The sequence below is a fragment of the Tiliqua scincoides genome, chromosome 3 (assembly GCF_035046505.1).
Source record: "Tiliqua scincoides isolate rTilSci1 chromosome 3, rTilSci1.hap2, whole genome shotgun sequence".
NCBI lineage: Eukaryota > Metazoa > Chordata > Lepidosauria > Squamata > Scincidae > Tiliqua > Tiliqua scincoides.
In genome coordinates this window covers 90,774,022-90,839,694 of record NC_089823.1, presented here as the reverse complement: position 1 = coordinate 90,839,694, position 65,673 = coordinate 90,774,022, and the positions used below count along the sequence as shown (strand labels likewise).

Here is a 65,673-nt window from a genome sequence, read left to right as displayed (position 1 = left end):
TTGCATTTAGTAGATTTTTGGTGAACTTTGGCCCAGAGTTAGCTTCATGGCCAAGAATGATATGGTATGGGGACAGCTGGGCACCACCAATCTTCTTACTGGTGTGTAATTTTTAAATTCCAGCTATTGCACTGACTCTGACATTTCTCCTGTTAGCAGTGAAGAAAGGTAGGGAAAAGTCTGAAGATGGTCAAAATGTGCACAACTGGGGTTGGATCTGTTTTAGAGCATATTTGATGGAGATCTGATCCTTCAGCGGTTGACTCTGGTTCAACATATATGCTGAACATATATAACATACGTTTTATCTTGATAAGCCACAACTGCTGCTGCAGCACAGCTATTGTTGGTCTGTGCCACAGTTTCCTTCTCTTGACACACAGGGCCTCCAACAATCCCCAGGGAATAAGTCACATCAGCTCTTTTGAGTTTCTTAGATTTTTGGTGAACTTTGGTTAAAAACAACCTGCCAAAAAGTCATCTGCCACAGAAATGCCCCATGGCTGATGTGACTTATTCCCTGGGGATTGTTGGAGGCCCTGTGTGTCAAGAGAAGGAAACTGTGGCACAGACCAACAATAGCTGTGCTGCAGCAGCAGTTGTGGCTTATCAAGATAAAACGTATGTTATATATGTTCAGCATATATGTTGAACCAGAGTCAACCGCTGAAGGATCAGATCTCCATCAAATATGCTCTAAAACAGATCCAGCCCCAGTTGTGCACATTTTGACCATCTTCAGACTTTTCCCTACCTTTCTTCACTGCTAACAGGAGAAATGTCAGAGTCAGTGCAATAGCTGGAATTTAAAAATTACACACCAGTAAGAAGATTGGTGGTGCCCAGCTGTCCCCATACCATATCATTCTTGGCCATGAAGCTAACTCTGGGCCAAAGTTCACCAAAAATCTAAGAAACTCAAAAGAGCTTGAGTTTCTTACTCTAGAGTCACTCTAGTGACTCACTTCTCAAAATTGAAGAGTGGAAAGCGGATGCTGTTCTTAATGAAGAGGGTGAAGTTTTCTGCCTCCAGCATGACGGGTCTGTTGGGAGAAAAATGGTTGGAATCAACCTCTTGGAGCAGTGGATTTGGGGAGTTCTGGTGATGGGGGGAACATACGAAACAAACTAGTACTGAATCACATCCCCCACACCCTCAGAGGAACTGCCCTCTGTTCCTTAGCCTTGGGAAGCCCATTTTGATCTGGATAAAGTATGCATACATTGTAGAAGGTACCACTAAAATGTCTCTCTTGATCAAGGGCATTTGATCTGAGCTCTTGACCAAGAGTCAACTGTTGCCAAAGAAAGTAATCATTCCTCCCTTTGTTATCAGTTTGCATCTTAATATAATAGCATAATATAATAATGTAGGCCACCCACACAAGAGAATTCTCAGCTTCAAGGAATATTTGCCCACAAACAAAAAACTCTGTGGGTGAATGGGACAGTATGATTCCACTGACCACTTTTCCAACTCTGTTTGAAGGTATACAGTGTGAGCAATAGTATCTTACTTTGAACGAATCAGGGATTGGGCTCTCCAACCACTTACACAGGTACAGAGTCCATCTCTGCAGGGCACCAACCCTGGATCTCACAGGTCTGGGAAGTGGCACTGTAATTAACACAGCGGCCAGTCAGTATCCCTGTAGAAGGAAACAGCCTGTCATGCCAACATTACAGTAAAAACCAAAGTTCAGTGTAATATGAAGCTATCTCTTTTCTCAAATCCTTTCAATGAATTTTGTGTCTCAAATACGGACACTATTTGCAGTTCTTCAGTTCATGTTAATATGCCTAATATAGCCCTTAGCACTGAACACATTTGCTCACCCACAAATTAGACCACGCTTAAGACCAAACCATCAGAGATCTGGTCCACATAGCTTTCTGAGAAGTGTGTTGCCATCATCGGGTTGATTGGTTGTTGAGTTGTTTTTTGTCAACTCATTTGAAGTTACCTACTAGCTGCTATCATCTGCAGCGTTACTAAAAATCTTTGTGGCATCCCCCTAACAACCCTTCCAGGTAGGTCAATATTTTTCCCACTTTACAGATCCAGTCCAGACAATAAGCAGGCAGAGATATGCTTGAGTGTACTGGCCACTTGTAAAGTGTAAAGGCCCACAATGAATAAGAGAGGCCTCTGCTGACAGCCCCACCCCACCCACCCACCCACCCACACACACACACACACACACACACACAGCCATTGTCCTAGCTGGATAATGATCAAAATTCAAGTCATACAGGTGAAAAGGAACATTCCAAAAAAAAACTGTGCAGCCTGACCATCTCCCCCTTATGAATAAAGGCAGCATTTTTTAATTTCTAACAGATTCACACAGGATCACAGAACACGCGAAAAAAACATCCCAACCCCTCCCAAAATCACAGAGCATGGTCCCTGAATTAAAGACAACCTAATAGGACTCTGAGACAGACAATCTGACATACAGATTCTGTTAGAGAGAAGCAAAATTAATTCTAACAGATTCACATACACGCCCCAACACATACAAATTCCAAAAGCAAAGGAGAGAGAGCAATATGCTTACCAAAAAGAACTGCAACCTTTTTTGAGAGATGTTCTGACACACACAATAAGGTGTCCCCTTTTATAGGAAAAATCTCAGTACCCCTCACAACTGGACATTCCAATTAGTTTTTTCTTCCCAGGCCCATACAATAAACAAAAATGTTGGTAAGTTAGTATGTTTTTATTTTCACACCATAAATCTTTGTGGCATCCCCCTAACAAACCCTTCCAGGTAGGTCAATATTTTTCCCACTTTACAGATCCAGTCCAGACAATAAGCAGGCAGAGATATGCTTGAGTGTACTGGCCACTTGTAAAGTGTAAAGGCCCACAATGAATAAGAGAGGCCTCTGCTGACAGCCCCACCCCACCCACCCACCCACCCACCACACACACACACACACACACACAGCCATTGTCCTAGCTGGATAATGATCAAAATTCAAGTCATACAGGTGAAAAGGAACATTCCAAAAAAAACTGTGCAGCCTGACCATCTCCCCCTTATGAATAAAGGCAGCATTTTTTAATTTCTAACAGATTCACACAGGATCACAGAACACGCGAAAAAAACATCCCCAACCCCTCCCAAAATCACAGAGCATGGTCCCTGAATTAAAGACAACCTAATAGGACTCTGAGACAGACAATCTGACATACAGATTCTGTTAGAGAGAAGCAAAATTTAATTCTAACAGATTCACATACACGCCCCAACACATACAAATTCCAAAAGCAAAGGAGAGAGAGCAATATGCTTACCAAAAAGAACTGCAACCTTTTTTGAGAGATGTTCTGACACACACAATAAGGTGTCCCCTTTTATAGGAAAAATCTCAGTACCCCTCACAACTGGACATTCCAATTAGTTTTTTCTTCCAGGCCCATACAATAAACAAAAATGTTGGTAAGTTAGTATGTTTTTATTTTCACACCATAAATCTTTGTGGCATCCCCCTAACAACCCTTCCAGGTAGGTCAATATTTTTCCCACTTTACAGATCCAGTCCAGACAATAAGCAGGCAGAGATATGCTTGAGTGTACTGGCCACTTGTAAAGTGTAAAGGCCCACAATGAATAAGAGAGGCCTCTGCTGACAGCCCCACCCCACCCACCCACCCACCACCCACACACACACACACACACACACAGCCATTGTCCTAGCTGGATAATGATCAAAATTCAAGTCATACAGGTGAAAAGGAACATTCCAAAAAAAAACTGTGCAGCCTGACCATCTCCCCCTTATGAATAAAGGCAGCATTTTTTAATTTCTAACAGATTCACACAGGATCACAGAACACGCGAAAAAAACATCCCCAACCCCTCCCAAAATCACAGAGCATGGTCCCTGAATTAAAGACAACCTAATAGGACTCTGAGACAGACAATCTGACATACAGATTCTGTTAGAGAGAAGCAAAATTTAATTCTAACAGATTCACATACACGCCCCAACACATACAAATTCCAAAAGCAAAGGAGAGAGAGCAATATGCTTACCAAAAAGAACTGCAACCTTTTTTGAGAGATGTTCTGACACACACAATAAGGTGTCCCCTTTTATAGGAAAAATCTCAGTACCCCTCACAACTGGACATTCCAATTAGTTTTTTCTTCCCAGGCCCATACAATAAACAAAAATGTTGGTAAGTTAGTATGTTTTTATTTTCACACCATAAATCTTTGTGGCATCCCCCTAACAACCCTTCCAGGTAGGTCAATATTTTTCCCACTTTACAGATCCAGTCCAGACAATAAGCAGGCAGAGATATGCTTGAGTGTACTGGCCACTTGTAAAGTGTAAAGGCCCACAATGAATAAGAGAGGCCTCTGCTGACAGCCCCACCCCACCCACCCACCCACCCACACACACACACACACACACACACAGCCATTGTCCTAGCTGGATAATGATCAAAATTCAAGTCATACAGGTGAAAAGGAACATTCCAAAAAAAAACTGTGCAGCCTGACCATCTCCCCCTTATGAATAAAGGCAGCATTTTTTAATTTCTAACAGATTCACACAGGATCACAGAACACGCGAAAAAACATCCCCAACCCCTCCCAAAATCACAGAGCATGGTCCCTGAATTAAAGACAACCTAATAGGACTCTGAGACAGACAATCTGACATACAGATTCTGTTAGAGAGAAGCAAAATTTAATTCTAACAGATTCACATACACGCCCCAACACATACAAATTCCAAAAGCAAAGGAGAGAGAGCAATATGCTTACCAAAAAGAACTGCAACCTTTTTTGAGAGATGTTCTGACACACACAATAAGGTGTCCCCTTTTATAGGAAAAATCTCAGTACCCCTCACAACTGGACATTCCAATTAGTTTTTTCTTCCCAGGCCCATACAATAAACAAAAATGTTGGTAAGTTAGTATGTTTTTTATTTTCACACCATAAATCTTTGTGGCATCCCCCTAACAACCCTTCCAGGTAGGTCAATATTTTTCCCACTTTACAGATCCAGTCCAGACAATAAGCAGGCAGAGATATGCTTGAGTGTACTGGCCACTTGTAAAGTGTAAAGGCCCACAATGAATAAGAGAGGCCTCTGCTGACAGCCCCACCCCACCCACCCACCCACCCACCCACACACACACACACACACACACAGCCATTGTCCTAGCTGGATAATGATCAAAATTCAAGTCATACAGGTGAAAAGGAACATTCCAAAAAAAACTGTGCAGCCTGACCATCTCCCCCTTATGAATAAAGGCAGCATTTTTTAATTTCTAACAGATTCACACAGGATCACAGAACACGCGAAAAAACATCCCCAACCCCTCCCAAAATCACAGAGCATGGTCCCTGAATTAAAGACAACCTAATAGGACTCTGAGACAGACAATCTGACATACAGATTCTGTTAGAGAGAAGCAAAATTTAATTCTAACAGATTCACATACACGCCCCAACACATATACAAATTCCAAAAGCAAAGGAGAGAGAGCAATATGCTTACCAAAAAGAACTGCAACCTTTTTTGAGAGATGTTCTGACACACACAATAAGGTGTCCCCTTTTATAGGAAAAAATCTCAGTACCCCTCACAACTGGACATTCCAATTAGTTTTTTCTTCCCAGGCCCATACAATAAACAAAAATGTTGGTAAGTTAGTATGTTTTTATTTTCACACCATAAATCTTTGTGGCATCCCCCTAACAACCCTTCCAGGTAGGTCAATATTTTTCCCACTTTACAGATCCAGTCCAGACAATAAGCAGGCAGAGATATGCTTGAGTGTACTGGCCACTTGTAAAGTGTAAAGGCCCACAATGAATAAGAGAGGCCTCTGCTGACAGCCCCACCCCACCCACCCACCCACCCACACACACACACACACACACACAGCCATTGTCCTAGCTGGATAATGATCAAAATTCAAGTCATACAGGTGAAAAGGAACATTCCAAAAAAAACTGTGCAGCCTGACCATCTCCCCCTTATGAATAAAGGCAGCATTTTTTAATTTCTAACAGATTCACACAGGATCACAGAACACGCGAAAAAACATCCCCAACCCCTCCCAAAATCACAGAGCATGGTCCCTGAATTAAAGACAACCTAATAGGACTCTGAGACAGACAATCTGACATACAGATTCTGTTAGAGAGAAGCAAAATTTAATTCTAACAGATTCACATACACGCCCCAACACATACAAATTCCAAAAGCAAAGGAGAGAGAGCAATATGCTTACCAAAAAGAACTGCAACCTTTTTTGAGAGATGTTCTGACACACACAATAAGGTGTCCCCTTTTATAGGAAAAATCTCAGTACCCCTCACAACTGGACATTCCAATTAGTTTTTTCTTCCCAGGCCCATACAATAAACAAAAATGTTGGTAAGTTAGTATGTTTTTATTTTCACACCATAAATCTTAAAAGAAGACACGTGAAAAACAGACCCCAAATTCTGCAATAGTCCTGGATTAACCCCAGTTTTTGACCTGTGTCTGATTTTTGCACGTGAAAAAAACCAGATACAGATTCTGTTCCCATGTCAAAAAGTTTGAAAATTTCCAAGTTATTGGAATGCAATCCTTCAGGATTAACCCCAGTTTTTGACCTGTGTCTGGCTGAGAGAAGACTGCATTTCCAGAAACGTGAAGAAATTCAGATAAGCAATCCATTCAAACTCTGGTGTTGAAGATTCTGTTATTTGCTTTGGGGGAAAAACATAAATAGTACTGAATATGTTAGCACAGTAGCTGTACTTTATAATCCTAGTATTGTATAACACTAAATAAAAAGCAAGGGAATAAGAAAACATCCGTTTTGTTGCCATTAACATTTCTTTTTCATTTTCTTACAGTGATTAGAGCAAAAAAATTTCAAGTGAAAAGGTGGTTCCAGCAAGTGATGATCCACTTGACACTCACAAAATGATCCGGTATGAAATCAAACAAATAAAGGTACATGGACTCCGTTGCCTATTTTATGAATGAAATGTCAACAAATAATATACTGGAACAAATATTTCCACAATATTATTTATTATTATATAGTAAATATATTACTTTTAGTATATTAATATTAGAGCAGCCGTTTTTCAACCACTGTGCCATGGCACATTGGTGTGCTGCGAGTGGTCCACAGGTGTGCCACAGAAATTTGTGGGAAGGTCATTTATTAGTAGGGCCAATGGGGGATGTGAGCCCCCCCTCTGGTAACATGGTGTACCTTCTAAATGGTCAAAAATCTGGTGGGTGTGGCTTGACAATTTTAATGCCATGAGATGAAAAAGGATGAAAATCACTGTATTAGAGGAACAAAAACAAGTTCCCCAGCCATTCTAGTGTCAGCTTTATATACATCAGTATTTGTTTATACAAATATTGATATGAACATAAACTAGAAGATAACCACAAATATTTAATCATGTAGATGAATAAATAATCATGTCTGATCATGTTTCTATATCAAATCAGAAGCTTTAAACCTCCCTGCTAGCCAAGCAGAAGGAAAGAGGGAGCCTCTGAGTCCAAGGTTTGCATCTAATCAAGCATATAACCATGTTTTAGCATTGTGCGTTCTATTTATGGGCTTCTGTGATGCATCCGAATCTGTGTCACATTTTGTAATATGAAGCCCTGCTATTAATTTGTCAGAAGGCACAGTCAAATCACATGTAATCAACATGTGTGTCATGGCATGGGAGACAAGTTCAGGCGAGGGGAAGTTATTGCTTTGTTTCATATTTATGCTCTCATTAGATACGGAGAGATACAAAGAGAATAGTGAGCCACAGGTGAACTTCAGCAAATACTTAGTTCAAGTCAGTTTGGGATTGCTTTCCAAAAAAAGATACAAATAATTAAAAATACAATGACAGATATTTATTTAAAAGATTTATATAGCACTGTTCTCGTACTCAACATCAAAGTAAAACATGTAGAAGATAAAACATCTGAATAAAAATATTTAACAATTAAACACTTAAAATTAAAAATATAAGAGTAGATTCAAATATAAAACAGCTATTTCATAATATAAAAGCAGCAACAGAAATTTAAAAAGAGGAACTCTAGATACAAGGAAACTAGTAGGCAGAGATTTAATCAGTAGGTGGAAATTAACATTTTGTGAGGAAACAAAGAACCCACACTGTAATCTTAAGTACAGGGTGGCCAACCCGAAGCACAAGATGTGCCACTTTTTATGTAGAAAATCTTGAACATGTCACTCCACTTTAATGTCTTTTTTTTTTTAGTGATTATCAAGCTAGCTAAATAGAGCCTCCAAGTTCAAGAGCAGTATGTCTCCAAGTACCAGATGGTACGGAGCAAAAAACATGAGAATGCTGTTGCTTATTTGTGGCTTTCCAAAGACACCTGGCTGACTGCTGATGAGGCCAGAAAGACAGCTTGCATGGACCTTTAGTCTGGCCTTGTGGAACCCATTCCAAAGTCTATATAACATGTATTCACTCCCCTTCTGCACAGCCCAGCCCCCCTCTGCTTGCTCACTTTCTTGTTATCAAAGATGATAACTTAGCCAGGACCTCTTTGCGACTGATTTTCTCAAAGATAGTATCTCCACACAGCTGCGCCATCTGGCCTTTGCTGATCTCATTGGTCATCTCTGCGCTGTCCCGCTTGTCCCCTGCTGCCTTCCACAGCCCACCCCAAGACTTCTTGGGTAAGCAAGTGACATGCCTGTTAGTGAAATGCAGCTCTCTAGCATTTGCCCTATGGACTTTCTCTCCTATTCAAAATTCTTTTCTTACCTTACTGCCTGTTTTTCAGTCAAAGCAAGTCAAGCACAGTAGGTGTGGCCACCCTTAGTGTGCACACTGCAGCATTAGAAACTTGAAGGTTTGTTGTGTAAGAAGTAGCAAAGAAAGCAAGCAAACTGTAAACTGCAGTTTTCTTTCGTTGCCATTTTTTGTAATAATTCTTTGTTATCATTTAAAAGTTTTTCAAAAATATATGGCAACTTCATGCATGCCAATCAGAAAGAGTCAGTGTGCCACTAGTAGCATTTGTGCTGCAGATTGGCCACCCTTGCTTTAGAACATTATTTTTTCCCACCTGGGGGTCAAATTCTAACCTGTAACTACTGCCACAATTTCCATTAGTTTCAAAGCTGACGAAAACATCATGCATACTAAAATAATATTTATAAGTTTGAGACTACCACAATATCTGCCCCTTACAAGTAATAATAAAATATTCAGGTAAACCTGATCAACATACATTGCAATTATTTCATTTGCCTGGATAAATCTGAAGTGTTGTGATGATGGGAGGAGGGGCCACAGCTCAGCAGTACAGTACAAGGTTCATCCCTGTCCATACCAGTCAGGACTGAGAACCCTGAGGACTGAAACCCTAGAAAGCCAAAGCAAGCCACAGTGGACAATACTGGACTAATGGTCTGACTGAGTATAAGACAGTTTAATATGTTGGATGGGGACACATTATTTATTAGCTGCTGCTATTACTTTACAACACCTTGCCATTTAGTATTTTAACAGAATATTATACACCCATTTTCCAGTTATACTTAATGCTGCTTTGAACTTCAGAGCTGTCTTCACCTGTCAGTGAATAAGATGATGTAATCATGAGAACACCTTTATGGTTAGATTTCAGTTGGGTCATGGCAATTGATGACATTTAGAAGGTGTTCCACATTCTGTGGTTTACTTTCAGACATAGGTTTCGTAACGTTTTGAAAGCGTCCTTCTTTGGAATAGCCTACAGAAAAAAAAAACACAAATAAGTATTTTTTTGATTTTTACATTTCAGGCAACACACTCACGTATGCACTCAAGCACAATAATTTACCTCTCCTTCAGGTTCTCTAGGTACAGGTGGTTCTTCCATTGCAAATTGGTAAACCAGGTTCAAAGATGGAAACGGTAACACGTCATCCTCATAATGCCTACATTTTTGCTTCTTCTTCATAGGTGCCTGTGGTAGGCTTTGAGAATCAGTGGGTCTGACCGGGGTCTCCCCCCCCCTCAGAAGGCAGCACCTTCTCCTTCTCTTCTTCGGGGCTCTCCATCTTGGTCAATTCCCTAGCAGGGGATTCGCACTCCAACTGGGGAGTCTCGGTCTCAGAAGGCGAAGCGGGTGAGCTTTTCAGAGGGGAGGCCATGGCAGAAACAGCAGCAACAGCAAAAGGCTGAACAGGTTTCTCCCTCCCCCCCCCCCAAAGGACCTGTGCCTTAAATACAAGGACATGTCCGGACCTGTTCCCACTCCCCCTTTTTTCCCATTGGCTCCACACGGTGGTCTGAGAGCTATGAAACCTGCGCCTATTGGTCGGCGACGATGGGGCAAGTTGTTTGAGTGGTCACATGAACCCCTTTCCCACACTTTATTGGGGGGCTCCTTTTCCCACCAAACCAAATGTCGGGGTGCTACAAAACCCCTCTCTAGCGGTCGAGGGGAACGGGAGAAGTTGTTTGAGGGGTCACATGAACCCCTTTCCCACACTTCATTGGGGGGCTCCTTTTCCCACCAAACCAAATGTCGGGGTGCTACAAAACCCTTCCCTAGCGGTCGAGGGGAACGGGGCGAGTTGTTTGAGTGGTCACATGAACCCCTTTCCCACACTTTTATTGACGGGTTCCTTTTCCCGCCAAACCAAATGTCGGGGTGCTACAAAACCCCTCTCTAGTGGTCGAGGGGAACGGGAGAAGTTGTTTGAGGGGTCACATGAACCCCTTTCCCACACTTTATTGGGGGGCTCCTTTTCCCACCAAACCAAATGTCGGGGTGCTACAAAACCCCTCTCTAGTGGTCGAGGGGAACGGGAGAAGTTGTTTGAGGGGTCACATGAACCCCTTTCCCACACTTTTATTGACGGGTTCCTTTTCCCGCCAAACCAAATGTCGGGGTGCTACAAAACCCCTCTCTAGTGGTCGAGGGGAACGGGAGAAGTTGTTTGAGGGGTCACATGAACCCCTTTCCCACACTTTATTGGGGGGCTCCTTTTCCCACCAAACCAAATGTCGGGGTGCTACAAAACCCCTCTCTAGTGGTCGAGGGGAACGGGAGAAGTTGTTTGAGGGGTCACATGAACCCCTTTCCCACACTTTTATTGACGGGTTCCTTTTCCCGCCAAACCAAATGTCGGGGTGCCCCAAAAACCCTCCCCAGTGGTGGGGGGCAGTGGGGGGAGTTGTTTGAGGGGTCACTTGAACCCCCTTAGGGGGCGGGATTTCCAGTAAAAAGGGGCGGGACTTTCAGCTGTCAAAATAGTTTGACATAAGGTATGTACTTCCTACTACTAAGGTGTTAACACCAATGGCACAGAATACGAATTAGAAAGTAGTTATGTGCATGAAGTGGTCCTGCTGCACATGTGATTGGCTACACTGAAGTAGTAATTATAAGTAGAGGTGGGTGAAAACGGTGATAACGAAATACAGTAAAAACACATAACAAAGTTTCTGCACTTTCCATTTTTGTAAAAAAAATAAATAAATAATAATAAAACAAACCCCAAAATCTGCAAAAAAAACAACCACAAAATGTAGTTGGTTTTGATTTACCATTTAATAGGAGGGTGCATGGGTAATAACTATGGCTGCATTTCCTGACATTATACCACTGTTATCGCCTACCTAGTACACTTTTAAAGTGATTATAATTATAATGTAAATTTTGAATAAAAGCACATAACACTGCATTTCTAAGTTTTCTGCACTTCTAACTTTGGAAAACACTAAAATTTGTGGGAAAAAACCATTTTCACCAACCTCAAATTATAATCAATTAGCTTATAATAAGAAAGCACACCCTTGTTGCACACCATTTTCATTAACTAGACTTAAATATTGTTGTTATAAATATCACCTTTTGAATCAGCTTATTCACCTCTAACATTCACTGTCCTTCCATTCCTAGGCTGCAAAATATGCAAGCAAAAAAAATTAATTTGAACGCATTATAGTATTCCTTCAGAAATAAAACTGAGAAATAATCATGTACATGTTCCAGTTCTAGTGCAAATGTGACTGATAGAAATGTAAATGGAAAAAATTAGTTCAGCTAAAGTTAGTTGTGACTACAGCTATGCCAAACATTCACATGGTTTGATTTTGGCCTAATAGGTGCCAGTTTTTCTTGCTAGGTCTGGTCACAACATGGGGGCAATTGCAGCCAATTGGTTTACAGTTTGCCCTCACTTTGGACAGGTGTTTCAAACATAAGGCCTATGGCTGATTACAGCCCACAGAAGCTCTTTCGCTGGCCTGTTGATAATTGGGCTCTTCAGCAATACCATCAGCTGCTTTCACCTGCTGAGCTGTAAAGTGACTCATTGGAAGAAGAGGCACTGATGAAAGGGCAGCACTGGGAGAGCCACCCGTTCAGCAGTGCTGCTTCTGCTGAGGTGCCGCTGCTAAAAGGGTGGCTAAAAGGGTGTGTGTGATGATTAGACTCTCCCAGCTCTGCTCTTTCAGTAGCACTGCTTCTGCCAAAGCGCTAGAAGATGGAAGGCAACCTCAAAAAGTGAGGAATGGTACAGGGGAAGAAGCAGACCAAGAGGAGTGAGAGAGGGAGAAGCTGCCAATGTGCTGGCAGATTATCACACATGCAACCTTTTCAGCAGCTCTGCTTGTGTCACAATGTCACTTAGCAGAGCACTTCTCAGCTGCTGAGCTATAAAAGTAATGGCAGAAACAGCTTTGCTGAAAGGGCAATCCGTGTGATAATTCTCATCTATCATTTGGGCTAATGAGTTCCTCAGTGAAAATAAAGTGCTTATTTCTGGTCATCACCTGGTTAATGATGCCACTTCTGGCCCTCAGCAGGCAATATTAATCCTATTTGGCCTACTGTATGAAACAACACCTCCTGGGTTAATATTTTACCCGCTTTTGGAGCAAAAGAAAAAACAATGGCAAAAGCAGGAGAACTTTATTGCTGCTACAGAAGCAGCACATTTTTAATGAAAAGTGCACCTTGTCAGCTTACCCCTAGTTGTGTCTAAGATTGCAATCCTTATGTTTACATACTGTAAATCCCACTGAACATAGCATGACTAGATTCTGAATAAACACGCTTAGGACCTGACTACAAGTCCCATTGAAATAAGCAGAGCAAGTTGGCTGCAGCGCACTCAAATCTTTTTTCTTTCAATAAGTCAATCACGATGAACGTTATCTGATTTGTGACATCTGTACAATCTGTAACCCAGTCCTAAGCTGCACTGGCACAGTCAGACCAGATGACCTGCACTGCATTCAATGCAGCTTAGAAACTGGTTGTAGGTCTCCTTGAGTAAGGAGCTATATTTCCCCTTACCCTGAGGAAAGCCCCAGCTACCCCATGGGTATGTATGTGTGTGGCAAATCTGGAAAGCCTGTATAGGGCTGTCTGGTCTGGGAACAGGGTTAGGATGTGGCATGCACCACAGCCACTGATCCTAACCCTCTCCCAGGCCTCATTCCACCCTCCACCAGCCAGTGCTCGGACCGCCACGTCAGCTCAACTTGAGGTTTGGATTGCGCCATTAATTTCTTTATTTGTTTAGGTTTCTTTCATGTCCTAAAATTTCTAATTACTGAAATTACGTAACACCTTGAAATTACTCAAGAATGTATGACTTAGGAAACAAAAATCTTATTGTAACCTGCAGTGAGTGTACAGTATAAGATGGGCTATAGATTTTAATGCATACTAATTTTATCTAACCAATAATACATTTTAGACTACAGATTTCTAATGAAAATCACCATTTAGCCATCATTATATTTTATTTCTATTAGCAGGTAATATTATAAGTAATTCAAGGTAGGCTTTATTCTTACAGGGAATAGAAAAATTAGATACCCTGAAAAGAAAAAAGGGTCGTCCCAAGGCATCCTACAAAATAAAAAGAAATAAAGAGTTGTAACAAAATGTTTATGAACATATGCTTCACTTTGTTACGGGCCAACAGTTCCCAGACTGTGGGGTTCTCCCACCTTGGAGGGAAGCAAGATACCTGAGAGTGGGTTGAAGCTGAAGGGAGGGATCATGCAACTATGCCACTATGGGGCTACTCAGTCTTGAGGCAGCAAAAACACTGGCACAAGTTTGAGCAGCCTGTGTTGGAAAATCAAACCTGGGAGAGGGGATAAGATGCAGTGGTAGATACTGCCACAGTTCCTGCCCCCCTGGGCCTGACCCCCCCCATCCTGCTCTCCCCTGCCCTGTTACACCCCTCCCCCTCTCCTCTGTCAGCCCATGGAGTACCCACCTACTCCTGTGGGTGCTGGTTTCCAACTGATGCCAGCAGGCTGGCACAGGCCTCTGTGCCAGCGCCAGGATCTTTTGTGCTGCTGCAATGTGCTTTATAGCACATTTTACAAGTGTGCGCTTACGACAGTGTGTCCTGCTGGCAGTAGCTGGCTCAGGATTTGGTTGTGATTGGCATGTAAAAATTTTAGGAGAAAGTTTCAGAAGTGGTACTTCCTTAGCAGCAAAGATGTGCAGTTGGAATATTGTAAAAGTGAAATTTCAGACTAGAGCAAAATTTCAGACTTTTGGAGCAAAAGAAAAAACAATGGCAAAAGCAGGAGAACTTTATTGCTACAGCAGCAGCAGCACATTGTTCATGAAAAGTGCACCTTGTCAGCTTACCCCTAGTTGTGTCTAAGATTGCAATCCTTATGTTTACGAGACTGTAAATCCCACTGAATTTAGCATAATTAGATTCTGAATAAACACGCTTAGTGTTTTCTGGTGGGGAGGGAGTGGCTATTTCCCTTGCCCTTATTCTGTGCTTTCTCACTTCTCTTGTCTCAACCACTCCTCTAATTTTTATTCCCAGCGCCTTTTCTCTAATTTTTATTCCCTGTCACTGCCAATCTGATCAGACTGTCAAATCCCCAATCTCTTCCCCTCCCCTCCTAAGCAATCCTACACTTCACACACCCAAATTTCTCCATCACATACACAGAGATTATCTGTTTTCTGTTTCTTTGATATGCTAACCAAGACAGCTTATGGTGTGACAAAAAGACAGGAGAATATTGGAACTGGCTATCATACAGACAGATAATCATGTTTGCATTTTAAACCTACCTTTCTTGTTAATTCAGCAGCAGTAATCTGTGATGCCTGCAAAGTGAGAGCACATGTTAAATTGTATCACTTCCAAGGCCCATAAATTTCAGCCATTCAACTGAATTTCATAGATTGCTCCATACAGCATTAGACTACTAGAACAATGGTTCTCAAACTTTTTTGCACTGGGATCCACTTTTTTGAATGACAATCTGTTGAGACTCACCAGAAGGGATGTCATGGTTGGAAGTGACATCATCAAGTAGGAAATTTTTTTAATGCCCCCATATAACAAAATCAAATCAAATATGTAAGTAAAAAGCCCTCCTGACAATTCCAAGCACTTGCTGATCTGTTAAAAAAAAAAAAAATCCCCAAACATCCCAAAGGCTGCAAACCTATTCACACTTACTCAGGAGTAAGCCCATTGACTATCATTGTTAAAAAGCATATACATAGTAACCTGTTAAAAATACTGATCTGTAACATTTCCCCAAATGCAGTCACATACCATGGTAGCATCAAGTCTAATATATTAAACATAAAACATACACTGAAATGAATTGGGACTCAGGTGAAATTGGCTTGCAACCCACCTAGTGGATCCCGACCCACAGTTTGAGAAACACGGTATTAGAGCATCTGAACCACAAAACATGAAATATTAGAAAGAGAAAAAGTATAATACACATCTTGAATTTATTTGAGGAGTTTCTGTAGGCAAGCTTCATATACCTGTATAGTGCATGCTTTAGTGCCTTTAGTTGAAATGACACAACCATGCTCTTGAACACAATATCATGCTCAAAAGGAAAGGAAAGCCTAGGACTGATGTTTTAAAGCTTATTCTTGATTTCTGTTTGAACTTTGTTCCTACTATTCTCTATGTCTTTCATTGAATTTTAATCCAGTTTCAAGCCACAACTGCTAATTATTACTATTGTAATAGTAATACACATATTTAGAGAACCACTTATGGCACACCCCATTTTCTGTGGATGTCAGTCAAATGAGGAGTCCAGCTGACATCAGTGGAAACTAATTATTCAATGGAAAAATTTTTAGTGCCAGAAAATACCATGGAAGAAGTGAGTACATACTGAATCAAGGAATCTTTTCATTCTTCTATCTGACAGCTTTGGAGCAAGGCGCATTAAAGGATGCAGAGGAAGAGACTATAATAAAGAGATATCAGGAACACTAGTTTTATAGGCAGATGAGCATTTTAAAAAGCAATTTATAAAGTTTAGGCCCTGGTTTATTGCTTGTTAGAACCTGATGTTCCTAATGTACCAAACAAACATTTCAATGCAGATTAGGGCTGGGACATTGCAAATAAGAAATTCCTGACTGGCAGCAATCCTATGCACGCTTACTTGAGAGTAAGTTCCATTAAGCACAATCTGAGTAAAGACCACAGGATTGTGCTACATGTATAGCTATGTGAAAGCTTGTGGGATATCAAAACATTCATGTTTACATCATAGAAACAACAATGCTATGTTATGCAGCAAAGTAGGATTGGAAAGTTAGGGGTAGATCATATTGCAATCCTATGAATATCTAAGCATCCCAGTGAATTAAGTAGGACTTACATCTAAGTAGATATGCACAGATTACAGCTATACATTGTCATTGCTTTAAAGAAAATCATCATTACCATTGTAGAATATAAATATTAAAAATATCCATATGTGTATTTTAATATTTATTTTTATAAATGTTTAAAACATTTATATTCCACCTTTCCATCCTGTTGTCAAGATGGGTAACAGATATGAAAGTTATTCATCCTTGACAAGAGCTCAAGTAATTGTAGACATTTCTTAAAGGTTTAAAGGGATTTTTTCCAGGATACTTAGTCCTGCTGCATGAGCTCCTCTTATATTTAGCAGGGGGAGAATAACTGTCCCCCTTCACCCCAGCACAGTGTCTCTAACCAATAAGGGGCACACTTTTTATTTATTTACTTAATTAAATTTGATTTTTTCATGGAGGGGAGCTACAAAATCTTCTTTGATCCCAGGTAGCATATAGATGCCTTAGCTATGCCACTGGGCTGGGGGAGAGGTTGCAGATCAAGTGGGTGGTGAACTGCTGGGGGGAGGAGGCAGGTTTCCCCCAATTTTCCCTTTTTAAAAAGTCTGGGTGTGATGTCACTTCTGGTTGTGACATCACTTCCAGGGCATCATTTTGAGCTTTGCACCATGCTACGTGTTCATTAGCTACGCCACTGCTCCAGTCTACCATTGATACAAGCCACGACGATTCACTTCCTGCTTGCACAAGTGAGAAACAGTTCATCCGTCTCCTTACCTTGCTCCCCATGAAGTTTCCTTAAAGGCAGAAGCACAGGATTTCTGACTTTATTTCCCAGGACAGAATGCACCATCCCTTTAAATAAAACCAGAAGTTTCACACTTCCAGGTGTGATGAAACTGTATAAGAAGCACGGTAAGGAGCTTTCCTTTTCTATAGTGCCATGACAGAGGTGGCAACAGTGGTGTCCACATGAAAAGGTACTCCAAGTTGTGCTGCCTCTGAGGTTTAAATATGTCCTTTATGGACTCGTATATTAAAATTATATGGACAAACTGTACTACTGTACACCATTCTATACTATTTTGTATATTACAGTATATACAATGATGTGGTAAAATACTAACCCCAGATTTAAGTGGACATGTTGAATCCTGTTGAGCTCTGGAGTAATGGAATAAAAACTGCATAGAAAGAGCTATTTTAGTATGCTGCAATGTTTCGACAACAAAGCTGTATGCATATAAAAAGTATATTGCTAAAAAAACAAGGAAATACTTACTCTTTTATATTCCTGATTATGTTCCTGGTGAGGATAATGATGATGACGTTAAATTCCATGATACTCAAGTACTGTGTATAAATACTGAGACACTGTTAGCAGGAAAATCAAATCTTACCTCATCTGACTGCATGCTATTCAACATGGACTTACAAAGATCCATAACAGAACTGGAGATCTGCAAGACATATACATATTTTAAAAATTGCCTAGATTGTGGTGGTCTTATATACATGATTTAAAAAATATTAAATGAAAACTTGGTATTTTTTAAAATACCGGTTACAATGATTGAAAACGAAAGCTAATTGTACTGAAGTAATTTCATAAATTTAATTTTGAGTGAAAACACTAACATGGCTTATGTAACATCATTCAGTTCTTAAATGTGAACATTATTTTCTTCCTACTCAGTCAGGCAATCATCCTTTATCTGATTGAGGCCACAATCCTAACCGACTTTCCGTCACTGACATAAGGGCAATGCAACTCCAATGTAAGGGAACAAACATGACCTTACCTTGAGGAGGCCTCCGTGACTGCCCTCCCCCACCCCACACAGCTATACCAGTGCTGGAAAGTTGGTTAGGATTGCGCCCTAAAAGTATATCTTTGGAAATTGTCTCATACTTTCCACTTGAATGTAACTCAACACTTGAATTGCAGTTGAATGTCTGAATCTATGTCAAAAGTGGCAATAGAAAAGATAAGGGAAGATCTTTTTTTCACATTAGGAGAGACATCCTTGAGGAATACTTTAAAGTTTGAAACATGGCATTCAGCACACCCAAAAAACCCTTTCTCTGCACTTTAGTGTTTAATTAGATTGGAATGGAGAGCAAAATACAAATTAGCAGAAACTACTCACTCTATAAAATAATAATTGTAATCTAGAATAATAATGGTTAGTAGACAGTGTATGCAATATACCTTATTGCAAATAAGTTATGTCCTAATTACATTTTAGTGCTTGTTAGCTACCCTCTAGTGATCACAGGGCTAAATATGGTAAAAGATAGAATTATTTTCACCATCAATGTATATTTTTGTATGAAGTGGTAACTTTGGTCATGTTTTTTTATTAGGAAAACAACAGTGTGTGTGGGCCATGACCTCCAGAATATTTCTTTGGATGCAAACTGCACTGAAATCAGTGATTAGAATTGCATTGTTAGTAATTTAAATTTGATTGTTTGCTTGAAACAAGTTTACTACAAAATGCTCCAAATTACTTTTCTTTCTCAGAATAGTTGCCTTTGAATAGTTATATGCACCATCTTAATTATAATGGCTAGTTATAGTCAGGCACCTGGAAAGGTATGCTATGCAAAATAGTTTATGATGTCTTTTTACCTGGGGTTGATTGGATAGTTCTGTCCATTGACTGAAACACAGTGCCAGTCTCTAAAGCAGCAAGTGGAGGGAGGGGGGGAGGAGAGAGAGAGAGAGAGAGATCAGATGAATAATTGAGCCTGTAGTTTAATAAAAAGAAAGACTTGTGTTTAGGATGTTGGTAACATTCTATGAAGACCCTGTTTAGTACATTTTATTTATGCAGCCAGTACAGGGATTCAGTAACCCATCCTTACACTTACATGCATTGCAAATGCACTAACTGCCCTTCCTGAAAAAGAATCATGCAATTCACCTTCATATAGGATCATATATACGATGTATTGACATATGTTTCCTGCATATGCATGGAAGACTATTTAAAAATTTGAATACCTCATTTTTAGGCATGGCTGTTTCATCTAGGTAGCTCTCAAAAGGCTGAGGCAATCCTGTTAAAGTAAAACAGTAAGTAAGCACAAGATACAGTAAAGCATGTCTTTTATTGGATCAAAATTAACACATATACAAAAGACATAAGCACGTGAAGAAAACTGGCAAATTCTGAACTGAATGTACAAAGAAACCTGAATGTACAAAGAAACCTAGGTGCAAAACACTTCCAAGAATCAAGGCATTGCTTATCATTGGGACTTAGCTTGCACTGAGGCAAGAAACAGAAAGGAAATCAAAATATCTATTTAAATAAAGGGGGATGTTTAGTTTTCCTTTCTTTTCTGTTTCTTGCCTCGGTGCAAGCTGAGTCCCCCCCAGAATAACCTCTAGTCTATAGATCAGATAACAAAAACAAAGCCATAATAACGGCACGCACCCCATTGCATAAACCAGCAACCCCATCATTCTTGTATCAGCACCTTGGATAGCGCCAGAGGTGATGTGCATTATGATGAGTCTTTTGTTCAATTACAGTACAGTGTGTCTGTAGTTGAGTGCAAAAGCTGCCACTATCATAGAATCATAGAGTTGGATGGGACCTAATAGGTCATCTAGTCCACTCCCTGCCTGTAGCTGGAAATCTCCCTAGAGCGTCTCCAACAGTTGCTTGTTGTGCCTCTGCTTGAAAATCTCCAATAAGGGAGAGTCCAACATTTCCCTCAGCAATCTATTCCACTGCCAAACTGCCCTTACCATCAGGAATTTGTTCCTGAGATCCATTTGGAATCTCTTCTCTTGCAGTTTGTACCTGTTGGATCTAGTTGTTCTTTCAGAGGCAGTTGAAAACAAATTTGTCCCTTCTTCCGTATGACAACCATTCAGGTATTTGAAGAGAGCTATTATATCCCCTCTCAGCCTTCTCTTCTCCAGTTGAACATATCAAGTTCCCTAACCTTTCCTTATAGAGCTTGTTCTCCAGCCCCCTGATCATCCTTGTCGCCCTCCTCTGAACCTACTCCAGTTTGGCTGGATTGAACGTTTTTCACTTTTCACAAAGTCTTGCAAAGTTCTCTTCTTACAAAGCTTGAGAAAAAGTGGGACGAGATACAATTGCAAGTCACACCCACACTGGCCTCACTCCCTCACTCCACACTCATGCCTTACTCCCTTGGATCCAGAAGACACCCCAAGCTGTCTTTCTTCTTATGCAAGTAATTCATTTCAATAAATGTTTCTGTGGAGAGGGGGGTATACATGTTACCCCACCCCGAAATATTCACTGAGAATATTTTTCAAGGGAAAGGGGGAAATTCCAGCTCTTAACCATCCTTAACCAGTCTGACAGGATCCAAAGAAACCGTTACTCAGGGCTACGTCCCATTGAAATGAACAAAGCTTCAGATCATCACAACTAACTTTCTAATTGATTGCAATGTTACTTAGTCAACAGTCACTTTCTTTGGATAGCAACGTGTTGCTTGTGTTTTCTGCCTTTAATGAAAGCAGAACTTTATTCATTTACTACTGTCACTGATCCGAAAGTTGAAGACAGTCTTAGGAGTCGGAATCACAGAGCACGAGAAGAGAAGGTGAAAGTGGAAGAGAACTCCCTGCTCCTTCAATATTATCTCAGCTTAGAGAATAGAGAAAACGCTTCTTTGCCTACACAAGATAGAAACCTGCAAAGGACTTGGCTCTTACCTGAGATGAACCGTACAGTGCAAATGCAGTAGATAATGAAGATCAACAGGACAGGAGGAGGGTGCAGTTTCATTTTCAGTGGCCAAGTTGAAATTTGCTTTCTGTGACAGAGCTTCTGCTGCATCTCCTCTCCACATCCACGAGGCATCCGGGTCACTGCCCAGCCTTTGTCTGACTGGCCTGATCTCAAGAGGTATCTTTATGTGTAACAAATTAGAGTACAACTCGTTGGTAGGGGAACCAATCAGCACTTCGCAAGATCTCAGTTTTCTCATTAAGTGTCAAGCTGCGCTTTGAGAAGCAATTTTATGAAGCAATCTCTGATCAAAGCTCAGCACAAAGTGATTTCAGCAATTAGTCAAGTCTCAGAGAAAAAGTATTTTCAGACTGAAAGTTATAAACAGGGAAGTGAAGAGAGAGAGAGAGAGGCCCTGGTTCTTATCAACCAAAAGGCAGGATAGTATATGTTCACTCTTCTGCTGCCAATCCTGTGGGTTTCCAGTCTTTCTCATGCAGGTTGTTTTGCCACAGGCAAACTGGGCTATCAGTATTGCACAAATTTTTATAAGGTCCTGTAAATTGCAGTGTCTTAGTAAAAGAGGGAGTTTATAACTGGTTTGAGTCACTTTTCCAATTTAGAGTAACATGTTGGCTAAAAAAGAAATAAATCTAGTGTTCAGTGTAACTTAACTATTAATTAAAATACAGTACATAATGTTAGCAAAAATATATGTCAGATGGAATGTCCTCAGTGATAATCAGGAGTTGATGCTTAATGATTTCCCCTTGAATTTGCTTTATAATTTTGGCCTATCTCATTTGAAAAAATGGAAGAAGGAAGCAAATTATCATCATCTTCATTAATAATTTGAAAGGTGCAAGCCACATATTGATGATAAATGTGTGGTTTTGGATAAAATTAACCTTGCCTCCTCCTGTTTTACTGTGTCACCTTTAGCAATAAGAATCTTATGTCAAACATTGCCAGCCAGTGGAATCGGACCCCTGCCAAGTTGAACTGGTGCTTGAGGCAACTCTCAAATTCTGCCCCCCCCCCCTTCTGTCTTCTTGCATTATTTGCTAACATTCTTCCTGGCCCCACCCGCTACCTTTTCCACCACTGTTTCTTCTAAACTGGCCAGACAAGGGGATTCTGTAGTCAGGATCCCACCTAAACAATTTAGAATAAGTGATGGAGGAGAGAAGAGAATAATGGAGTGAAGGAGGAGATATGGCAATGGAAAAAGGATGCAGTGGAATTGTGACAAGAACCCTGGGCAGCAACCTCCACCAATCTCCTCCAGCTATCTTTGGCAGAAGCACTGGAGACAAAGCCCCCAGCTTGTTCATCAATTGTTCCTTCCTTACATTGATTGTCCTTTTCATTATGCCTTCTGGTTTGAAAGAGAGTGGGGTTGGCACAGGGAAGGCAAAAGAAGCACCTTCCAAATTCCAAAAAAGCAAATCTTTTTTATTCTTTCACTCTCTTGAAGAGGGAAAGGAGTAGATTGGTGGTCAAGAGTGGCCACCAGGCTACACCTCTTCCATTTCCAAAAATGAAAAAAACCTTTGGAAGTGGGGTGGTGCTTCTCACAGCTTCTTCATTCTGGGTCCCCTCTGCTATTCTCCCATTTCATAATGCAGAGCAAGAGAAAGAGGGATGCAGGGACAAATGGGGCCAGGGTGAACAGGCTGCAGAGGTGACTGATGGGTGCAGGGTGCTGCCTACATCCATCTCCCACTTGGTGCTGCTGTTTCACCTCACCTCATGGGTGGGCCAGCCCTGACTGGAGTCAGTACTGAGTGAATGAACCTGGGATCTGACTCGGCATAAAGCAGCTTCCTAAGTTTCTACCTGTGTAGATGTGCTAAGTACATATGCACAACCTCCCCACTCCCATCATGCCTTCTCCATGCCATTTCACTCCCTCCCTTCCCTGTTCCACCCTCCTCTTTGCCCCCTCCTGCCTTCTGCAGTTGTTTACCTGCTCCTGTGGGCAGCTGGTGCTCCAGTGATGTGGGCAGGAAGGCTGTGGCCTTCCGGCCAGCATCTTGGCAGCACATTGCCAGAAGGTGCTTTCTGGCACTTTTCAGCAGTGACCAGCAGCCCACGACACATGTTCTGCTGATGGTCAGGGCCCATTGGATCAGGCTGTAAGACATTTGGTATTATTTTGTTTGACTTTTTGCCTGCTTAAAAACTATTCCTTGAAATCTAGCTTTCCTCCTGCCTCTTCCTTCTCCCAGTTATAGGTCCTTATGCAGAACAATAACACAGGCCAACATACATTTTGCTTCCTTAAACGTTACACCAATTCCTGGGTATATTTTGGGTGCGGATTCCAAAAATGGCATCCGTTTTGCCCTATTACATCTAGTTTTGGAGACACGGCATAGCCTCTTTAGTAAATGGTTCAAGCAGCTTCCTCATGAGGAAGCTGCTTGAACCATTCAGTAATGAGGCTATACTATATCTCCAAAACTAGACGTGATAGGGCAAAATGGATGCCATTTTTGGAATCGGCACCCCAAATTCATATCAAACCACCATAAAGTTTGGGAAAAACTTTTCTGACCCTCGGTTTTGTAGGCCTGTATAATCTGTTCATTCTGAATCTCCCGACAGGATCCCTCATTCATTCATTTGAAATATCACTGAAACCTGAGTGTGGGTGTTCATATTTCAAGAGATAGCAATCAAATCAGGTGAGACATTTTAAATGTTTCCTTTCATCAGACACCCTTTTCTCCCACATATTTCACTTCAAAGTTGTCTGCCTCATTGTCAATAGCCTTGGCAGCACTACAGCAATTTAATGAGGAGCAATTGTACTGTACAAATGAAATAATGGCTTGGAGGTCATGCACTTCCCTGTGGAGAATGTGAGCCTGGGAATTAGTTTGCTGATTCTTTTGCACTCATGCATGTACACAGTTCTACGATTTAATAGAGAGGAAAATGAGGCAACTCTGGCAAGTGTACTTCGCATAAAGTCAGTGGACTTCACATAAAACTTATTTCCCAACTATCTCAGCACTTAACAGTTTCTGATTGAAAACCATATGGATGCTTCTGAAGCAGAGGCAAAAAGTTCATAGATAATTCAACAAAAGGGAAAATGCTTTGCTTTTTCATAAACTTTTTCATTCAGCTTTCATTGCAGTTAATAGACTGCAATGAAAGCTAAAATATGCACAATTTCCACTTCAACCATAACTTGTCCTTGATCCCCTCTGGCGTTCATGATAAGTAAAATGTTGAGCATGCTGATTTGTTAGCTTAATATAAATTAGAATGCACAATTTGCAAATGATGTATTTTTTCCTAAGGGAAAGGGAGTGCACAAGATTAGGTAGATCTACTGGGTTTTCGGGCTGCTGACATGGTGCATTTCTCCCAGTTATCACTGCCATATAGGAAATTGCATACACCCTACACATCCACCCCAAACTCATGTCCTTATTTCATCCCATGTAAGCACCTCAAGAAACAACCTTGGAACCTGCTACCATGGAAGCCTATGCATTTATTACACATATTCACATGTATTTTTCCCTACCTGCTGTCTGAAAGAGAGATAGAATGACAGCACCACTGCTTTTTCAATGTGCCTGGATCAATCTGTTGTTAACTTTAATTCAGTATTGTTCATACTGAACTCATAACGTAGATAAGTGCTTACAGAAAAAGTTTCACCATTCAGAATGTTTTGGGGCAAGTTCTTTCGACCCAATTAAACTGCAGCCATGCTTTGTTGTGTGCAGCTAGTGGCTCCAGATAATGACATACAAACCCTACCCACATTATAAAATTCCTGCATTATCAAATTGTCATCCCAATCAAATTCAGTGGAAACCAAATTTGCTGTGTGCATCCATTGTGCATGGGAACTTCCCTTACTAGATCTGGGAATGTACATCTCTTCCACAGTTATGGTTGGTAAGAGAAGAATGATCAAATTCTGCACTGTATGAAAGGTACTAAAGGTATTGAATGTATAAACAGTACAGAATATGTGCTCAGGTTAAACAACTTGTGTGCTTGTCATTTGCTTTCTCTTCTGCATTTTTAACATTGAGTAAAGTTAAACACAAATGGAGACTCAAAGTATGTGAGGAAGGAGAAAATGATGAATGATGCTAAGTGTGACTCATTGACTGGAAAAGATACTTTTGCCACTTTGTTTAGAAAGAAAATAGTAACTGTTGAACTTTATATAGAATTGTTTTCCCTGCTAGATGTTTTCATCAGATTCCACACCCTATGATTGGATGCACATAACTTGCTAACCCACCATTGTCGAAGTAAATGTCAGTAAGTAATAATAGGAAACTTGGTGAGCCATGAGATAAACACCCAGGTATTATTGATGAGAACATTATACCATTTCTGTGTCTGAGTATCTCATAATTCCACCTAAATAAGACACCTACAAACTCTTAACCCAATGTTGGTTTATTTGTGACTAATTTCATATTAAACCTCTATTATCCCCAAATCATTTAATAACTTCAACTGTGAGCTCCCTTGAGAATAGATGTGTTAGTATCTTGGGAGAAGACTGTAAACTGTGGGCAATCCATAGGATTGAGAAGGATATAAAGCTAATGAATCAGTAAAATGACCCTAAGAGCAATGCTTTAATTGCTATCATTAAATTACAATATGATGCTCATTATTAAAATGGCAGCTTCATTCTCCTGCATTGCTGGTTAGGCAAAAAGTACGTGTGGCATTGAGTTGTGTGCCCAAGTGTGGTACTGAGTTGTGTGAAAGCGGCAGCCTTAAAGAATTGCCTGCAGATAGCTGCTTAGGTAAGAAAGTTTTCCAATTCCGGATTAGCAGCAAGGCACCAAGCAGAAGCAGGGATTAGTTATTACATGGAACAGTGGGAAATAAAAAGATTGATAGCTGAAGATGGTGAGAAATTGGCAACAACATATTAACTACTTGCCAGAGAATCCAGCAAAACAGGTTTTAGAACTTCTTCTTTCCAGGGGAATTGAGTTAACTTCTTGCATTTGAAAATGGAAAGTTTAACAAGGTTGCACGTCTTCTTGCTTGTTATCCAGTTATTTTGTATGTGTTTTTATCCTCTTGTTATTTCCTGAGCCATTGGAAAGGTGTGGGCTAGCACTTCTTTGAATAACATTTGGGAGAAAAGCAGGATAAAAGTCAAATTAATAAATACCTTTTTGTAATGCTTGTTCATACTTGTAGCAGAGGAAAGCATTTGCTGATTGTAAGTTTGGAACTGAGGGTTGTCAGCGTTTTACTGGCCTGGCCGGAACTTTAAAAGCAGCATGATATAGAGCAATTAGCAAGTGAAAACGTTTATCTCCATGAAGACTTCTTTTGCTAATTCTAATGCTAAGAAATTGACTGTTTTAATATTGTTATTGAATTTGAACTATGGAAAGTGCTTTGGGAACTTTTGTTGAAAGGTTAAAAAGTGTAAATACTTTAAAAAAAAATCTTTCCTACCAAATGCTGTTAAAAGGACTGGTTGCAAAGTTGGCTACCTCACAGAAAACACCAAAATGACTATTTGACAAATTTCGCAAGTCTTGAGCATGCCGCTTTGGGGAAGACTGCATTCATCAAGAGAGCACAAAGCTCTTCCACAAAATCCATCTGGAGGTACAAGTTGATTGCACCTTATCCCATTACCCTATCACCCGATGAAAGGACCCACAAGCTGCCTCCTTGACTCCATGCCACCTTCTGTACCATATGACATTAATGGTTGCAGTGCAGCTGACTATCTCGCTGGGTAGCGCCCCAGCATGTGAAGTTGGAGCCTAACCAATGCATGACAAATATGAAGCTTGAAGGACTGCAGGGGAAAAGAATGACTATTGAAAATAATTCCACGCTTGTGTGAATGGAAGTGCCTTCTACTTCTGCCAATGTTTTCTTCAGTGCACATGTTACCAGAAGAGTTGGTATTGTTATCTCACTCTTTAAATGTACAAGTGGACCAGTCCCTCCTGTAACCTTCCAAGAGAGAACACACCGAAAATGAAGCAGGTCTGTTTGGTGAAAAGGGATCTTGGATTGGATAACAGATCAGTGTAATGCAGTGGCATGCGGTGAAGTGAATGGCTGGGGAGGCACTTGCTGTAGTGCTGCAAGGCATTCTGGGTGTTATCGACAAGCTGCAGCATGGAGAATGAGCTATAGCTGCCGCAGCTCTAGTCTCTCCCTGTAAAAGGCACATGCCTGTTTACATGCAGAAATGACATCTGGTGGTTGAGGGAAAGTATCCAGCAAAGACAACCAAAATGTAAATACATTGATGAAACAGTTAAATAAAAGGGTGCTTTCAGTGGAAGCATGTACAATGCTGATAACACTGGAAGATTTCATAAGACGCGAATACAAACAGGAGGTTAAGCAATGATGCTACTTCAGTGAAGATGGGAGGTTGCATAGATGGGATTAGCTTCCTTCCCACAGTGCATAACTTGGTTAGACAAGCACAGTGGTGTAGCTAAGGGGGTGCAGGGGGTAGCAGCTTCACCAGGCAACAAGATTTTAGGGGGACAACAAGCTGATCTTGAGACTAGTGACCAAAATTGTGAAAAAAATTGGTATGTATGAATAATGCCATCACGTTATATATCATTGGAAAGGTAATTTAATGCGTAATGCAATGAAACAAACCTCATTAGAATATCAGAATTCTATCAAAAGTTATGGCCAATAACTAGCAAATGAAAACACAACTGTTTTATGGAACAAAAAATGGATTTCTTTAACTCAAAACCGACCTATGAGACTGATTGCTCTGAGAGCCAATGAAATGTTATTATAATACAGCATGGAACCAATAAGGTATTAATATGTGTCAGCTCTCTTTTCCATGTATCATAATACATTTGCCCCTGCTAACTGAGTAAAGAGGTACTTTATGGCGCTCTTATATTTAGCAGGAGAGAATAACCGCCCTCTTCACCCTGGCATATTGTCTCTAATCAATAAGGAGCACACTTTTTATGCATTTAATTAATTAATTAATTAATTAATTAATTTTGATTTTGTTGTGGGTGGGTTACAAAATCTTCTTTGACCCCAGGTACAGATAGATGACTTCGCTATGCCACTGGCTGGGGGAGGCAGCAGAGCAAGTGGGTGGTGAGCTCCTGGGGGGAGGAGGCAGGTTTTTTTCCAGTTTTCACTTTTTTAAAGTCCGAGTGTGACATCACTTCTGGTTGTGACATCACTTCTGGGGCATCATTTTGAGGGCACCAAGCTACATGATTATTAGCTACGCCACTGGACAAGCAGAGTGCATTCACAATGCAGTCCAGAACTTGAGTGTTTCAGAGAAAGCAATGGCCAAGGTTCCTATTGTCCATCTATCTGAGGCATAGGGATCTTCTATGAAATAGTCCACAACCGGCACCAGTCATTACTGGCATTATCCAGTGAGGGCAGGCCCTGGTAGCTGGGGGTGAAGCTGTCTGGCAGCAAGGTTTATATTGTTCATCATTACAATGTAAGGGCATGATACAAATGGAAAACATGGAGAAATAATAAAAATACAATTTTTAACACATACTCTAGAACTCACGTAAGGAGCTCCTAGTACACTGCACTAGTGCCATAGTTGATGTTGGGTCTCAGTGTGGACACAATACAAGCAGTTATACCCTTCTCCAGTCTAATCCAATAAAGTGCTGTATTTGTGCAGACTGAGCTGTCATCTGTTAAACGTTTAACATTTTTCAGATAATTTAAATTCTTGAACTCAAAGCAGGTGCATTTTTCAATATTTCATTTTATGCTGCTTTGGAACTGAATAACTAATTATCTTACAGTCATTTGTTGACATATCTAATAGAAAAGCCTTGATTAAATTCTAGAAGGAGGAGCTTTTATATTAGTACTAATGAAAATACATGACTTCACTAACTGCACTCACAAGTTAAATGAATATTGAATAGGCCACCATGTTTTTTCTTCAATTTTTTTTCTGTGGAGGATAATGTCAGTCTTCCCTTCAGGCTTTTTCCTCTTGCAGAGACATGAGGGTCACAATTTTCTGCATTATCAAAAATAGTGGTAGTTATGCATGATTTTGCAAAATGAATTAAATCATCCACAAGGATCATTCAAGTTAATTCTTGCTATTCTGTTGAGAATGCAGGAGAATGGGGGGAAAAATTGCACCATAATCTGAGCAGCCCCATGTAGGGTGTTCTGCCCCAGCAAAAAGATTAAGATATGGCAGAGGCCTCCTCTGCTGATCCTGCCCCCCCCAGCCTGATCTGCCCCCTGTTCTGCTCTCCCCCTGGCCTGAAATGCCCCCTCTCCACCTCTGGTCCATCCTCCCCAAGTCCTTGTGCCACTCAGTGTTTCTCTTATCTCTGCCAGTGGCCAGGGGTCAGGAAGCTGTGCTGGCAGGTTGGGCAGGCATTCCCGCAAACACTGCTGGCTCCCGAGTAGTTGCAAATATGCTTTACGGCATGTTTGCAACACTCTAAGTGGGCACAGCAACTGCTGTGCCAACAGAGTCAGGTTTTTATTCTCTGAATTACTAATGAACTACACCTGGACAATCTCAGATCTTCTGCCCAGCAACCAGCCTAAAACCTCTTAAAGGAAAAGGCAACTTGCATGACAGCAGTGGTGCACACAGCTTGCATTCACGCCCCTCTTTTAAGGGGGGCTGAATTTGGACATGACGTTGGGTACAACCCACCTGTAGCATTTAATTGAGGAATCTCAGTGAGATTACACTTGGAATTCTATGTCATGAGGATACACGTGGCAATGTAAAAGAAAGTGTGTGTATGTGTGCATGCACAAATACACGTGTGTACATGCAGATGAGCACATGTACATAAATATAAAAATATCTTGCATCACTACAAAGATATTCTGTCCCAGAGTTTTGGCCCTGTTGCTGCAGAAGTCTTATTTCGCCATTGCTAACAAACCTTTTCCTCAGTCTGCCAGACTCACAGATTCCAAGGTGTATAGCTGTCAAAAGAAATTATTGTCATGAACACAGACATTCTCAGAAGTATCTAGAACAATGCCAGAGAGAATTGCTGCAGAATTTATATTGTATCCTATGATGTAGGGTTGGGGGGCGGGGGATGAGAAGAACAGAACCAGCACAGAACTTGGAGGAATAAGGTAAATAAATCCTCAGCTGAACTGAGGAACTTCTAAAACTTTTCAGTTACAACCAAATTTAGGAGTTGTCAATATCCTATGTGATCTGACCAGAGTGTAGCAGTGCAATCCTATGCATGCCTACTCAGAACAATGTACCATTATGTTCAGTGGGGTTTAAGCCCAGTAAAGTATGGGACTGCAGCCTAAGTCACACTGAACTCAATGAGACTTACTTTTGAGTGAGTACATAGTCAGAGATCACTTAGATTTGGTACATCTGTGTGATGTAGATATATCAGTTGCCATACAGTATATAGTGGGAATTACAACAGGGCTAGCAAAAACAAGTAATTCTGTTTAAATCAAAGCTTTCTAATTTAATATGTCTCTTCATTTGAACCTCCCATGAATATAGTACTGCTGCCAAAAGGAAACTTTGGCTGCAATCCTAACCACACTTTCCTGAGAGTAAGCCCCATTGAACAAGATAGGACTTACTTCTAAGTAGACCTGGTTAGGATTGTGCCCTTTGTAATACATGGGAATATGCCCATGTGAACTACAATGTATAATTTGAAAATATGTATAAGGGCGTACAAATGGCAATCTTGAATATACTCTGCACCTGAATCGATGGGGAAAGTTGAAATGAAAGTCTGCACAGTAACAAAAGCACACTATGGTTTGGGATACCAAGAATTTACTTCATGGTCTCCTTTAACAAAAAATACAATGGCTACAATCCTACCCACACTTACCTGGGAGTAAGCCGCATTGACTATGATGGGATACAATTATGAGTAGACACGCATAAGATTGGGCTCTAAAAGATTCTTCATGACCGGAATCACTTGGCATTCACATAAGATGTACTGTATTGAGGGGGAAACTGGTCATATTGCAGAGCAGCAAGTATTTTTATAGACCATGGCCAAACCTTCCAACTAGGAAGCTCTAAAAAAAGCCTGCAACTCGCATTTGACTACACAGGGAGAGCTAATATAATGTGGTGTTTGCATGCAGTGAATCTAATGCAATTGCACAGATGTTGACATATCTCAGACTTTTCCATTTTGACCTAAACAATGAAAGTTTGTCATTTTAAATACTTCCTATTTTTAGCCTGAACTGGGATAAAACAGTTTGGGAGCAGGCAGGGGGAAGTGTTGTAAGATCAGAATCCCACTTTTGGACCACAGTAAGGATTCATACAACGGCCAGAGATTCAAGGACTTTGCTTCTGTTATTTCTATTCCTCTTGAACTACTGGGTCTCAATCACATAGACTTGCATCTCAGCAAAACAGGGCACCCTGCAAACAATCACTCTGAATCCAGTGGGATTACTTACAGTTTGGATTATTCAGTCCTGGCATATAGGAAATAGAATTTAAATTGAATTGGATTTTTAAGAGGGTCCTATTAAGACTGATCTGTCTCCTTTTTTTTTTGGTGTCTGTGAGACTTTTAAAGCCAGTCGCCAAACTGAAAAATACAGCACTCACTGATGGTACACTTCGGGCCCAATCCTATCCAACTTTCTGGCACTGATGCAGCCCAAATAGTTCTACCACAAAACATCCCATAAGACCTCATGCAAAATTGCACAGTCTGCCAACTCCTCTGGAGACACTGTCTTGTGTGAATGGGCCCTCTGAGGCTTATATTTGACAGCAGGATTTGCCTTACATTTTTTGGCATCCTAGGTAAAATATTAAAACAGCATGTATACACAGATACTGACACTCCTTTGCCTACTGATTCTTTTATCCATTTTGCCTGGTTCTCTGACTTGTCATGTTCTGATAAGGTCAGGGGCAGCCCAGCACCTGAGTTGACATGCCCCCTCTAACCCAAGGATGTGCCAGCTTCTGTCTCTCCCACTCTCCTGTAATCTAGCTCTGCTTTCTCTGTCCTTCACATTTCCTCTTCCTCTCTGTCTTCCTCTTCCATTCCAGGGAGTCAAAGGAAAAGGATGTGCTGTGGAGACAACCAGGCAGACAGCAGGACACTCTTTACTAATCTCCTTACCATCTGAGGCAACCATTGCAGCTGCCTCATGGATGGGCTTATTAAAGCCCATCCATAAGGATTGGGCCATCTTATTAAATTTAATAATAAGTAGCAGAGTGTTTCAATGAACCCCATGAAATCCATACATGAGTGTTTTTAGCTTTGGTAATGTCTGTTAAGGTTAAAGGGGGGCTTGTATAAAATTATAAGAGGATTGGTGTAGGTTCCCAGTCTTGTCCCAATATGAGCAGGTTGCAAGAACACTTCAACTACAGCAAAGTACTTTCAGCAGATGTATTTGAGCAAGGGATATCATAAGTAGAGTAGTCAGTAAACAGTTCAAGAGTCAACACGAAGAGCAGTCAGTCCAAGTATAACAAATCCAAATCAGTTTCCAACAATACACAGTCAAAGGTTCAGTCCATAAGTCAGTAATATCACAGACATACAGTATCCAGCCTCTTCAGTCACTGGCAGCAGTCTCACAGTTGCTCCATCAACTCCCCTACTGCTGCACTTGAGGCTCCTCCTGACTATCTTCATATAGTCAGCTCAGCCAATCAGTATTTGGCTTGGTCACACCCAGGGTGTGCCTGTCCCAAGTGCTTGCTGATTCTGCTGAATCATCCAACCACACCTGCTCCCTGAACCAACATGTAAGCTTTGGTTCTGCATCACTCAGAACACAGGCTGACAATGTCCCACCTTCTTCTTGGGTGTCCTGCATTTTGGGGTGCCTTGTCCTCTTTTGCAGCTATGCCACCTGGGCATCCTGGACCAGGAGGTTTGTGGCAGCTTGAGGAGGAACAGATTTCTAGGGGCAGAAGCATGAACCCACTTCAAAAGCCATGACAGGCCCGCTTGGGCTCTGCAAGGCGCTTGCTGCAGGAACTGGGCACTGCCTGGGCATCCATCCATCCATCCTCTCCCGCCTCCTGCAGGGGCTGAGTCAGCACAGCGCCCGGAGGCGTTCCTGGCCCTCCCCTTGCTCGTGGGGGTGGGCGACCGCCTCCCCCCGCCTCCTTGGCTGCCGCCCGCCAGCCCGGGGAGGCAGCGCAGCTCGTCAGCCGCGGAGGCGCTGCTCAGGAGACAGCCAGCCAGGAAATGGAGGAAGGGGCAGGGGAGGCTCCAGCTGGGCCAGGCAGAGCCGCCTCTTGCAGGCCTTGCAAGCGAGGGGGCGATGCAGTCGCTGCCTCTTGAGCGGACCCTCCTCTCCTGCTCGCGGCGCACCAGCCGCGCTGGCTGATACCAGCAGACCGGAGCCAGAGGCAGGCGGGACCGGCTCTCTCTGCGTGGCTTTCCCTTCGGAAGAGAGAGGCGAGGCCCGCCCAGGGATGTAGGCAGCGCGCCCCGGCCCCCCGCAGCCTGGGGTGAATGGCCCGTCCCCGCCCCGGGGAAGAGCTGCTCCTTTGACAAGCTGCCTGCAGGGCACTGATTTCGGAGTAAGTACTCCCCCCGCCCCATTTCCCTGGTCGTCTAGCCAGGGATTCCGGCAGCAGTCCTGTGCCTGCTTCTTTCCTGGGAGGCAGCCCCATTGAACTCAGTGGGGCTTACTTCTGAGTAGACAAGCGCCCTTCAGGGCTGCTTGCATTGTGTTGGCATTCCAACACACAGAGCACTCTCGGCTAGCTAATCGTATGCATTCCGGATGCGTGTAGAATAGATGATGAGGCCATGTGACCATTGCATCCAGATGTGTTTTGCTGCATATACGAAGGATCCCTCTGTCTGGGCAACAGAATGACAGCTGCCTTCATTGTAGGCACATGCAAAGTGATGCACACTGGGACCCCCCTCCCCCCCCAACTTTGCCAGTGTCATATGCCATATTTATTGCAACCACTGTCTGCAATCTGTAACCCCATTTGCAAAGAGCATGTGATGCAATCCTATGCGTGTCCATTCAGAAGTAAGTCCTATTGAGTTCAGTGAGGCTTACTTCCAAATAAGTAAGGATAGCTTGATCAGGGTGTTAGAATATCTTTTTTTGTATTAGGAAAGGCTAAAGAGGTTGGGCTTCTGAGTAATTTTTTTAAAGACAGGGAGAGATTCAAATGACATGGGCCAAGCAAACAGAGGGAAACTTCTTTCTTTCATACAGTGCTAGAATTTGGGATCGTCCAGTTTTAATGACTTGGCAGGTGGGTTCAGAACAGATAGAAGGAAACGGAAATGCATAATTAACAAGGGAAAATTAATTGCCAAACTAAAATATGTGGTGATGGCTGTTTGCCAAGCAGCTTTTTAAAAGATTGTATCTTTCTGTCTTAAATTTCTGGTTATTAACCATAATAGCTAAATGGCATTTCTGTGTTAAGGGACTATATACCTCTGATTGTCAGAGGTACAAATGATAGCAGATGGCTATCACCATCTTGTGCTGCTGTGAGCTTTTGGGGAGCATCTGGCTGGCCATTGTTAGAGTAAAAAGACTTTATTGTGGTCCAGCAACACTAAAAGACTAACGGCCCAATCCTATATGTCCCAGCACTGCTAGCTGCAGAAGCACCAAAATAGTTACCGCTGCACCCAGCAGGGCTGGGGAGGCCACCGGCGTTCCCCTTCCGATAAGGAAAGCCCCAGGCCTCGCAATGGGGCTCTTTGCATCTGTGCTAGCTATTTTGCCAGTGCAGACAAGAAAAGCCCTGTGTTAAGCCTAATCCAACACGGGGGATAGAATCCCAGCACAGGGGATAGAATCCGGCAAAGGAGGCCTCACCCTTCTCTCCGTTCTCTAGAAGTCATTCTTCTCTCAGTTCTCTATTTGTTAAATAGGATTGATAATGATCTACCTCAAGGGTAGCTGTGAGGATATAAGAAACTTGGAAGCCACTTTGCACATTTGAAAATGCTGCATAAATAGGAATCTGTGTAGGCCACTGTGGTGAGCTATGGATGTGTGGTTTCAAGTCTATGTTTAGCCATAGAAGTTTATTGTGTGGCCTTGGGTAGTCTCAAGATATCACTTTTGTTCCCTGTCTATTAAAATGGAACAACAACAACTTGGCTACAAACATTTAAAACAGATAAAAACCTTCATAAAATTAAAGCTAAGAATTAAAATTTCACAGTGGGAAACCTTGGTTTGCAAGCATAAGTGGAAGTGCCTTGGGCTCCTTGTGTCTGGAGGACCAATTCACATACTGTATTTGCAGCTGAAGGGGAGCTACTTTCTCAAGGTGTGATCCCATGCTGCTCTGGGAATATGGATACTGAAGAAAGGAAATCATTCTTTCTCACACAAACACTGGTTGGCCAGCAGGTTGGTCTTTTATGTAGGAATCAAGTCATTGGTCTTTCTTGCTAAAGGTCTAATTCAGCCATTTTCAACCTTTTTTTTTAATCTCCCAGCACACTGACAAGGCACACTGTACTGCTGGTGGAGGGGCTCATATCCCCAAAGGCCCAACTAATACCCTCCCCCAAACTCCCATGAGACACCTGCAGATCATTCACAACATAACGGTGTGCCATGGCACACTGGTTAAAAACCACTGGTCTAACTACTTATTATGGGAGGCAGAGAGCTTTTGCTACTCTGTATTTCTTCCTTCCCCTTTCTTATAATGTTTATTTGAGAACAGTGCTTGACATGACATTGTTGTGTCACAATTTGCCCCATCACTGGCTTCACATAATTGGGGCAATGAAGGATACACTGACCTTACATCATGCATTGTGCTTAACTGAACATTGGGAGGAAGAGACACAAAGTGTTAGCAGCTCTGTCTCTCTTGGGTCATCTATAGGCTAGTCAGAAATCCAGAAAAAGTCTCTACCTGTAGTAAACTTAGAGCCCAATCCTGTGCTCAGTGGCATGGCTCCAAATGTGCACTGTTGCAAATGTGCCGTAAGGCCTGGGGGAGGGATGGGAGGTGGGTCCACGGGGCACCACTCCGCAGGATCCAAGGCACTTGTGTAGAGCTGTGCGCTCTAAGGTTGGTGGTAAAGTGAGTAGCCCCATTGTGGGGCTGCTTCCCTTACCCTGGAAAAGGGGATGAAAGTCTCTTTCTCCTGAGGCGCCTCCTGTGGTAGCCTGGGAGGTGCAGGATCCAGCGGCAGCCCTTCTCGGTGCTGCCAAACCTGGGCACCCTGGGCAGCTCAGGATTGGGCTGCCCATGAGGGTGCAATCCTAACCCACTTTCCACTACCGACATAAGGGCAATGTAGCTCCCAGGTAAGGAAACTAACATTCCCTTACTTTGAGAAGGACTCACTGAGTGTTTTGGGGAGTTACTACCAAGTATTTATCGATGGGGATAAAAGTGTGCTGAATTCAGAAATGTAGGCAGTCAAATATTAAACCCCATAGTGTTTCACGGAAACGTCATGTAAAATACAGGTTGTCCCTTGTTATTCGCTAGGGTTCCATTCTAGAACCCCTAGTGCATAAAAAAATCTGTGGATAAAAAATGTGGAAAAATAGATTTAAAGACCCACTTCCAGGTTTCTTGCCCCTGCATTGCTCATATGGAATACGGTCATGCCTCACATCTGCAGGGGTTTGATTCCGGGATTCCTTGCTGATACCATAAAATGTGTTATGGTAAAAGTAAGAAAAACAATTTTTAAGCTGTGATTTTAAAAAGATGCATTTTTTCCCTTCTGCAAGGATCAGCATATTCCTTCTCAATTGCAGTGGCCATTCGTGTTGAGTCAAATCCGTGTATAAAAAATCCATGTATAACAAGGTTGGACCTGTAATCTCAATTTTTAGACAGTTGTTATGGAAGAGGATGAAATGGCTAAAGTATCTAATAGCCCTGGCAACCAGGGTCCCCTGCTGCATGCCCATAATGTTTAAAGAAGTGTGCATATATGCATATCATCTCCATTTACTTGTTCATAGTAGGAAACAGAAATATAAAATTCAGTACACTCCAGACACAATGTTGCTTTTCAATTGTGGGGCTTCCCTTCCTTTTTGAGGTGGTGGCATTAGTAAGGCTGAGAACAAACACTTTAGTCAGAGTACCAAAAATCCAGTTTTGTGCTCCGAAGATATTTGGCAAAAGTATTGTGAATGATTTGGTTTGTTGGAACTTTTAAGTATGCAAGGGACACAGTTTCCCCCCCCCCCTTTTGTCTGGCACTGATCTAAGACTGGCAAGAGCATTTTAGACACTTGAGAGAGAATTCAGGTCCAGACTTTTGTTATACTGTCTTGTTCGTGGCTTCCGCAAATGTGCTCTAGTGTGATTCTTGGAAGTTTCCCCACAAAGTGCTGTGATGTTTTGGAAGAATAATTGTTGATTTATTGTGTCGTGAGCTTTCATAGGCTACTGACCACTTCATCTCAATGTTAAGGATCAGGTAGCAGACGTGTGTGGAAGCATACAGACCTCTGAACATGTAGCAAAGATATCTGCAAAGCTAATTAGTTATTACAAAAGTATGCAGTTTTGTTCAGAAACGGATTATTCTCAGTATTCAGTCCTTCTTCCTCCCCTGCCCCTTCCTTGAACTGTAAAATGGTTCCTCTTTTTTATTTTTATTTTATGATGGCAAATCTAACAGTGCCAAAAATACAGTATTGTAATTTTTTATTTAAAAAAGAGAGCTAGTTCCTTAGAAAGCCCTATACCGCTCTGGGCCAGGCTATCTTAGAGATCGCCTACTCCCATACAATCCTCTCAGGTAATCAGAGAAGACCTTTTTACAAGTGCCACCGCCCAAGGAGGTTCGTGGGGCGGCGGCAAGAAATAGGGCCTTCTCAGTAGTGGCACCAACGTTGTGGAACTCCCTTCCCCTTGACTTGAGAATGGCTCCCTCTCTTGAGTTTTTTCGGCGAGGCCTGAAGACCCTGCTCTTTAAATAAGCCTTCTGATTCCATGGCCTTTTTAACACTTTTATACATCTTTTAGTTTCTTTTTGACAGGCTGGACTCCTCTATGATTTGTTGTTTTATGCTCTTTTTATTCTGACTTTATTTTGACTACTGTTTTTATGGCCTCTGTTAATGTGTTTTTAATATGTTTTTATCTGTGTTAAATCATGCTTTTTAAAATTGTTTTTACATGTTGTAAGCCGCCCTGGGTCCCTTTCAGGGAGAAGGGCGGGATACAAATAAAGTTGTTTATTATTATTATTATTATTATTATTATTATTATTATTATTATTATTATTATACAGTTCACTGGAAACGTACCCTTTAGAAGCTCTTTGAAATGTATGAATTGTTACATAGGGTTAAGAACATAAGAACAGCCCTGCTGGATCAGGCCATAGGCCCATCTAGTCCAGCTTCCTGTATCTCAAGGTGGCCCACCAAATACCCCAGGGAGCACACAAGACAGCAGGAGACCTGCATCCTGGTACTCTCCCTTGCGTCTGGCATTCTGACATAACCTGTTGTTAGAACTCCTGCTCTTTCTAGTGGTATTTGCTCAGGAGTAATTCACTGTAGTGCAGTATTGCTTCCTGATCTCTATGCACGGCATTTTTGTAGTTAGATATTGACATCTTTGGTATTAGCAGTAGTTGTTATGAGTGATGATCTGCCTTAAAGTGTTGTGCTGTACCCCAGCTCCAGAAGCTTCAGTCCAGGGCTTTTGCAAGCCTGCAACAGGAATTGTAGTGCTGCTAGAGACCCACAAGGTAGAGGCAGGGGGGAAAGTGATCTTTCCTTTTCCACCTTTCTGAACCCCCCTCTCATGCTTTATTGCTCTTTATTGCTTGCAATGTGAGAAGTTATAGTTGCTGTGTTTAACTTACAATTACATGGCAGCTGCTTGATTCCATGTGCCATTTGCCCTGCTAAAAAGATACTGGGTAAAAGAAAAAGAAAAATGATTTATGAAGCAATTCAAGCTAGAAATTGGCCTCGGAGACACCCAGTTGGCCCTGGAGCCATATACACAAGAGAGAGGTTATAAAAGAATAGGGTGACAGGATGTTGGATTGGTGTGATGTGTTTCAGCAAAAATTTGAGAGGGCTGATTGGTCAGAACAAACGTGGGTTTTTGGGATAAAGGGCAAGGTGTGCCCATAGGCACCTGCTGTTCGATCCAGTTGCTAAAGGGCGCTCCACCTGGACAGACCATCAACTTTACACTAGGACCTCAGGACGTAGTCTGTTCGTAAGTAGTTAAGTTCCAACTAGATATATACTTTGTTTTTGCTGCTTTCAAATATGTGATACTTATCCATATGGGTTGCCCCTTTATTATCCCTTCAAGTGAGGCTGAACCCCTTATTTACAGATGGAATTAAGCTCAAATAAACTTTTATCTAAAGACTACTGGAGTGGTGCATACTTGAGTAAGTGAGGAAATTGCACTGTTCCATGTGCTATATGTGAATTAGGCCCAAATCCTAACCAACTTTCACAACTGACACAACTGTGCCAATGGAGCATATGTTGCATCTTGTAGTTGGGTGGCAGTCATGGAGGCTTCCTCAAGGTAAGCAAATGTTTGTTCCCTGACCTTGGAACTGCATTGCCCTTACCTCCATGCTGGAAGGTTGTTTAGGATTGTGCCCTTAGTCAGTGAGAAATTAAGCTCCTATATAGCACAATGACTCCATGTGTCACATGCAGTCCTAAAAAGAAACTGGGTAAAAAGAAAAATACTTCATGAAGCAGATCAAGCTAGCAATTGATCCTGCAGCCACCCGAACTACGTGAAAACATATTCTTTTTCCCCCCTCTAATGATAACGAAGTACTGTAAATAAATAAATATGTTTCCATGTTTAGGTGGATTGGATTGGAAATCCAATCATGTAGCTAGCCAGCTGGCAAGTACGGTTCACAGTACTTCACTATAGATGGATAGTATGAGATATGTATAAAGTGCTGCTAGAATATATTTGCTTCTTTGCTATGTACATTTCAGAGAAAGTGTTTGTTAAAGGTTGTGTTGCAAGGCCAAACAGCCACTCAAATAAGCAACTCGGTATACAGGATGAAGGTTCACAGGCTTTTATTGAATTGTATAAAATTGTTCCACAGGACTCAAGTCTCAAAGCATGGACCCCGATTGACTAGTGGGTTTTAACTTTTATACTTTACAATCCTTTGTGTGAAAATCCAAACTTTTCATTCGCTGAAGGTTTGACATCATAAATGGGGCACAATTTTAATAGGACAGAGATAAGATACATTTACATGCAAGATGGAGGATAGGTGGGCAACAAGTAAGCTAAACCATTGATTGGCTCTCATTTACATACAGGTGGAGTTTCATTCTAAAACTTTGCCAAAATTATACAATTTCCAAAACCAGTAGGGTTCACACCAATTTTATTCAATTCAATAAAACCTTTATTGGCATATATACGGAAATACAACAATCAGGCAGGAGATATTTTGCTGGATTACCTATCCGCATCTTCTCTTCTGGGTTTAGCATATTTTCTAAGGGTCCTTTACTAACCTGTGTGAACCAATGTGTTAAATTTCCTTTAACACCCTTTACTAGTTTCAGTTTCAGTACCTTTATTGGCATACAGACACCCTTTACTATATATTTGTGACTTATTTTAAAGCTAAAATAAGGTTTTGTGACTTTCCTACATTCTAATATTGTACTCTGCACATAAGATTCCTTTGGCAACTTCTTGCTTTTAACCTTTTGGCTCGAGAGCTACTTTGAAACCCAGCAAGGCCCGGAGATCTACCAGAGTTTTTTTACAATGTTCGCGCCATCATAACATATAACATTTATGTGTACAATGTATGTTGGTGTACCTTGCATAACCGCATGAGCCAATATTGCACAACACAACATAATTAACTATAAACATTTTTTGTAATTACTTGAGTTTACTTTGATGACTTGCACTGAAGTGAATCAGCCAAGGATGCATAGTCTTTATTTATGTGAGGATGCTGACTCACATAAATAAGTGGAGCCCTTCATGCCTCAGGTGCTCTTATATCCCAAGATATAAGGTGCCTTATATCTTAGGGCCCAACATACATTGTACACATAAATGTTATATGTTATGATGGCGCGAACATTGTAAAAAAACTCTGGTAGATCTCCGGGCCTTGCTGGGTTTCAAAGTAGCTCTCGAGCCAAAAAAGTGTGAGCACCCCTGCTTTAATCATACTCTTAATGAAATCAGGCAATTAAATTTACTCTAATAACTATTATATATTGGTTGCACTTTAAAGACAATAACTAAATATTTATATTGGTTTTCTTTCTTTTGAAACTTTGAAGAATAGACAAGTGTCTTTACACCTGGCATGGAAACCTATATGCGCCTGCCAATGTTGCCTGTTATCTTTGTTGCCTGACTATCTCAGAAATGTATCATTTTTGCGAGATTGGCCTCTCAGATTATCTCTATGAGACTGGCTTGTGATGTTTTCTGTGCTTTTAATAATCAGGCAGTTGGCAATTTGGTTTTTCTCCAGCTATTTATTTTTTGAAATCAGGCATCTCTTCTTTATTGTGAATCCTCAGTACCCTTGTTCATACTCTACTGGGCTATCCAGGTCCAGGTTCAAAGTTCACCTTGTCTCAGTTGTATTTAAATTTTAAATAGTTTGGTTTAGGAAGATGAATATCTGTGGTCTCTGTCTCCAGTGCTATTTCTGATTCATTGTTGCTGACACTGTGGTCATTGGTTTATTGCATTAATTCTGGAAATTCAGTCCTCAACGATACACAGTTTCCACATAAGTACCACCCGATTGCTGTTCTGGGTGTGAATGTATTTTTTTTCCTGATTTATCCTGGGGATAATAGCAATTGATCTGCCTGACAAAAGCTTTGATAGCTTTAATACCAAAGTCAGAAGAATTTGTGGTGCAGAAAATTTATTAATAATATTGATTCATACATTCAGCTTCTGAAGGAAGAGAATTTGCTTAAAGGTGAGTTGAGCAGCTGAATGATCATGAATCTGAGCTCTTGCAACAGCAGAAGTAGCAGTTATGCTGCTGTTATTATGCTGTGTACTTGGGAAAGGAAAACAGTTCTTGTACTTGATTTTGAAAATATGTTAATGTATTTTATTTTATTTTTCTTGGATCTTGACAGTCAAATAAAGGACATACTATTAAATTCTGTTGATCTGTTCTATGTGGACCTGTGAAAATGGTAGAGCTGTAAAAATTAAATAATACATTTTTATTATATTTTATATGAATATAATATCAATAGAATAGATTAGTGTTTGTAAATAGAATGGGCTTCCCAAACTTCTTGTATACCAGTTTTACTGCTCTACTCAATTCATTTTTAATCTAAGTCCAGCCCCTTTGCGTTCTTACTGTGATCCAAGGCCTCAATAGGACTTGCAACCAAATAAGTGCAATCCAACCTTTGCTACCACCGTTCCCATTTTCAGCACTTAAAAAAAATTCTTTTTCAAAATCCCACCATTCCTCCAAGGAGCTCAGGGTAGCATATATTGTCACTACAACCTTGTGAAGTGTGAGACACAGTGACTATCTGAAGGATATCCATGGCTGTGTTTTCCCAGCTGAAGACCAACATTTCGTTCACTACACTAAACTACAGTGTGTTTCCTAGTGTTTTTCTCTTTTGATTTGGCTGGTTAATTCTTGCTCTATGCATAACTTCTTGTCATTTTAATGGAACTCGCTCAGGCACTAACATTCTGCCTTTGGAAGAGAAATATGTTTATTTTGACTCTAGACAGGTGTTAGCAAGCTGGGAAGCCTCATTTAGATTAATCTTTTCTTTTCTGATGATATAAAATTCTAATTATTTTATCCATCTAAGTAAAAACACTGTAGATCAGGTAGCTTAAAGGCTGCATCTTCTTACCAAAGTTTCCTGCTGTCAAAAGAGATGCTTCATTTAATTGTAGAGAAACTATCTCTCATAAAGAGCAATGTATATTAATTTTGGTGTGTTTGTAGTTTATAAAGAACAGGAACCAACAAAAGTTATATGGATCAGATCTGACATCATGTACCACCGGTGGCTGCTTCTAGCTGCATGCTTTTGGGTAATATTCATGTTCATGGTTGCTAGCAAGTTCATCACGCTGACCTTCAAAGACCCCGATGGTAAGTTGACCTACTTTTAATCTTGTTACTGCTGCAGTTTATTGAACAGTTAAAAAACAACAACCAGCTAGTGATATGTTTAGAGTGATCAATGGTATGCTGCTGTTCATCTTATTAAAAAGATTAAACAATAGAAAAGTGCACTGAGTGATGAATTGGGTGATTGACAATTCTTTGATTTTCATAGTGTATAGATATTTTCACTTATAAATCATATAGTGAAAACCAGCCTAACTTCTGTTGTTAAAGACGGGCATATTCTCTCTCTCTCTCTCTCTCTCTCTCTCTCTCTCTCTCTCTCTCATATAAAACAATGGTTCTCAAACGTTTTAGCACCAGGACCCACTTCTTAGAATGACAGTCTGTTGGGACCCACTGGAAGTGATGTCATTAACCTGAAAGTGGTCATGGCTGGAAGTGACATCATCAATTTAGGCTTCAAACCTAAGCTGCAATCAGCCAAAGGTCCCATTACACAGTGTACTCATGCTATTATTTTGCATAGCTCAGAATTCAAACATTCCAGCTCAGTGTTCAAAGCAGACTTGGATCCTTCTCCAACCACACAGCCTTCCCCCCTTTCCAGCTTCCCATCTGCTCACCTATACAGGGCAAAACACCATGCCTCTCTCCTACCTAGAGCCCACCCTGCCCAGCAGCTCTGTACCCTGTATTTTCAGCTCTGAGCTTTCAGTGGAGGCTGAGCTAGGAGCTATGTGATCCACCTAAAATTGGCTTGCAACCTACCTAGTGGGTCCGGACCCACAGTTTGAGAAACACTGATTAAAGGATCTTAAAGTGTTGTAAAGTTCGCATCTAATTTTGCATAAATTAGAAGAGGTATTTCAGAAAAATAATAACAATTTGACTTCGCTTTCCTTTCGCTTTCTTTTTTCTTTGGTCACGTTGACTTCAGATTAATCAATGGCTTGTTCGTGTGAAAGATGGCTATGATGCAGAATCCATCTGGCTAGCAACAATGTTTTGCAAAAAGTAGTATTTGTCTGACAACTACTTTCTTTGGCATATTATCTTGAAAAACCTGGCAAGTCGTTACAGAATTAATGAGAAGGGGCAGGTGATGGAGGGCTCAGCTATCTTTTTTAGGCTGCAATGCTAACATCACTTTTGTGGGAGTAAGTCCCATTGAATACAGTAGGACTTACTTCTGAGTAGACCTGCTTAGGATTGTGCCCTTAGTCTTCATTGGATAAAGAGTGATAGATACAGAAACTGCAGAGGAATTTTTTATGCAACATGGAAAACACAAATTCAAAAAATCACTTATACTACATGTGCTTGTTTTTAGTAGTGATTTAAAGGCCCTCCTTTTTAGAAGTCAATGTGGAGAGTTCTATTTGCACTTATCCTAAATTCCTCAGTTTTTCTCATCTCTGCTGTTTGATTGATAAAGAGCATCTAGACTTTTGCTTAGCCTAAGTAGCTCAGATGGCCTTAAACTGATAATGAGTTTGAGGGCCCAATCCTATGCCCTCTGAGCACTGGTCCTGAGCTCCAGTGCTGGTGCTGGGTGGCATAAACGTGCTGTAAAGCATGTTTATGGCACCGGGAGAGCAAGGAGTGCCAGCACTGGGCTTGTGCCAGTTGGCGCTGGGCCCAGCACCAGGAGGGCGACACCGGAGGAGCACCTGTGTTAAGGTGCATTGCCAGGTGGTGGTGCCGTGTTTCTGAGTGGGAGGGGAGGCATTCCAGGGGGTGAGGGAGGAACTGGGTGGGAGGAGCGTGGGACCGCTGGATCCTATGCTCTGTGTCGGACTAAAAAGCCTAACATGGAGCGCCTCCAGTCTGTGCCAACAGAATAGTCCCCTTTCCCTGAGGAGGCCTCCTGCAGCCTCAGCAGTGCCATTGAATGCAGCGGTAGCCATTTTGGCGCTGCTGTACCTGGGAGAGTCACCAGCTTCAAGATTGCACTGCTCGCCTGCAGTCCTTTCCATACTTATCTATAAGGCCCATTGATTATAATGGGACTTACTTATGAGTAGACATGCATAGGATTGGGCTTTAAATCTGCTAGTTGACATTGCATTGTCTCTGTATTCTCCTTTACCTGATGAGCTGCTGTTAAGAAATATGTCTTTTGAGAGACCAGGCTGAAGTCTTTCATGTGATGGGAAGATTTGAAATCTGGGAGGTTTTAACAAATCATTAGCATTATAGTGGGGAAGATCCCTGTTGTACACATTTTGCTTCAATACGTATTGACTAGTGAAATACTTGCGTAATAAATGAGCACCCCCCCCCAAATGAGGATTTTGCTTTTTGACTACCTCTGGATGATTAATTGAAAAATAAAATTCTTCTATTGTTAAACTACCATTTATTTATTTATTTATTTATTTATTTATTTATTTATTTATTTATTTCTAAGTATAATTTTAATACCATTTGTATTAAACGGTAATCTGTAACGGCATCTGTAACGGTACATAACATGTCAGCTATATTAGATTTAGGATGCTAAATTTAGATGTGACTTAACTTCTCCCCTTTCTCCTCTTTGTACAAACTGTTAATAAAAGAACGCGACAATATCCATTTTGTTGAATTTTGCCCAAAACGAACAACAAACCCCAGCTAATGCAGCTCTCCTAGAATGTAAATCATAGTGTGACACATTTGTTTCAATTCGTTTTTGGCCAGAAGCTGAATTGTTTCCACAAACTGTCCAGGAAGTTCTTGATCTGTGTAACAGAATTTCTAAGCTTGGAAAACACACAAAACCCAAAAACAATTTTAATTCCATCAGTTATTACAGGCAGCTTTACATATTATATATGACGCATGCGTATATGTAGAAATCATAATTCCCTTCTCAAAGTATGTGATGTGGAATAAGTAGATGCATGTGGCCGGATGTGGTGGCATGCACCCAAGTGTATGCGCTTAAGCCATAATATGCAAAGCAGCTTTGAGAAAACAAAGTCAAAGCAGTGCTTGCTCTCAACTTGTGAGAAAGATAAGAAGCAAAGCATGCCTTGAGGCCATAAGGAAAGGGGCTCCAGAGCAAAAGAGTAGAGCAGGCATTTGTTTCATGCACATACACAAAAGTAGACACATGGAATTTTGGGAGAACATTAACCTCCCCAGAAACCATTGTCTGTTCACAGAGCAAATCTATAGTTCAGTGGTTCAGTGGCACTTACATCTAGGCTAAGCATGCGTATGATTTGAAACCTCAACAGATCTTCAAAGGTATTGCAGTTTTGTCATCCTTGCCCGCTGCATGCACATTCATGTTCTTCAACTCACTGTGGTCTCTAGTCAAACTAGTTTTTATAGCACTTCATTCTGCACCTGGGAAATCCAGTGCTAGCCCCCAGAGGTTCCACTGCAGTAGGGTGTGTGTGTGTGTGTGTGCGTGTGTGCGTGTGTGTGTGACTGCTGCAGCTCTCTGGTTTACGGTGTTTACCACTTATCCATGTGTTCATGTAAAGGAGGGAGAGGAAAATGTATCTGTTTCACAAGAATAATATTTAGCCATTTCAAAGGCATTATCATAAATATATATATTGTTCCCCCCCCCAATAATTCACAGATCAGCTTCCATAGCAAAATTTTGAAATATTAAGTGTGCCCTTCTACTACTCTCCTATCATAATGAAATTTACTGGATCTCAAGGTACTTGCAAATCTGGTCCAGTCAGTTCCTTGTTCCTCACCTCCCTCCTCTCCCCCTATACATTTGTGCAATTAAACTACTAATACTAGATAATTACTGTAGTAGCATGAAGAAAGACATCATTGTTGTTGCTCTGCAGAAATTGTTATCTACACACAGCCTTTAAGGACTATGGTAAAGACAGACTGTTACCAGAGATTGTTGCTATTAAATGATAGAAATGAAGGAAAGGCAACAATCACTGTAGTTGTGTCTTTGTGTGTTGTTTTTTTTCCTCGTCTAGTGTACGGAGCCAAGCAAGAGCCATTAACATTGACGGCTATAACGAAACTAGAAAAAATTCAATTCGCTAAAGAAAAGGACTTGCCTAGAGAGTTTCAGGTAAGTGTTGCTGATGTAAAATAGAAGGTCTGAAATGATGATTCAGGTGGTGGCTGCACCAGCACTGTCTGTCACCATCCATTTCCAAAGTTTGTAGAAGTAGTTCCTGAGTAGGGACTTTTTGCTATCACTGGAACGGTTTCCTTGTTTTCAGTGGAAAGTGACCATAATTTTTATGGTGTGACCATGATTTTTATGGTGTGGTTGTTCCAAATGACCATTTGTGCTTCAAAACAGTACATTCATTGTTCTTGAATAATACGAGGGGGAAACTTGTAAGAAAGTTAAGAACCAGTGCACTAAAGGTGTGTATAGCATCAAATTGGAAGAGATCTGCAGCACCATTGCATTTCAAATGGTCTAGCTAGCATATAGGTTTAATAATAAAATTGACTTGTTTCTCAACTAATAGTTTTAAGAAAAATTAACAAATTTATTCTGAGATTAAGGGCCCAATCTTGTCCAGTTTTCCAGTGCTGGTGCAATTGTGCCAATGGGGTGTGCACTGCATCCTGTGGTGGAGGGGCAATCACTGGGGCCTTCTCGAGGTATTGGAAGATTTGTTTCCTTACCACAGGGCTGCACTGGGGCTACATAGGAGCTGGAAAGTTGAATAGGTTTGGGCCCCAAGTTTTTATAGTATATTAGAATAACCCATTTTCATGACAGCATTCAACGTTTTTGTTCTGGGGGTACATTTTTGACTGCATCTGTAAAGGCTCCATTTTTCTTGTTGCTCCTGCTGAATTTCAGGGGAATAATTTGCACACCAGTGGGAGAGGGAGAATGTGTGAATGGAAAGTTTGAAAAACCCATGTCCCTTTTGACCTGCCAGTGAGGGGCAAGAAAGCTGCCGCATCGGCAAGCAGTTTGGGCAAGATGAACCAAGAGCAGGAAGATGTGTGTGCCTTTGGCATCTACAGGTCCCCTGAGACGGGAGAGGGGAGAATACTGGAAGCCTGTGCTGTGGGTGCCCTCTCTCTGTCTCCTCTCACTCCCTGTTACCAGGACTGCAGCTCAAACCTTGGCAGCCTCACCTTCCCTCCGTTCCAGCCCACTAAGGCAGCCCCAGGTGTGCTACTGCTTTTGCTTCCTCCTTTTTTGCAGCCCTGGCTGCAATTGGGCACTCCAGAAGGGAGATTGTGAATGACTATCTGCTGTGCCAGTCTCTGGGCAATGCTACTCCTTTAGCTAGATTGAGGAGCAAATTCCCCACACCACAGATTTATCCAGTGAGATTTTAGTATTTGCCATGGCGCTCTTAGGAGTTCTCCCTTGCATTTGGTTAATGTGCCCCTTATTATGAAGATTTCTTTTTTGATAGGTTTTAATACAAATAAATCTGTAATCCAAGAATGTGAAATTAGCAGGCTAGGTGAAAAGGCAGTTCTAGAAAAACAACCACTGAGAGGAACACAGAAGCGTAGCTAACTGTTTGGTTCCCACACAACGTCTTGTAAGTTCATTCATTTCAACGGCACTCGCTTTCAAGGGACTGTACTTCGATGGCAGTCTGTGTGAGAGGCCTGCCGCAGACGTACATATATCCAGATAACATTTGGCTTACATGCTTGTATCGTATGTGTAGGCAATGAGCAGGTGTAAATAGCTCAAGGGGAGCATAAAGCAGTTTAATACCACTGAATTAGGTCATTGCTCGCTTTAAAGGATCAAGTACCGCAGTCGAAACCATGCTCTGCGTATCTGACTTTAAGCCAGTGTACAACCCCCCCCTCCCCTCTGTACCATAATGCAGACAAGCTATAAGATGTATAGCTTTGCAGCATAAGCAGTAGTGGCATGCCTGCTGAACTTTTCAACCAAAATGGCTTTACCTTACAGAGATTAATCCTGGGGTTGCTGAGATGTTATCCTTTCCATTCTAGTTTATCACATAATCATCTCACATCTTTCTATTATTTTTTCTCAGAACTTTAAAAACTAGGTGTCAGATGTAAAACCCTATGTGATGATAGCTACTGCTTCATTGAGCAATTGTACACTGTACAGTATAATTATATTGTAGAAATATTGTATGCAAATTAAAAGAAGAGGAAGGCAAAACATTGCACTTGGTGGGATAACATTTTCCTCAAAAGATACATTCCTTCCAACTCCTGGAATATCATACTCTTGGCATAAGGAGGCATGGGTATTTGGTTGGATATGAGAAAGGCGGGTAAAAATTAAATAAGGGTTTTCTACCACTGCTATGTATCACCTAGCAGTAAACACATGAATATGTATAAATTTGGACAAAGCATTGCTTGTCATCTCCAGGATGCACTTAAGAGGGAAATCGGGGGGTATATGGTAGGGGAACTCAATATGTAGTAGTACTGTCATCAACGATGATATGTTTAAAACATTTATACTGTATCTTTTAGGACAGGTGGCTAACAGTTAAAAACAAAGGATGAAAACAAGTGATCACAATAAAAATTGAAACCAGCTAAAATCAGCAATGAAAAGATATTCAAAAAAGGAGGGTTTCTGTTGCATGCTAAAAAGGAGCTACATGGATATCCTAAGGGAGGGAGTTCCAAAGATGAGGAACCACCATCAAGAAATCCCTGCCTTTGGTATCTGTCAGTAGCGTTTTGGCAGAGTTTGAGCTTCTGAAGATCCACCAATGACTGCAGAAGGTCCCAGGTTCAATCCCTGCATTTCCGTGTAGGCCAGAGAAAAAAATTCTTTTTGATATCCTGTATACCTGTTTTCGGTCAGTGTTGCTTGTAAGGAGCTAGATGGACAAATGGTCTGACTTGGTATAAAACAGCATCCTATATTCCTAGAGGTTAGAGCTTGAGAAGCTCTTGTTATAATTTATTACATGTATATCCTACCCTTCCTTCAAGGAGCTTAGGGTGGTGGTATGTACATAGTTTCTGTCCTTTTAGCCTTGCAGCAGCCTTGTGACATATGGTGGCTGGAAGACCATTCAATGAACTTTATAGCTGAGTGGTGTTCTGGACCTGGGTATCCCCAGTCCATTTATGGAAATCACACAACCCCACTAAAGTGCTTCATATGTAGCAAACATGTGCTACGGTCTGTATCTCTTTATTCACTATAATTCTCTTATTGTAATCTACTCTCAAGCATTTTGGGGGATGCATTGCAAGAAGTCTTCCACTAGTGCTTGTATAAAAGTTCCCAGAACAGCAGTAATGTTTTTATTTCTTTCTAGTCCTTATATTTAAGCCAGTATATCTTATAGAAAATGCTTCATCTTGACCAAAGAAGTCAATTTTTTTCCTTCAATTGTGCCTTTTCTCTCCCCTCAATGTTTTCTTTTCCTGTTTTATTCTCAGACGATAGGAAGAGGTTTATCTGAAGATCTTGTACATCACCCTATGATCCATATGGAAAGGCTTGAGCTACTCAGGAATGTGTGCCAAGATGCTTCACTGAAAAATCTCACACACGCTACTGTTTCAAAGTTTGTTCTGGACCGAATATTTGTATGTGACAAGCACAAGATCCTCTTCTGTCAGACTCCCAAAGTTGGCAATACTCAGTGGAAGAAAGTCTTGATTGTTTTAAATGGTACCTGATCACTTTTAAAATCTGTCATATCTTGTTTGCTTGTGTAGAGGTTGAAATATTGCAGCTAACAAAGTGCAAAATCAGTTATTTCTGAAGATTTTTCTTATTCTCATTTCATTCCTCGTGATTTATATGCTGTCTTTTTGAACACTTCCTTCAAAAAATTCAACCATCTTTCAATACTCACTTCTACTTAGGTAATCTGTGCCAATAAAAAATTCAACTCGGCTTTGCTGCCATGGTTGTTCCAGCAAATTGTGAGCTGAATTTTAAACAGGAGAAATTAAGGTCTGCTTCTTAGACTAGTACAATAAAGCAAGTTCTGATCAAGTTGTGCCAAGCTGCTACCTACACAATATACCGTTATTTATTTTAAAAAGTGGCATTGCAACTTTGCATTGCCATATCTTTAGCATTCTGGTTTTTCTTTCATTAAAAAAATCTTGAAAACTAGTAGAGGACAAAATAGTTTTAAAACAGCATAAGAGGTTTAGTGGTAATGTTTGTACTAAATTAATCCAAGGCAACATAAACATCTTGTATCATTGCTTTTGATAGTGGTATTTCACACGATAATAGGTGGTCCTGGATCCTACTGCCACAAGGGCTGCATAGCGCTACTCTGGCTAGCAAGTCCTGCCTTACCCAACCAGAAGTTGATATGGTTGGGGTGGCCGTGCATTTGTAGCAAGGGTTGGTGGTGCAAAAGCCTAGCCTTTCAAAAGGGCCATGAAATGGACAAGGAGGGTGCAGAGTGGAAAGGAGATCAGGAGGCAACAGCAAGCAGATAAGCATCTTCCTTCCTGCAGGGGCACCCATGGGGCAAGCTGCCCAGTTCTGCTCACAGCAGCTGTTTCTGGTCGTTCTTTGAAAAAGTGGTGTTTGCAAAGGTAGTACTCAGAAAAGTGGTACTTGCAGCAAAAAAAAAAAAGTTTGAGAAGCATTGTCACAGCTTTACTATGAAGGATAGGATTGCTAAATAGTGCTGCATTGTGGGGCTTTATAATGTGGAATGCTTGTGCATATTGAGGACTCTGGACTGGGACTTAGGGTGCAATCTTATCTTGTGCTGGAACAGGCAAGCCAGGAGGCTTGTGCTGTATCCAGTGCAGGACAGATGCCCAAAGTGGCTCAGCCAGAGGTAAGGAGAAACTTTTCCCTTTACCTCCAGGTAAGTCACCCTGGCCCCAATGGGTCTCCTTGGACTTGCACCACCTCCTGAGGTGGCACAGGTTTGAGGAGAGCGGAGCAGCTTGAAGCCGCTGTGCACTGCTCAGGTAACTGGGTTGATATCTGGCGTAACTGCCGGGTTCCAGCCCCGCCTCCTGCTCCCTACCCTCCTGCCCCTGGGACTGCCCACCCTCCCTCCCCCTGCCCCAGAATGCCTCGCCTTCTCCCTGCCCACCCCAGAGTCTTGCGTTGGCAGAGCTCGGCTGACACAAGGCTCGGAGCCTCCATCAGCGCAGATGCTTAAGTCAGCCTCCGCAGGCTGGTGCGCCTCTGCGCGCCAGCCTAGCCAACTCATGAGGAGATGCAAATGCGCCTTGCGGCTTGTTTGCAACCCACCTGGCCTGGCCCAAGGGATGTGCGCCAGCCCAAGGGTCTGTCAGGATTGCTTCATATGTGTAGCACATGTGTAAATCCTAAAGTTTGGCCTTTTGCTATTCTGTCAACAAAACAGCATCTCTGCCCTAACATACTGTTCAGCTTCAGCAACTGACTTTGGGGGCCCTGGATGGAGAAAGTACAGGTCCAGGTGTAGATCCTGGTATTCAGGGCTCCCAGTCCTGGTCTGGCTCCAATAGTGAACCTGAAGAGACCTCATGTGGATTTGGGGGGTCTACTGTGTAGAATCCTCAGGGCAGGGAGGATCTTGCTAGAGTTCTGAGAAACTACTTTTTCCATGGTTTTAAAGTAGCTTTTTGACCCTCATTATGGGTGAAATATGCAGTGGTTTCACATTGCAGCACAGAGAACAGGAAAATCTGAGAGAAGGATAAGTTTCTAAAAATATGTACTTACGGTTCTTTTTTTAGGAGCTTTTTCTTCCATAGAGGAGATTCCTGATAACATTGTGCATGACCATGAGAAGAATGGTTTACCACGCTTATCTTCCTTCAGCGACTCTGAAATTCAAAAACGGTAAGAGGTAACATCATTTTAACTTGGGCAGGTTCCACACTACCTGTTTAGTTTGGAATAGCTATCTTTGGCTCACCAAGTTCTTACAAGGGAGTGCAGATGACATTGTTGCCAACCCATTTTTTACCAGTACTTCCTGAGTTGTATTTCCGTCTTGTTGCAGACTCTGTCCTGAATATCCTGTGTCTTATGTAACTGACCCGTACAGATTTGTCAGCTGTAAACTAGCAAAGTGATACTGCTTTGAGTGGGGAGAGGTGGAGTAAGCAGGAGATTGATTGACTTACATGAGGAACTGAAGCTTGAAAATTTCAGATTTGTTGTAGGGCAAATAGTGTAGTAGAAACCCCATGTCTTTTTGTTTCAGCTGGGTTGAAAAGCAATGCCTCATCAGTACTAGAGAACACTAGTGTGGAACTGACCTTGGTATCTGAAACAAAGAGGCTTTGGAAAACCGGAGTTCATGTCCTAAGGTTTATCATTGCATGAATGAACGGAAATGGCCATTTACACTTTCTGTCTGAAATAAGTAAATGTTTATTATTTTTCTTTACAAAAGCTTGTACTGTATTTAGGACTGGTTTGTTCATGCATGTACATCACTTGATTCTCATTGATTGATGACTTGCAGTTGGTTGTGTGAATGGACTCTATTGAAAAGCATTGTGACATGCAAAGGTGACAAGAAAGTTCTCCTTGTGGTTGATCTTGATCATCAATGGCTCATTCACACATATCATCATTTGATGCTGCAATCATTGTGAGGAATATGTATGTGTGAGCCAGAACTTATTTAATCACGGCTTTGTGAATTTCCTGTGTATAACAAGTCCTCAGAATTACCACATGAAACCTTTTGTTTGTTTGTTTTCCTTTCCCTACAGATTGAAATTGTACTTCAAATTCTTTATTGTAAGAGACCCATTTGAAAGGCTTATTTCAGCATTTAAAGATAAGTTTGTCCACAATCCTCGATTTGAACCTTGGTATAGGCATGAAATTGCTCCTGGCATCATTCGAAAATATAGAAAGAATCGCACTGAGACCAAGGGGCTGCAATTTGAGGACTTCGTGCGCTATTTGGGTGACCCAAACCATCGATGGTTAGATATACAATTTGGAGACCACATAATTCATTGGGTTACCTATGTGGAACTTTGTGCTCCATGTGAAATAACATACAGTGTAATTGGACATCATGAAACGCTAGAGGAGGATGCACCATATATCTTGAAGGAAGCGGGAATAGACCATCTGGTATCATACCCCACAATTCCACCAGGCATAACAGCATACAACAAAACCAAGGTGGAACGCTATTTCTCAGGAGTTAGCAAAAGAGACATAAGGCGTCTTTATGCCCGGTTTGAAGGAGATTTTAATCTTTTTGGCTATCAGGAGCCAAGTTTCTTACTAAACTGACACCTAGAAGCTGTGGATAAAAAGGGTCTAGCATATTAAATGAAAGTGTACAAATAATATTCTACGAAACTGAGACTTGCAGTACTGTATCTTTTTTTCTAGGTTTCAGAAATTGCTCCATCTATCTGTTGAATATTTGCCATAGGAGCAACTAGGAACTGTGAATTATTAGCTACTGAAAATAGTTTTAATATATGGCACTGCAATACGGTATGAGTGAAATATGTTAAGTTAGAGGATGTCACACACTTTCTCGTTCCCTTACCAAATAGAGGATGGACCAACAGACTATAAATGAACTTGAAAACAAATGCATTCTAAAAAGTATTAGAAAGGGTGGTGGTTTTACTCTAGTGTAAATGGGCTAAAGACCCATTTATGAAACAGAGGTCAACACAGGACCAAAAATTGGTGTTTTATACAGTACAAGAATATTTCCAGACTTTAATGTGGATTCAGTCTGGGTGTCTTCCCCCCCCCTTTGGTTCTTTTGCCATAATCCTATTATTGTTATTCACTGTTATTTGTTTTGTGACCATATAGTTGTGCATTTTAACCCATAACTTCTGAGTTTGTATGAGACCAGAAATTTTCTACAAGTGGATCTCTTGATCCCACATTTAAAAAATAGACTCGGGGGGGGGGGGATGCAAGTTTTCTTGTATTTACAAGAGACTTTAGTATCTACAGTACTTGCATTTTACCATGGGTTATTTTTCTAATGGTGCTTGCTGGCTGTCTTAATTATCTGATAAGCCATGAAAACATATGAATTTAAGAGTTGCCATAATGATTTGGAACAATGTTTAGGCTCTCAGGATTGATTCTCAGTTTTAGAAATACCATGCATGCAATGGGGCAGGGGGCTTCTATGCATATTACCACTACACTTGCAACATCAACATATTATGCAGGACATACACCTTATGCTTTTGATCCTTACATTCCAAAAAGAAATGGGAAGATAGTTGGAAGCAGGCCTGTGGATATATGTGCCTCAGTGCATTATATGCCCAGGAGGATGTAAACATACTTCCTGCCCCACTGCATGAACAGTGTTGCCAGAGCTGAATATGTAAACGAGCCTTTGAAATCAGCAGTATTTGTCACTTCAGGGACAGAAAACTCAAAGTCCTAATATTGCTCTAAAACATCATTCTTCGTTTTTATAGGTGAGTTTTTCTCCATGCTTCCAGGTAAACATCTGCCACTTAAACCCAACCAAGTGGCCAATTTACCAGAAGTTCAGAGTTGTTGTGTCTGTATGTATACTTTTGCTAAAGTTTAATAGCAAAATTAAATGCCCAGAACAGTAATACTAAGGGCTGAATTCTTTCCAGATTTCCAGCACCAAGGCAGCTCCAATGCAAGGCAACAAATGTTCCCTTACCTTGAAAAGGCCTCCATGACTGCCCCCCCCATTGCTGGATACAGTGCACTCGCCACTGGCAGTGCTGCATTGGCACTGGAAAGTTGGATAGGATTGGATCCTAATTCTCCTTTGTGCTTGTCACTGTTGATTAAAGAACAGTTTTTTTAAAATTTGAGTTAACCAGCAATAAAACCGACAGTTGATCAACTTTGCTCCACTGTGTTGCCAGGAGAAAGAGAAGAAAGAGGCAATGGTTGCATGTAACAGTAGGTCAAAATGTTGGTTTTGGATAACATTATTGACATTTGACATAAAAGTTGAAATACTTTTATAGAAGTGTCTTAACTTGCTTAGCCAGAAATAGAATGATTAAGCATTTTTTAATTCATATTTAATTCCTGAATATGGCCACAGTATAATTCTCAAGGATATGTTTTGTATTTGTAAACTTGGAGAAAAAAAATCAGTGCCAAAATTGCTGCTTCCAACACAAATGAAAACTGCATGAGCCAGATCTGATCCCAGAAGTACCTTTACAGATTAAGAGCCATTCTGTACATTGCACAGAATGAGGTGGCAGAATTCTGGACCATACCAGTGCTTCGGGCTGCAGGTGGGAGCGTGTGCACATATTTTTGAATGCTCTTATTTGTGTGGGGAGGGGATGACAATCTTTCTGCATGTAATAAAATAGCATACAAGAGAAAAAAGGATAGTATAGCCCTGTTCCTGATTATAGTTTTCTAATGGAAGGGAGCTTTTTATGTGGGGGAAACTTAAAAAAAAAAATACCCCCCACACACAACTGTTGTCTGAATTCTAGATTTCTGCCATCTCTTTCTGCATCCTGAGTACTTAAAGAAAGCTAGAAAATAAATTCATATAATAAAATACTATAAAGTATAAAATATAGTGTGGCTCTAATTTATGTAAAGGAGGATAATTAAGGTCTGTTTCTTATACAGTAATTTCAACACAGGTATCCCTTCTGCTTGAATAAGAAGTTATATCCCTGTAAGGAAATTCTGGCTTTTGAAGCTGCCCTTAACAACAGGCTTTAACAAGAGAGACAAAGCTTGAAGTACTTTTGTGATGTGGGGGAAGAGGGCACAATTACAATACCTTTGGTCCAGTAGGTCTTAACTGATGTTTAAAGGATGTAACAGCTCAGTTATTTTTATATGAAGTGTTAGAAAAGTTTATTGTTTAATGCATTTCAGGACTAATGAGCTGATCAAGTGACCTCTCTTCTGAATTAAAGTGTAACAATGTGAGAAATGTATAGCAAATTAAGGCCTTAAAAGCTAATTCTAATAAAAAAAATGAACTCCATTTACCTTTCCATTTTTTTGTGAGCTCATTGATAAGTATGATGTTTGTGTCTGGCATAGATCATCAAACAGGATTTCAATCTAGTTTTTGTTTTGTTTAACAGAAGTTAAGTTTAGTGTCACATTCCAAACCCAAGGTTAACTACCCTCTTTTGGTGGGAGAGGGGATGAAAGCATCCTTTATTGAATGGATTGATGCTTTATTGAAAGCTTCTCCTTTATTGTACTGCACATTTGCTGCATATGTGCAATTGTTCAAATTCCATGCTGTATCAGGTTTTTTTCTTGTGCTTTGTAACTTAACTTTTTATTGGACATTCAGACTTGCAGTTTTCTCTGAAAGTATACTGAACTTCTAATTCAGTACTATAAGTACTGTTATACCCAATTCAGTGTTTCTCAAACTGTCAGTTGGGATCCACTAGCTGGAAGCCATGTGAGAAACTTATGTTTTGCCCCTCCTCCAGGAACACAAGTGGATACCAGCAAAATGGACGTGAATTTATACCAGAATACATATAATAAAAATTAGCTAGTGCTGTTACAATACCTGTAAGAGTTCAGAAAAGATGCAAAATCGTTTTGTTCATGACATGTTTCTTTTCATGACATGAAACATGAAAAGAAACGAGCAAAGAAACGTGAAAAGAAATGAGCAAAGAAACTTGGAAAACTTGCAAAAGAAACGTGCAAAGAAAAGTGAAGACGTTTCCAAGATTCATTGCACGTTTCTTTTCACATCTCTTTGCACATTGCTTTTGCACGTTTCATGTCATGAAAAGTAACGTGTCATGAAAGAGATGTGCAAAAAGATGTGAAAAGAAGTTTGAGTTTTTTCCAAGTTTCTTTTCATGTTTCTTGGAAAAGAAACTTAGAAAGGAAATGTGCAAAAACAACTTGGAAAAAAACGTGAAAAAAACTTGGAAAGGAAACTTGGAAAAGAAACGTGAATAGAAACGTGAAAAGAAGTTTCCAATATTTTCCAAGTTTCTTTACACGTTGCTTTGCACGTTTCTTGAGGAAAAATTCGGAAAAGAATCACGCAAAGAATCGCGCAAAGAAATTTCCAAGTTTCTTTGCATGTTTCTTTGCACGTTTCCTTTCAAGTTTCTTTTCACGTTTTTCTAAGAAACGCGCTAAGAAACGTGAAAACAAACTTGGAAAAAACCTCGGAAACTTCTTTTCACGTTTCTATTCACGTTTCTTTTCCATGTTTCTTTCCCAAGAAACGTGGAAAAAACTTGGAAACTTGACACGTTTCTTTTCATGACATGAAACAAGCAAAGAAACGTGAAATTTTTTCCAAGTTTCCTTGCATGTTTCTTTTGCACATTTCTTTTCATGTTTCTTTGCACGTTTCTTGGGGAAAGTGCAAGAGAAACGTGCAAGAGAAATATGCGGGAAAACGTGCAGGAAAACTTGTAAAACTTGGGAAAGAAAATTGGAAAAGAAACTTGCAAAGAAACATGCAAAGAAACTTGGAAACAATGGAAACATCTATGCATGTTTCCTTGCGTGTTTCTTTTCACATTTCTTACTGCGTTTCGTTTCCGCGTTTCTTTCATGAAATGTTTCTTAGCACGTGCAATGAAATGTGCAAGGGAAATGTGCAAGAGAAACTTGGGGGAAATGTGCAAAGAAACCTGGAAAAAATGGAAACATCTTTTCATGTTTCTATGCATATTTCTATGCACGTTTCTTGGAAAAGAAGCATGCCCAGAAACGTGGAAAGAAACATACATAGAAATGTGAAAAGTTTCTGTTTCTTTTCACATTTCTTAGCACGTTTCTTGGAAACAACCGTGAAAAGAAATGTGCAAAGAAACGTGCTAAGGAACGTGTCATGAAAGAAACGTGGAAATGAAACGTGGTAAGAAATATGCAAAGAAACTTGGAAATTTCTTTGTGCATTTCGTTTCTTTGCAAGTTTCTTTGCAAGTGTTTTGCATTTTTGCACGTTTTCTTTGCACACTTCTTTGCACGCTTTGCATGTTTCTTTTCCAAGTTTTTTCCAAGAAACATGTCATGAAAATGTGTTCTATGCACGTTTGTATGCATGTTTCTTTTCCAAGTTTCCTTTCCAAGTTTTTTTCATGTTTTTTCCAAGTTTTTCTCCCAAGATTTTGTGTTTCTTTGTGCGATTCTTTGCGTGATTCTTGTCTAGGTTTCTTTGCACGTTTCTTTGCACATTTCTTTCATGACACTTTACTTTTCATGACATGAAATGTAGAAAATGCATGTTCATTGATAGCTGCAAACTAACTGGTTGGTGGAATTAACTCACAGGAAAATGGACTTTCTGCTGATTGTTTTGCTTTCTGGAGCTAACCCCCCTTTTTTCCAACACTTACCTCACCTGCTAGGTTGACGGAATGTTGAAACTAGTTCAGTATTAGTGGCTAGGAGGCACTGGAATTTTTCCAGTAACTGGACAGGAAGAGAATTCTCCTTCCTCATCCCTGAAGAAACCCAGATGCCATACATACACAATTTATTTTGTATGTATATATTACATTTTTACCTTTCTCCAAGGAGCTCAAATTAGCACAAATAGTTACCTTCCACCTCTATTTTACCCTCACAACTATCCTATGACCCCTCTTTCCCTGGTTCCATCTCTCCCTGTTCCTCCCCCTCCCATCCCTGTTCCACCCATGCCTCACCAACAACTGACTTATCTTGTTGGATCTGGCAGCAAGCCTTCCATGCTGCTACCATGTGGCTGTGCTCCTAACACAGCTGCTGGTAGCATGCTATGCACTGCTGAAATTCATTTAATGAATTTGTCCCAAATGCCTCCCCTAACTGGACCAATCCTATCTAAGGCAATGTATGTGGAAAGCTATAAAAACTTAACAGTGGCATCCTAGACTTCATGTGTACCTGTCGTACCTTCTTCCAAGCAGTACAGCATATTCTAAAATCTCTTTTGCAGTGTACCATGTTATTCAATTTGGGAGACATTCAAAGTATTTCTTGTGTTTTATTTAGGTGTTTGTCAGCATTGTAGCCAGTTCTAACACCAAGTTGCTGAAGGCCCTGAGGCAAAGGTAGACACTGGCAGCAGATGGTGAATTTTTTGGCCCTCTCCATCTACAGACAAGGGGAAATCCATGGTGGTGAACTAGTGGGGGTTGACCACTGGTCTCTAGTCGGCATGAGCCATCAATCAGAGCCTGATTTGGCCACCCCTGCAGACTAACTGGACAGCCCATAATGGTTGCTTTCTATTACATAAGCAGTAACAGCACTGCCCCAGTCTTGAGCAATGCCAATGGTGATATTTCAGTGTTAAGAATGACAAAATAATTCATAATTTATACATTTGCTTCACCAACCAGAGCCCTTTCATTAATTGTCTGTGTCAGCATCCATTTTGTTTGTCATGGTGTGATGTAAGGAGGCTAACAGCTGAAAAAAAAAAATTCCTCCAAAGGCACAAGGCTGTGAAATATCATTTGGCTTTTTGCTTGTAGCACAGTGCTAGCTTGGATACATAATCGGACGATTACTCAGTGTTACATATGTTAGTGAATCACCAAAATTAGCTGTTGGGTCTGAAAAATTCCTTCAGCAAGTGAAATGGCTGCTTATATTCCACTCTGAGTCACACCAAGTTACAGCCTTCCAGTTTGGAGAGTGCGTGTGAGTGAGAGATCACGTTTTGGGTTTTAAGGAAGTGAAAAGAAATTCTGAAAAACAGGGTCAGCCTAACAAGGAGGTGTCTGCTCAACGACTTTGGATGAATCATGCTTCAAAAGGCCAAAAATGAATAGGTAGCAGGAGCCGTGCATTGTACACCAAGCAAAGGGAAATAAAATGATCTGATTACCACCAGTAATTACCACCATTACTGTGGTGAAACTGAGCATTCCTGGATGAAGAATTTGAATTATTTTGCAGATACAAGCAACCCAATCCAGCATTGATGGCCCCTATATATAATAATTTGAGTGTGTCTCTCAATGCAAATGGGGCCAAAATAGACAAATCTTTAAATGAGTCTTCAACCCCATGCTGGGGATTCTCAAAGTGTTTCTTGATTGGGACCATGGTGCTGGAGGAGGGATGGTGCATGGTGCTGGGATGCCTTTATTGGCATGCTGTTTTCCAAAAGAAAATCACACTCCTATTTGGGGCAAATAGCATGGGAGACTATTTTCAGCAGAAAGATGGTACAGTATGTCGAAAAGGGGTCATGTCCCCTTCCCCCTGCACCATAGTCCTAGTCTGAATTCTACGCCCCCAAATTGGCTTTAAGTTAAATTTAAATAGGCGGGAGGCCATCAAGATGGAGCCTTGGAGCCCAATCCTGAACTCGAAGCTCCGGTTTTTCGCCAGAGCGCACTGTCGCAAACATGCAGTAAGGCATGTCTGCGAGGCTTATCACCGGGCTGGCGCCCGTGCTAGCCCGCTGCTGGGCTAGCGCCGGGTGGGTGCCCAGCCTCCATTGCTTGGCAGTCACATGGACTGCCGAGCCGTGGCATGGTAAGCGGGGGCAGGGAGGGGGCGGGGAGGAGGTGTTCTGGGGAGAAGGGAGGCAGGAGGAGGGTGGAGAGAGGGCAGGGAGGAGGCATGATGGGGAGGGAGGAGGCAGAGAAAGGGCAGGTGGGAGGCGTGCTGGGGAGGGAGGGAGGTGGTGTTGTGCCACAGCTCCTCCCCACTGGGCGTTGTGCCCGCTTAAGGCTGATTAGTTTCCCTTGTTAAACCCGCAAGTGCAGCAAGCAAAAGTCAGAGTCAGGTCCCAGTCCAACAAATGCAGATTGCTAACTCACAGTCCAAAGTCAATATGCCAGGTCACAGTCCAAGGTCATAAGCCAGGTCAGGTCTCCTCTGGGTCAGGTAGCATCTCCCTCTGGGTCAGGGTAGTCTTTGGTCCTTCTGAAGCTGCCTTTTATCCTTGGATGTCTCATAATCCAAAATGCAGCTCAGCTGTGAGCTACTGTATTTTTCGCTCCATAAGACGCACTTTTCCCCCCCCAAAAAAGTGGGGGGAGAAGTGTGTGCATCTTATGGAGCGAATACTGCAAAGCTGCAGGCATTCTCAGGGCAGCAGAGCCTCCTTGGCAGGTGCTTCTGCCCCTGACCAGGGTCCTGCCTGCCTGCTCAATGGTAATGCAAATGCAATGGTAATGCAAATGCAAATTGTAATGCAAATGCAGGCGCTCAATGGTAATGCAAATGTAATGCTTAGTGACAATGCACTTGCAGAAAAGTACTACAGTACCTCTTCTACCAGTGCAAGGATGATAAAGCAGAAAAGGCTAGCATATAAAATTCCTTTTAAACTAGAGGTAGTAAAATATGCTAAGGAGCATGGAAACAGAGCAGCGGAGAGACATATTTTATTACACTATTTGGTTCAGAAAATTTTTTTTCCTGTTTTCCTCCTCTAAAAACTAGGTGCGTCTTATGGTCAGGTGCGTCTTATAGAGCGAAAAATACGGTACATTGTTAAGTCCAAATTAAACTCAACTGAGCCATCTCTTCAGTCCATGTCCATTCAAAGTCCCATCAAGGTCAAATGAAGCTCAGGTGTCCATCAGAGTCCCATTGGCCTTGATTGATTACAGCTGTGGAGCCAGCCCTTCCCTTTCCAGAGCTGTCAACCAGCCATCAAAACATGGAATCGCTGTCAACACCACATCATCCACCTGATGATCTTCTGATCTTCCATTACAGCTGGGTCCTGTGGAGCTCCACTCCACTGGATCCAAGGTGCCCCACACGAACACCTTTACCTTACTGCCGGCCTTTTGGTTGGCGGTAAAGTGAGTAGCCCCATTGTGAAAGTCTCCTTCTCCTCAAGTACTGCCTGTGGCAGGCTGAGGCACACAGGATGCAACAGATCCCGTTCTCAGTGCCGCTGCAGTTGCGCATGCCGGGCAGCTCAGGATTGGGCTGTTAGACAATGCAGGCAAATGGAAAGGGACAGATATTGTCCCTAACTGTTCAAGTTGGTAATTATTTGAACTGCATGTTCTTCAAGGCTGCTATCCAATTTGATATATCATGTATTTCTGTTTTAAGAAGATATGTATAAAGAAAGAAAAGGAGTTGGAAAACCGATAACATAAGAAGCTGCAGTATACTGCATCAAACCCTTCATCTGTCTATGCATGGCACACCTATGCATGGCTAACAGAAGTGAGTCCCATTTATTTCAATGGAATGTAATCCCAAGTACTCAAAAGATTGCCAACTATTGGGTGACATGGATAACTCTTTCTGGGTCTAGATATGGTGTGGATTGTAACAGGGTAAATTAGAAAAACTACTGACTCAGGGTATTCAAATGATGGTTGCAGATTCTGCTTCTAGACATTCAAGCTTCATCCATACTGCCCTTAATAAGTTTTATACTCCTCTTCCTAATTTATTTGTTTTTTTAAATTATGATTGAGAAAGAGGACTATAAAAGCAAATCCAGTCACCTATCAATTTATGTGCAGGTCGTGCTCAGATTCCCTGGCCTGCTTGTTTGTCTTGTGCACCTGTTAGGTCTTGTATTTGCGCAGCCACTTCATTTAAAAAAGCAACTGTGTAATACCAGCCTGGTTAGCCTCAAGGTATACAACATAAATGTGGAATAATTACTGTTTATACCTTCAGATGTTGCAGCACATAGCCTTGTCCATATAACTATATCACTGCACTGTAATTTACGGTGCCTCTTTCCTTTGTCTTAAGAGCAGGATGGGCAAGTCACAGCCTGATATATTCTGGTTCTAGATATAAACAGAACGTGATGAGAACAGATTTTCAAGTATGTGAGAAGGGTATCATTTCATATGTTCGATTTGCTGCTCCTTCCCTTTAGCCTGGCTTCCACAGGAACCCAGAAAGCTGCCTTACTGTATCAGACCATTGGTCCCTCTAGCTCAGTATTGTCTTCAATGATTGGCAGTTGCTGTCCAGAGATTTCGGACTGGGGTGTTTTCCACTGGCTGCTATAAAAAAGCCTGGAAGAAAAGCCTGAGTGTTGGGAGAGTTAGAACAGACAAGAGAAAATATTTCTTTACACAGCGTGTGGTTGGTCTGTGGAACTCCTTGCCACAGGATGTGGTGACGGCATCTGGCCTGGACGCCTTTAAAAAGGGATTGGACAAGTTTCTGGAGGAAAAATCCATTACAGGGTACAAGCCATGATGTGTATGCGCAACCTCCTGATTTTAGAAATGGGCTATGTCAGAAGGCCAGATGCAAGGGAGGGCACCAGGATGAGGTCTCTTGTTATCTGGTGTGCTCCCTGGGGCATTTGGTGGGCCACTGTGAGATATAGGAAGCTGGGCCTATGGCCTGATCCAGTGGGGCTGTTCTTATGTAAGAATGGGAAGACCAGTTAATCTGCAACACCAAAGTCCTAGAACTAAGCAAGGTTCACTGATCTGATTAACAGAAGAGTTATGAGCTGACTGTAGGTCCTATTTCTTTGTTCACATCATCAGCTATTCTTTTAAGCCAATGTCATTATGTCCCATGGTACAATATAAAAGTGATGTCACTGAGGAACTCGCCATGGTAATGAAGGAATTAAGACAGCTGGGCCCCTTGGGCCAGAATCCTTGGATGGTGAGGCTTACAATTCCCTGGTTCAGATTGTGAGCATTGACTACTCGTAACACTTGCTTCAAATCTGAGGCAGGCAGGAGCTCTTTTTCTCTAGCATGGATTACCTCCTATTTCTACTCACCTGCTCCTTAACACAGAGGCCAGAGTGACAGTGGCTGCTGTGACAGAGGTGGCAGTAGCAGGGATGGAAGGCTCTTTTCCCTAGCACCTTGAATGTTCTTCTCTGGAACATATAGGTTCTAGGGGTCCCAAAGTCCACACACAGTGCTCTGGAAAAATGACATTTCCAGGATTCCTATCATGTGGGACATTGCCATAGCAATGTTTCAGTGGGTGCTAAGAAGGCAGGCTTCCAGCTGTGCCTTCATGCAGCTATTGCTACTACCAGGCCAGGTGACTCCAAGATGAGAGGCGTAGACTGGGGGTTTGTGATGGAGGATTGAACAGAGGTGCTGGCTGGCTTTGCCAAGCCCAGTTATGATTTGGGCCATCCTCTCATTTCAAGCCGCTCCCCTCATTTTCTCACCCTGCACCAGTATGACATTCGTGATTAGAGAAGGTGGGTATGAAATTGAATTTCTGTTTTATAGTAAGAACATAAGAACAGCCCCACTGGATCAGGCCATAGGCCCATCTAGTCCAGCTTCCTGTATCTCACAGCGGCCCACCAAATGCTCCAGGGAGCACATTCTCCCAACTTTCAATTTTAGTGGATGTCCCCTGATGCTGGTGTTATGTGAGAGTGTAAAGAGCATCTCTCTATCCACTTTATCCTTCCCATGCATAATTTTGTATATCT

General features: G+C 41.4%; 1 protein-coding gene across 1 annotated transcript; it reads left to right on the top strand.

The window, feature by feature from the left end:
- The first annotated feature begins 33,660 nt into the window (after positions 1-33,660).
- Positions 33,661-57,262, top strand: CHST10 (carbohydrate sulfotransferase 10). The gene is made up of 6 exons (XM_066621017.1): positions 33,661-33,915; positions 43,316-43,465; positions 47,389-47,486; positions 50,801-51,035; positions 53,072-53,177; positions 54,062-57,262. Exons 2-6 carry the CDS (start codon positions 43,366-43,368, stop codon positions 54,597-54,599), a joined length of 1,077 nt encoding a protein of 358 aa, XP_066477114.1. The 5' UTR covers positions 33,661-33,915; positions 43,316-43,365; the 3' UTR covers positions 54,600-57,262.
- Positions 57,263-65,673: the final 8,411 nt, after the last annotated feature.

Coding starts and splice junctions, on each gene's coding strand:
- CHST10 (XM_066621017.1), top strand. CDS start 43,366: ATGTACCACCGGTGGCTGCTTCTAGCTGCATGCTTTTGGGTAATATTC. Junction 43,466..47,388: donor GACCTTCAAAGACCCCGATG/GTAAGTTGACCT, acceptor TTCCTCGTCTAG/TGTACGGAGCCAAGCAAGAG. Junction 47,487..50,800: donor ACTTGCCTAGAGAGTTTCAG/GTAAGTGTTGCT, acceptor TTTTATTCTCAG/ACGATAGGAAGAGGTTTATC.